Raw genomic sequence first — 72,089 nt, 5'->3', positions numbered from 1 at the left:
ATGGCATAGCGCTCTGCGTTATAACATACACATCGAGGAAGGCACGTTAGATGGGGCAATATAACCCGTGCGAAGGCAAGTGTGGCATGACATATTCACGGGGTGTTATTACAGTGCACATGGGCTAGAGAGTGTCATAGCATACGCACTAGCTGGTGGAATACAACTAGGCCTGGGCGAAGCACTACGCTACGCTCGCGTAGTTTGCGAAGTTCGCGCTACTTCGCGCTACGCGAACTGCACGTAGCACAGTGCGAACACGCGTAGCGTAGTGTTGCGTAGTGCTGCGGTCATTTTTTGCTTGCTCGCGGTCCTCAACGTCAAGTTGGCGACCGCGAGCAAGCAAAATGACATCCTGGCGAGACTTTTTCCTTGTTCGCGATCGCGAGCATGGAAAATAAACCTCCCGGCGAGATTCCCAACGCGAGAAGGTCAGGTTTCTCATTGCGAGGGGTCGCGTATGCTCGCGACCGCTCGCGATGAGAAACTACCAGTTCGCGTTGAGAAAGCTGCAGCTCGAGTAAAAATCTACTCGAGCAGCAGAAAACTACAGCTCGCACTGTGCAAGATGCCATTTTCAATGATTGCACAGTGCCGGTTGCTTGTCCGCACTGTGCAATCATTGAAAACAACATCTTGCACAGTGCGAACATGTTACTTCGCAGTTCGCGAAGTGCTACGCGTAGCTTGCGTAGTGCGAACTTCACTTTGCGTAGCTTCGCGAAGTGCTACTTCGCGAACTACGCCCAGCCTTAAATACAACACAGAGGTGTGAGGCAATCGGCGGGCACTGGTGGGTGTAACACAGCATTGGGCTCAGCTAGGAGCACGCTGTGACTCTCAAGTGAGGTTCGTCTCCTTTCCAGAGAGTAAAATAAAAAGTATTACACATCCGGTGGTGGATGTGTTTTTTATTAACCGGGAGGGGAGTTTCTTGCATAGTTTGGTCGAATTGTTGTCGAATCCCCTTTGAATGGCTTGGTGTGCGTGTATATTAAATGTGCCCGTCAATAGCTACCCATGTTTGTATAAATAAACGACAAAGGTGTCTACTTGGAGAGTACCCACCGGCGAGGGCGCCGGGATTAGGCACGGTAGGGCGTCAGACACGTCAGAGCTTCACTAGCGGTGTAAATACATTCCATGTGGATTCATTCTATGCATAGTCGCCTTTTAATGAATATCACGCAAATCGTCATGGTGATAGGTACATACGGTTTGTCCAGCATGTCCTAGGTGTTTCTATAAATATATATATTTTTATAATAATAAAAAACAAAGGCCGGCCCCGGGGGATGGGGTCCCCGGAGCCATAAGTGGCCTGAGGAGGGGGGCATCGCAGACCCCTCCTAAAGAATTTAAATTAAAAAAAGGCCATGACCCGGGGGTTGGGGTCCCCGGGGCCGATTAAGTCTTTGGGAGGGCCAAATTTATTTTATTCAACAAAAACAATTAGGGTGCAGGCCCTGGGGGATGGGGTCCCCAGGGCCAGTAAATTATAAAAAGAAGGGGGGCCACACAGCCCTCCTTCTTAAAAAAATAAAATAAATAAAAGACCGGCATCGCGCTGGAGGCCACGCCCCCTCCTTGCAGCACTCGGCTAACGCGCCCCCTGGCCAGTTGTAAGTTGGGGAATTAATTCCCCTTCAATACTGAGGGTCCCTGAGGGCCAACTAGCCCAACAGGTATCTCCAGTGTGCGCCAGGGAGCTGCGTTGCAGACAGGTGTTCTGAGGCCACGCCCCTTTTTACACCTCTATGCGACGCAGCTCTGTGGCGCTTACTGGAGGTACCTAGTGGGCTAGTTTGACCCTAGGGACCCTTAGGATTCAAGGGGACTTAATCTCTCAACGTAGAACGGCCACAGGGCACGTTTACACAGTGGTGAAGGGAGGGGACGGGGCCTGAGGTGACGTGTGCAAACACGCCCTGTGGCGCGTTTTAAGTTGGGGAAATAATTCCCTTTCAATCCTGAGGGACCCTGGGGGCCAACTAGCCCACCAGGTGCTTCCAGTAAGTGCCACTGGTCTGCGTTGCAGAGAGGTGGTGCAGGCCGTGCCCCTTTTTACACCTCTCTGCAATAGCGCTTACTGGACGTACCTAGTGGGCTATTTTGCCCCCAGGGATCCTCAGGATTCAAGGGGACTTAATATCCCAACTTAAAAAACGGCCACAGGGCATGTTTACACAGTGGGGAAGGAAGGGGACGGGGCCTGAGGTGACGTGTGCAAACACGCCCTATGGCGCGTTTTAAGTTAGGGAAATAATTCCCCTTCAATCCTGAGGGCCCCTGGGGGCTAACTAGCCCACCAGGTGCTTCCCATAAGCGCCACTGAGCTGCGTTGCAGAGAGGTGGTCCAGGCCGTGCCACTTTTTACACCTCTCTGCAACGCATACTGGAGGTACCTAGTGGGCTAGTTGGACCCTCAGGATTCAAATGAACTTAATCTCCCAACTAAAAACGGCCACAGGGCGTGTTTACACAGTGGAGAAGGGAGGGAACGGGGCCTGAGTTAACGTGTGCAAACAAGCCCTGTGGCGCGTTTTAAGTTGGGGAAATAATTCCAACTAGCCCACCAGGTGCTTCCAGTAAGCACCACTCCGCTGCGTTGCAGAGAGGTGGTCTAGGCTGTGCCCCTTTTTACATCTCTCTGCAATGCAGCTCTGTGGCGCTTACTGGAGGTACCTAGTGGTCTAGTTGGACCCTAGGGACCCTCAGGATTCAAGGGGACTTAATCTCCCAACTTAAAACAGCCACAGGGCGTGTTTACACAGTGGGGAAGTGAAGGGACGGGGCCTGAGGTGACGTGTGCAAACAAGCCCTGTGGCGCGTTTTAAGAGGTAGTTTTAATCCCCTGCCCTATTATATTCTAGGGGCTTACAGAGGAGGTCATGCTGATCACAGGGGGACCCCAACGCATAGTGTTCCCTAGTGTATGTAGGTGTTTTCACTGTATTCTGAGTGTCTTTTAACATAGCACTGGCTCTAGGACTGGTTAGTCAGACTCAGTTACCATCAGTATCCGTCTGAAAAAGTTGAGGGTACAGGATGATTTTGCAACAAGGCTTCTTTCTGCTCTTCTGTTTGTTCTTTCTGCACGTTATCCTTCTTCCTGCACTTTTCTTCGTCTTTGAGGACTTCTGTTGCTTCTTTCTGTATTTCTTTTTTTTCTTTCTGTGCGTTTTTTCTTCTTCCTTCACATGTACTATCTCTGAAGGCATAGTTAGAAATTTTATGACAAGACCGGAGGCTCCTATTATGCATTCTTTTCTTGCTTTATTCAAATAGCAGCAAGATAATTAGAAAAAACTACACTCCCCAGAAGGCTGCAGGAGAAAACTACTGGCCAATGGGGAGAAAGATTACACAAAACAAACCAATGAGGTCAGGCCAACCATATAAGGACCTATCTGACCGCAAGCAGTCCTCTTTTCTTGCTGCTCGCAGTCAGATAAGTCGAATTCTCTTATTCTCCTTTTCAAATTCTGTGTTTACAGTGTATTTGGGCATATTTATTGTGTATTTGTCGCTTTTATTCACATTGTTTCATTATTTTTTTTTTTTTAAACATAGTCGCACGCCTCCCCACCACTTATACAACCCCCTAAGGCAGGTTCGTAAAATTCCCTCCCGGACTATACAGCGCAGAAAACCAATCATCTACATAATCAAAACTCTACCCTGAACCCCGAACAACACTACTAGATTCCCTCCCCCTCCCTCAATCCTCCTCACCAACGCATGCGCCAACCACTGCCCTCTATTGACGTACAGCCCAAGGAATACCAATGCGTCAAGTTACGTGATGTGCCCAGTTTGCTCCGGTGGGACTCCCTCACCCCCGGGGCGATCTTCCTCCTCCGCGCCTGGTTCAGAATCTCGCAGTGCCTGCACTAGCACCTCCCACGCTCCTGCGGCCTCTAGCGCCTTGTCGTCGTCGCGTCTATGAGCCGATTGATACCGCAGCGCACCCTCCCTGGTGGCCCATTTAAGAAGCTCCCCCTTCCACCGTCTGCTAGTGGGCCCCCCCCGTTGCCTTCCACCGCTTCGTAATTTCTCGTTTCGCTAAAATAAGGCCCATGTCTACGAATTTGCTCGTGATTTTAGTTTTGGGCGTGTGCGGAAACCAGTGCAGTATGCTAGCGGCTATATAAAACTCCAGTCCCCTCTCGGTTATCTCATTCAGGGTATCTCCCACCTCCGTCCAGTAAGGCCCCAGCACTGGGCAAGACCACAGCATGTGAGCCAGTTCCACCCCCGTTCTCAGTCATCTGGGACATGCGGCCTCCTCAACTTTAAAATATTTCTGGATTTTCCCCGGCGTCAGGTATGCTCTGTGGAGTATGTAGAAGTGCACTGTTAGAGTCGGGAGTCTCTGGTTGGCGCAAGGTTGCCCTTGTGTCAAGCAGGAACCCTCTCCTCCACGTCAGGGCGCAGGATAACCCCTCGCGAATGACCCTTGCTCACCCTCTAGGTGCGTGGCGTGAGCAGCCAAGGCGATTCCTCAGGCGTTGTTGGTTAAGCACTTACAATCATACACACAGTAAATACATCAATCCCCCCAGAAACGGACACCAGACTTGGATATATATAAAAATACGCTTCTTTATGTAAAAATAGGTATATATCTCTCAGCAGACTTATCACAAGACCAATAACGTTTTCGCTATGCCACCAGGTTATAAAGCAGGCAAATGTTCTTTGTTCGTAGTTTCAAATGGATACTTTGTAGTCTCTTGCAAATGTTACTTGTGGTTCCAGTACTTACAGAGATCGGCTCCTGCGAACGGGGAAATAAGGCGTTGCGGGCCCCGAGCCCGATACTGGAACTTCTTTCGTGATGTGGAGAGTCGGCACAGGTCGGTGCGACTCTCAGCTTGGGAAGTGTTCTTGGGTCCTCAATCAGCAGGTGTGGGCACGTAGGCAGGCGCGGCCAGTGACCCTTTAGCACGGCGGTGCCGGAGGGTCTCCACGGCGGGGGCGGCGCGGCCTGAGATGTCCGGGGATAGCGAAGCGGGGTCGCAGGGCACGGTCAGTGCAGCTGGATGACCCGACGTAGATCACAGTCGTCGGACGGCTTCCGGCGGGAGGGGTGATAGCGCGGTCAGCGCGCTCCAGTAGCAGGCGGTGACAGGGATGCAGCCGGCCTTGCCCGGGGACAGAGAGCGGCTCTGGACGGAGCGGGGCTCTCACGGGTTTGAGGCAGGCAAGCTTCTGAGTGTCACGGCCCTAGGAGGGGCGATGAGGGGCGCAGTCTCTTTCCAGCGGGATGCACACACGGCTCGAATTGGAGGACGAGCAAAAGCACAGAGAACCCACTGGTCCTGGGGTTCAGTTCAGGGGGCAAGCTCAGATCAAGCCCTTGGAGAATGTTCAAGCACAAAGTAGCAAAGTCTTTTCAGTAAGTCTCTTCCTCTCCTTTCTCAGCAAGGCAAGCAGCAGGCCAGCTCCTCCAGCGTCTTCTTCTCCTTCTAGTCGGGCAGAGGTTCTTTGTGGTAAACAGGATTCTGATTTCTTAGGAGCCAGGCTCCTACTTTTATACCATGATTCTTTTGTTCTTTAGTGCCAGGGGGCCTGGGCCTGGCTCAGTCCAGTTCTGGAGCACTTTGTTATGGTGACTCTGCTCTCTCCTTTCAGCAGCAGGGCAGAGACATCAGCCGCTCCACAGGGGGCAGCACCGGCTTTGTGGTGGCAGAGCACAGGTCTGTTCAAGAGTCAAGGTGTACTCCTCCCACCCATCCAGGTGTCACCTCGCTACCCACCACCTGGCAGCCAACCTGTCTCTGGGGATTCCCCAACCCTGCTCCTTACTGTTGCCAGGCAGAACACATACACACAGCAGAGGCGGACTGAATGGCCAGGTCAGTAAATACTAACTTTCTAAAAGTAGTATTTACAAACCCAGGATACTAAAATAAACTTGACTACAAGAAGTATTTTATTATTCTGAGTTCAGGCATACTAAACTTGACATTCTACCATGCTCTCTGAGTCCACTGGGGTCACAGCGTTGGCGTGATCCCAGCAGCCCATTCTGGCCTATGGAGAGCAGGTAGCCTTCAATAGTGAAAAACGAAAAGGGCTGTAATTCACTACTAAGACATGCCACACACATCAGGGCATGTCCTACCTTATGCCTACAATGCACCCTGCCCTTGGGCCTACCAGAGGGGTGGCTAATATGTAGGTAAGGGAAGGTTTAGGGACTGGCAAGTGGGGGCACTTGCGCAGTTAGCGCGACAGTCCCAGACTGCACGCAGGGTCTGCGGTGGCAGACCCTAGACACATTTTACAAAGCCGCTTTCTGTGGGTGGCGCAACCAGCGCTGCAAGCCCACCAGCAGCATTGGCATTCACAAGCCCTGGCACCCCTGGTGCACTTTACTGGGGACTGACAGTGAATCCAATAAACCAACCAGGAACATCAATTACAGGTACACTTTACCTAGGGAGCACTTGCACTGCGGCACGGATTAGCCGTGGCGCAGTGCCCTGAGCGGACAACACCAGCAAAACAATCGAGGCACACCATCAAAAAGTGGAAGGGAAACTCACGCCAAGGTGCCAGGTCTAACACGTGTCCCCTCCAGCTGAAATGTGGGGAGAACTACCCTTGCCCAGGGGGTTCCTCGTCACTAAGGCGGAAATACCTGGACAGACCGTCAGCGTTGGCGTGATCTGTACCAGGACGGTGTTCCACCGTAAAGTCCATACCCTGGAGGGAGATGGACCACCTCAACAGCTTCGGGTTCTCACCCCTCATTTGCATCAACCATCTGAGGGGCCTGTGGTCAGTCTGAACCCGGAAGTGAGACCCAAACAAGTAGGGTCTTAGCTTCTTCAGCGCCCAGACCACAGCAAATGCTTCTCGCCCAATTGCACTCCACCTACTTTCCCGTGGAATTAACCTCCTACTGATGAAGGCTACGGGTTGGTCCCAGCCCTCCTCAGTCATCTGTGAGAGAACAGCCCCTACACCATGCTCTGAAGCGCCTGTCTGCACTAGGAATTCCTTGGAGAAGTCAGGGGCCAAGAGCACGGGCGCCGTGCACATGGCAGTCTTCAGGGTGTCGAAAGCTTTCTGACAGGTGTCAGTCCAAATCACGTTCCTGGGCTGCTTCTTGGAAGTCAGCTCTGTCAAGGGGGCAACAATCGTTCCATAACCCTTGACAAACCTCCTGTAGTACCCAGTGAGCCCCAGGAAGGCCCTCACTGCGGTCTGCGTCTTGGGGGGTTCCCAAGCCAGGATGGTCTCAATTTTGGGTTGCAAGGGTGCCACCTTGCCACTCCCCACTTGGTGTCCCAAGTACACCACGGAACCCTGCCCGATCTGGCACTTGCTTGCCTTGATCGTGAGGCCTGCTCGGCGCAGAGCCATCAACACTTCCCAGAGGTGGCGCAGGTGTTCGGGCCAGGTGGCACTGAACACTGCGATGTCATCCAGGTAGGCGGCACTGAACGCATCCAGCCCAACCAGTACCTGGTTGACCAACCTCTGAAAGGTGGCAGGGGCATTCTTCATTCCAAACGGCATGACTCGGAACTGGAAGTGCCCATCTGGAGTAGAGAATGCTGACCTCTCTTTGGCCCCATCGGTCAAGGCGATCTGCCAGTACCCAGACGTTAAATCAAACGTGCTGAGGAACCGGGCAGCCCCCAGCCGATCAATGAGCTCATCAGCTCTGGGGATGGGGTGCGCGTCAGTCTTCGTTACTGAATTGAGTCCTCTGTAGTCCACACAGAACCGGAGTTCAGGTGTGGCTCCCGGCGCAGCAGCTTTGGGGACCAAGACCACGGGGCTGGACCAAGGACTGCTGGAGGACTCAACCACCCCTAGTGCAAGCATTTTGGAGACCTCCTCCTTAATGCAAGCTCTGACCCTGTCAGTTACCCTGTAAGCCTTGTGCTTCACAGGTAAGCTGTCTCCTGTGTCCACATCATGGACGCACCAATCTGTGACACCAGGAACCAGGGAGAACCTATCGGGAAACTGCCCCAGCAAGTGGCGGCAATCTTCCTGTTGTTCGGGCGTCAGGGTGGGTGAGAGGTTAACTCCATCCACTGACCCATCTTTCTCAGAGGCCACTAAGAGGTCAGGAAGAGGCTCGGTCTCCTCTTCCATTCCATCATCAGTGGCCAGCAGCATGCCCACTTCGGTCCTCTCTAAGTGGGGCTTAAGGCGGTTAACATGTAGGACCCTCAAAGGGTTCCTGGGAGACCGCATGTCCACCAAGTAGGTGATAGGACTTTTGCGCTCCACAACCTCAAATGGACCTGTCCACTTATCCTGAAGTGCACAAGGCTCCACTGGGGCCAAGACCCACACCTTTTGTCCAGGTTGAAGCTCTACCAGAGTGGCATTCCGGTCGTACCACCGCTTCATCTCCTCCTGGCTGGCTTCCAGATTTGCCTCAGCAAGTTGCCTGAAACGCCTAGTCTGGTTTCGGAAGGCCAGCATGTAACTATATACATTCTGGGGAGGTTTCCTGGGAGATTGCTCCCAGCCTTCCTTTACCAAACTCAGAGGTCCTCTTACCGGGTGACCATACAGAAGCTCAAAGGGGCTGAACCCTAGAGACTTCTGTGGCACCTCTCGGTAAGCGAAGAGCAGGCATGGCAAGAGGACGTCCCACTTACGCCTCATTGGACCGTCCAGGCCCATGATCATGCCTTTGAGGGTTCGGTTGAATCTCTCAACCAACCCATTTCCTTGGGGGTGGTAAGGAGTGGTGAACTTGTAAGTTACCCCACACTCCTTCCACAGGGATTTCATATACGTGGATATGAAATTGGTCCCCCTGTCGCTCACCACCTCTAGAGGGAATCCCACTCGGGAGAAAATTCCCATCAGTGCCCGTCCCACCACGGGGGCCGTCACTGTCCTCAGAGGGATGGCTTCAGGGTACCGGGTGGCATGGTCCACCAAGACCAGGATGAACCTGTTGCCCAGGGCTGTCTTGGGGTCCAGAGGCCCCACAATATCAATACCCACTCGTTGGAATGGCGTACCGACCACAGGGAAAGGTTGCAGAGGAGCCTTATGCTTCCCTCCGCTCTTACCACTTGCCTGGCAAGTCTGACAGGTTCTGCAGTAGGAATCTGAATTCTTATGCATTTGGGGCCAGTAAAAGTGGGTGACAAGCCTGTCATAGGTCTTGTCCATCCCCAAATGTCCTGCTAAAGGCACATCATGAGCCAGCCCCAGTAGGAAGGTCCTGAACTTCTGGGGTACCACCAGCACACGGGCTGACCCAGGTTCAGCAGCCTTAGGCTCGGAATACAGGAGGTCACTCTCCCAGTACACGTAGTGTGTTTTGGCCTGAACACCATTGGCCTGGTCTGCAGCCTGTTGCCGCATACCCACGAGAGAAGGGCATTCTTTCTGCTCCCTGCAGAATTCCTCCCTGGAGGGACCTCCTTCTTGCTGCCAATGGGTCAGCTCAGGCAGGTCTCCCAGTTCGGCAATCTGTTCCCCGGTAGGCTCCAGAGCATCCCCCTCAGGGTCTACTTCCTCCTGGGCTGTGGGAACTTCGGGGGCCGGTTTCCCGCGCCTCCTGCGCCTTCTCCCTAAGGCCGGTTCCTGGACCTCTCCCTCAGGCTCCAGGACCCTCTCAACACCCCTACTGGCTGCCATGGACCGGGTGGTCACGCACGCCCAGTCGGGTAGACCCACCATCCTCGGATGCGTGGTCTTCTCCACCTTTTCCCAAGGGGAGCTCTCCAGGTCGTTCCCTAGCAGACAGTCTACAGGCATGTCAGTTCTCACAGCGACTTGTAGAGTACCAGAGACCTCCCCCCACTCAAAGGAAACTTGAGCCATTGGACAACGACTCTCCATGTTGTCAGCATTGACAATCCTACAGTAGGCATTGGGTAAAATCTGCTCTTGAGACACCAGGTGTTGCCTCACCGAGGTCACGCTGGCTCCTGTATCTCTAAGAGCCTCAACCTTCTTTCCATTGATGGTCACTACTTGCCCATATTTCTTAGTGTTAGAGGGCAAGTAAGTTTTGGGGACCATCTCACTGTCTCCTAGCGAGACTAGGGTCATCTGCCCGGGACCCCCACCCTCCTGGACTGCTACCTCCTCCCCAAAGTTAACACTAGCTACTTGCCGGGGTGGAGCACCAGTGGGTGCGGTCTTACCAAACAGGCGACACTTAGGATCAGAGGCAATGTGACCCGGGTCACCACACCTATAACAATTGAAGGGCCCCTTTGGAACAGGTCTACCTGTCGGGGCCCCGTTCTGCTGCGGGGGTGGGGGAGGCTGAGAACCCTTCTGCTGGTTCCCTTGGGGATTACTTTGGGGGCCTTTTTGGAACCCTTTCTGTTTACCCCTGTCCCCCCCACTCTTCTGCTGGGGACCCTGCCCACCCTTGGCGGAGTCTCCCACTTGACCCTTGTGGACCCTGGTGCTGAGCCAGCGGTCCGCCTCCTCAGCAAGCTTCCTCGGGTTGGACAGCTTGCTATCAATCAGGTGCTGGCGTAGCTCAGGAAAACATTGACTGGACAAGTGCTCCCATGCAATTAAATCAAGCAGCCCTTGATAATCATTCACTTTGCTACCCTTCACCCAACCATCCAGTGCTCTGCAGAAAAAGGTTACATACTCCACATACGTACTCTCAGGGATCTTCTTAGTCTCCCTGAACCTCTGTCTATATAGCTCAGGAGTTAACCCATACCTGGTCATTAAAGCTTCCTTCATATGGGGGTATGAGGTCTGGACTTCTAAGGGCAAATCTAACAGTGTGTCCAGCCCTTCAGCAAGGAACCTTCCCCACAACCCCGCTCCCCAGTCTTTCTCAGGGACCCGGTGTGAGGACATGGCCACCTCGTAGGCTCTAAACCACTGCCCTATGTCATCCTTTCTAAAATACTTCTTCACTACATCTTTGGGGATGTACACCTTGGACTCTACCTGCACCGGTGGAGTGCTGCCACCAGAAGGAGCGGTGTCCAAACTTTTCGCCTTCAGCTCCAACTCCTTCAATCTTATATCATGATCCATTTGGCGTTGTTGTGCCTCCAGGGCCAACTTCTGCTTCTCCATTTCCATTTGTCCTGCCAACTTTGCCATCTCCATTGCATGCGCCCTGTCTGCTGCCCTGTCTGCCAGCTCCTCTGGCGACCGGACTCTGCTGGGCTCCTCAAGGTTGTCGGGTGGAACGATGTCCCCCGCATTCCGTGGGTCTCTTGACTCCTTCCAGGCTCTCAGCGCCTTGGCGTACTGGGTCCTCCTCTTGAATCCAGCATGGGGAACTCGGAATTTTACACTGTAGCCTTTCAATTGCTCCATCGAGTAGCCTTCCAGTCTCTCCCAATCCACCTCATCTATTCCAGAAATCACAGAGAGCGCTCTTCCAGCAGAGAGTGAGCCAGGCATGGTTGCAGTAATGGCAGATGTCTCAACAAAGTTCAAAAAATGAAAACCTGTGGCTGCGTTACTTGGTCTGCTCTCACTATCTGGTGATTAATAATTCACTGTATGCAAATTACAAGTGCAAATCCGAAATCCCACCCGCTGCCACCAATGTTAGAGTCGGGAGTCTCTGGTTGGCGCAAGGTTGCCCTTGTGTCAAGCAGGAACCCTCTCCTCCACGTCAGGGCGCAGGATAACCCCTCGCGAATGACCCTTGCTCACCCTCTAGGTGCGTGGCGTGAGCAGCCAAGGCGATTCCTCAGGCGTTGTTGGTTAAGCACTTACAATCATACACACAGTAAATACATCAATCCCCCCAGAAACGGACACCAGACTTGGATATATATAAAAATACGCTTCTTTATGTAAAAATAGGTATATATCTCTCAGCAGACTTATCACAAGACCAATAACGTTTTCGCTATGCCACCAGGTTATAAAGCAGGCAAATGTTCTTTGTTGGTAGTTTCAAATGGATACTTTGTAGTCTCTTGCAAATGTTACTTGTGGTTCCAGTACTTACAGAGATCGGCTCCTGCGAACGGGGAAATAAGGCGTTGCGGGCCCCGAGCCCGATACTGGAACTTCTTTCGTGATGTGGAGAGTCGGCACAGGTCGGTGCGACTCTCAGCTTGGGAAGTCTTCTTGGGTCCTCAATCAGCAGGTGTGGGCACGTAGGCAGGCGCGGCCAGTGACCCTTTAGCACGGCGGTGCCGGAGGGTCTCCAAGGCGGGGGCGGCGCGGCCTGAGATGTCCGGGGATAGCGAAGCGGGGTCGCAGGGCACGGTCAGTGCAGCTGGATGACCCGGCGTAGATCACAGTCGTCGGACGGCTTCCGGCGGGAGGGGTGATAGCGCGGTCAGCGCGCTCCAGTAGCAGGCGGTGACAGGGATGCAGGCGGCCTGGCCCGGGGACAGAGAGCGGCTCTGGACGGAGCGGGGCTCTCACGGGTTTGAGGCAGGCAAGCTTCTGAGTGTCACGGCCCTAGGAGGGGCGATGAGGGGCGCAGTCTCTTTCCAGCGGGATGCACACACGGCTCGAATTGGAGGACGAGCAAAAGCACAGAGAACCCACTGGTCCTGGGGTTCAGTTCAGGGGGCAAGCTCAGATCAAGCCCTTGGAGAATGTTCAAGCACAAAGTAGCAAAGTCTTTTCAGTAAGTCTCTTCCTCTCCTTTCTCAGCAAGGCAAGCAGCAGGCCAGCTCCTCCAGCATCTTCTCCTTCTAGTCGGGCAGAGGTTCTTTGTGGTAAACAGGATTCTGATTTCTTAGGAGCCAGGCTCCTACTTTTATACCATGATTCTTTTGTTCTTTAGCGCCAGGGGGCCTGGGCCTGGCTCAGTCCAGTTCTGGAGCACTTTGTTATGGTGACTCTGCTCTCTCCTTTCAGCAGCAGGGCAGAGACATCAGCCGCTCCACAGGGGGCGGCGCCGGCTTTGTGGTGGCAGAGCACAGGTCTATTCAAGAGTCAAGGTGTACTCCTCCCACCCATCCAGGTGTCACCTCGCTACCCACCACCTGGCAGCCAACCTGTCTCTGGGGATTCCCAAACCCTGCTCCTTACTGTTGCCAGGCAGAACACATACACACAGCAGAGGCGGACTGAATGGCCAGGTCAGTAAATACTAACTTTCTAAAAGTAGTATTTACAAACCCAGGATACTAAAATAAACTTGACTACAAGAAGTATTTTATTATTCTGAGTTCAGGCATACTAAACTTGACATTCTACCATGCTCTCTGAGTCCACTGGGGTCACAGCGTTGGCGTGATCCCAGCAGCCCATTCTGGCCTATGGAGAGCAGGTAGCCTTCAATAGTGAAAAACGAAAAGGGCTGTAATTCACTACTAAGACATGCCACACACATCAGGGCATGTCCTACCTTATGCCTACAATGCACCCTGCCCTTGGGCCTACCAGAGGGGTGGCTAATATGTAGGTAAGGGAAGGTTTAGGGACTAGCAAGTGGGGGCACTTGCGCAGTTAGCGCGACAGTCCCAGACTGCACGCAGGGTCTGCGGTGGCAGACCCTAGACACATTTTACAAAGCCGCTTTCTGTGGGTGGCGCAACCAGCGCTGCAAGCCCACCAGCAGCATTGGCATTCACAAGCCCTGGCACCCCTGGTGCACTTTACTGGGGACTGACAGTGAATCCAATAAACCAATCAGGAACATCAATTACAGGTACACTTTACCTAGGGAGCACTTGCACTGCGGCACGGATTAGCCGTGGCGCAGTGCCCTGAGCGGACAACACCAGCAAAACAATCGAGGCACACCATCAAAAAGTGGAAGGGAAACTCACGCCAAGGTGCCAGGTCTAACACGCACCAGTTGGAATCTTGCGTTTCTCGTGCTCTTCCAAGCCCGTCTCACTAACTGTGCCCAGGTCGTCTCAGGGATAGCCCTGCCTAGGTCACCCTCCATTTCCCCCGAAGTTCAGCCAGCGGCTGAAGGTTTTCAAGGAGCATTCTAGAATATAGGCACGTGACCGCCTTAACAGTCCCTGCTGCCATCATAGCATACTGACAGGCCATCGACGTTTTAGGCTCCAGCAGCCCCTCCCTCCAATGTGCTTGGATCGCCCTGGTAATCGCTGCATGTAACAGGAAGCCTCCCCTAGGCAGTTCAAACCGCTCTTGAAGAGTCTGGTAGGGCAACAGGACCCCGTTTTCATAAAGGTCTCCCACCACCTGCAGTCCCGCTTCTTCCCAAAGTTGTAGTGGCGACCAGTCTCCGCCATGTGGCAACGCCGTCAACATCCCTAATGGCATCTCCGGCGCGTACGGATGCACCACCCCCACACGTCTCTGGGATCGATTCCAGCAGAGTCTAAAGGTTAACTCCTCCGTGAGGAGGTCCCGGGCGTCCAGCCTCTGCTGCTGGGTAATGTAAGAAAGGACGTGGCGTGGCGTTCCCCCCTCTCGTCCGGCCTCTGGGCCGCGGAATACCCTCGCCACATATTGGGTGAAGACCTGCAATTGCGCCGCCAAGTAATATAGCTCAAAGTCAGGGACCGCCAGTCCTCCTTCACTCTTGGGCCGAATAAGCGTTGCGAGCGCCACTCTGCGCCTGCCCGTACTCCACAGAAAGGACACCACCATCGATTTCAGCATCATTCACATTGTTTCATGTGCTAAGTTTCTATAGTTACGGCTTCGTTGTCGTCTGAGTGCTTGTGAATTTCCCCTCGGCTTTTGGATTCAGCGCGTCTGCTCGCGTGCGCGCTTTGTTTACATTTACCGGCTTTCCTCGCCCGCTCGCTGCCTCAGGACGCCTCGCTTCTGTGACGCTTGCCTCGCTTCTGTGACGCTTGTCAGCGCTGCCTTTCCCTGCATTTTGGCTTCGTGTTCACGGTCTCCTCAGCGCATGACTGACTGATGCTTGGTCACACCTCCTCTTGAAGCTCATATTTTCACCGGCAAGCTCATTTATACACGCCCCCTTTGTTGTTCTGCCCAGGTTAACCCTTCGTTTTCCAGTTTGATAAAAATGGATGTTCCCAACTCTCCTGAGCTTGACAATGAAGAAAATGCCAATTTTAAGTCAGACTTAAGCCAATTTATTAATTCCTCTGTGGAAACAGTTTTTGTAACCCTCTGCATGGAGTGTTCAACTGCCGTGTAAAACTCTTTAATTCGTATCATGACCAAAGCTTTGGCCCAGTCTGCGGGGGAAAGCAGAAAACGAAAACTGGTTCCTTCCACTATTCCTTCTAAAAAAGTGTCACATGTGGTTAGCGAGGTTTCCTCGCGCAAGTCTGAGGATATTATTCCTCCCAGGCCTCAGTCAAAGGAGGGGTCTACTTTGACATTTGGCAAAAGCAAAGCCAAACTTAAACATGTGGAGGTTCCTAAGAAGCTGGTCATTGATACCATCCAGGATACGGATGATGACTTGGGTGACACAGACGAAGACAATCTCTTTGATCTTTTTGGAGTTGGCGATTCTTCGCCCAAAAAGCAAAAATTGTCCCCTTTTGAGTCCGAACCTATCCTGGACTCGGAGGGAATGCCTATGTTTGATCCTGCTTTGATTGGACACCCGAATTCTATGGAATGGTTTCCCATTCCCCATGTGGGGAATACATCTCTTCCAAACTGCGACACCCTCTGGACAAGTCAGTCAGAGCAAAGTTGAAGTCTGAATGCCCCAAACCTTCTTTGGCCTCTAATATTACGACCACTCCCGCTATTGACCAAAATCTCCTCACCGTTTTCTCTAAGTTTGGCAAGGACCCTCGTAAGGGAGTGGATAGAGCATGGTCCTCCTGTCAGGACAAACTCTTGGATATGCTGGGCCCTCTCGCCCACATTCTGGATTTGGCAGAGACGGCCCGTTCAGAGGAGTTAGTTTTGAATCCTGAAGAGGTTTCACTCTGGGCCCAACGTACCTTTTGTTTGTTGGGCAACGCCAATGCTGCCATTACTCATGAAAGGCGCAAAGGCCTATTAATTAAGTTAGACCCCAAGTTAGCCAATTTGGCTTCTCAGGACCCTGGAGTAAAGGCGGACGGTCTACTCTTTGGTGACTATTTAGTCAAAGACCTTTCCAAATTTGTTTCGACTTTCGCCTCTCTGGACAAGGCACAACTTTCCATCAAAAAAGTTTTTGTCCCTCGGGTTTTTGGCAGGGCCGGCAGAGGCAGGAGCCACTCTTCCAGCCATTTTTCCTCCTACCAAGGTTCCAGAGGTGCTGCAAACTCCGGCTATCAAGAATACAAGCCTCAATTTTACCCCCAACGTGGTCGTGGCTTCCGGGGTCGTGGACAAAGGGGTCACAGAGGCAACACCACCACCTCCAACTATCCACAACAAGGTAAGCCTGTCTTCTGGCCCTCCCGTGGGAGGACGTTTAGCTCTTTTTCTAAAAAAAATGGCAAACCTTAACCTCAGACCCTTGGGTTCTCAGTTCTGTCCAAGGCTATCTCATAGAGTTTTACGCTCCTCCTTTCCAGGATACTTTGCCTCCACCTCTGGTTTTTTCCGCCGACGTTTCATTTTGATCTCAGGAAATTCTTTCCCTTTTGGCAAAGAACGCTATCCAAAGGCTCCCATTCGATCCCTCGGGTTTTCTGAGCACTCTGTTTCTGGTTCGCAAAAAGAACAAGAAGATGCGACCTGTTATCAACCTCAGAGTTTTCAATCAGTTTGTCGTTTACAGACATTTCAAAATGGAGACCATTATCCATTTAAGAGACACTCTTCGAGTCAGCGATTGGATGGTCCGCTTGGACCTTCAAGATGCGTACCTGACAGTTCCTATCCATCCCTCACATTCCAAGTTCCTCCAGTTTCAATGGCTGAGCATAACTTATCGGTTTCGTTCGCTCCCCTTCGGTCTTTCTTCGGCTCCTTGGTGTTTCACCAAAATCATGAAGCCTGTGGTGGCTTATCTTCGAGCCTTGGGGATTCGTTTGATCATCTATCTGGACGATATTCTTCTTATGAATGCGAGCAAGCCAGGTCTTCTGCGGGACCTACAAGTGACCCAATCCCTTCTTCTCGATCTTGGTTTTCTCATCAATCCGGAGAAGTCCATGTTAACTCCGTCTCAAAGTGTAGAGTTCCTGGGGTTTCGCGTAGATTCTCCCTCCGCGTCTCTCTTCCTTCCTACCCAAAAGATCGCAGTTATTTGTTCGGAAATTTCTCAAGTTCTTGCTCTTTCCCGAATTACCCTCCGCTCCCTCGCAAGGATTGTAGGGCTGCTCTCCGCCTCTATTCAAGCCATCTTTCCAGGCCCTCTACATTATCGGGCCCTTCAGCGCTTAAAAATAAGACATCTACGTCAGGGGCTGGCTTATTCTGATCTTATACTCCTAGACCAAGATTCTCGTTCCGAGCTGCAATGGTGGATAGACCATTTAGATGCGTGGAACGGAAGGACTATCTTCGCCACGGCCCCAGATCTTGCATTAGAATCAGATGCCAGTCTGGCGGGTTGGGGCGCCCGTTGTGGAGCAATCTCGACTGGAGGTACATGGTCTCCAGAGGAGTCGTCATTGCACATCAACTGTTTAGAGATGCTTGCAGGCTCCTTTGCAATCCGCAGTCTCGCAAAAAACAAAATTAGTTGTTCCATTCTTCTCAGGATGGACAATGTTTCTGCGGTCCGTTACATCAACCGTCTCGGTGGCACAAGATCCAAACCCCTTGCGGAACTCGCCAAGAGTCTTTGACATTATTGTCTCCTTCACAAGCTATCTCTCCAGGCCAAGTATCTTCCCAGCGACCTCAATTCCATCACGGACTGGCACTCTCGGTATCTCCGAGATTCTAGCGACTGGAGATTACTTCCCTCCGTGTTTCATTCTCTCTCTCTCTCAAGTGGGGTCCTTTCTTCATCGACCTGTTTGCATCTCGCCTCAATTCCCAATTACCTCGTTTCTACAGTTGGCGCCCGGATCCGCTAGCATTAGCGACTGATGCGTTCCTTCAGGATTGGTCTCTTCATCTCAATTATGCTTTTCCTCCCTTTCTCATGATCAACAGGGTCCTTTCCCAGATCCGTCGTCAACAGACGTCCCTTGTCATGGTGGTGCCCTTTTGGCAATCCCAGATATGGTTTCCTTCTCTTTTGGAACTAGCAGTGGACTTTCCGGTCCTTCTCCCTCATTCCGAGGACCTACTCTTGGATCCTCGAGGTTCCCCTTACAACCTCATTCTGGATCGGTCCCTGACCCTTTCGGCCTGGAAACTGTCCGGTCTCTCTCTTCTGACCAACTTCTTTCTCAAGAGGCTTCAATCTTTATCAGCCGGGCCTGGGCTCCCGGTACTTCCAGGGCGTACAAATCCGCTTGGTCTCTTTGGTCAAGCTGGTGTTTGGAACGATCTATCGATCCCTTTTCAGCCCCTGTAACTTTTGTGGTTAATTTTCTGGCCTCGGAGGCCAGTGCCGGCAAGTCCTATCGCACAGTGAATCTGTACAGATCAGCTATTTCACTTTATCATCATCCCATCGACAACAAACCAGTTGGATCTCATCCGCTAGTTTGCCGTTTGCTAAGAGGAGTTCGTTTTTCCAAACCTCCGTTGGCTAAGTATTCTTCTTTATGGGACGTTAATTTTAAATTGTTTATTGATTGGCCTGACAATACTGCTCTTTCTCTGAAAATGTTGTCTGCTAAGCTTACTATGTTGTTGTGTTTAGTCTCCATTAAACACGTCTCTGATGTTAGGGCTTTAGATCTTTCTTCTAGGCAGTTTTCCCCTTCTGGAGTGTTGTTTCAGGTGCAGAGACGCACAAAAACAAATTTACAGTCTGTGTTTTATCCTTACTTTCCAGCTCAACCGAAATTGTGTGTAGGTCGTTGCTTAAAGGCCTATGAACAGAAATCTGCTGACTTTAGGTCTTCTTCCCATACGCAATTGTTCATTTCTTTCCGCAAACCCCATCTCCCCGTTTCTTCTGCTACCCTGGCCCGTTGGGTCCGTTGGATTATGTCTCTTGCGGGCATTGATGCTTCTGCGTTTGGTGCTCATTCTACCAGGGGTGCCATGACTTCTAAAGCCTTTTGGTCAGGCTCACGCCTGGAGGATATCCTAAAGTCAGCGGATTGGTCTAATGATAATGTGTTTAAGACCTTCTATTGTAAACCTGTGATTACTGCTTCTTCTCTGGTTGTTGATATGCTTTGAACTAGCATAATAGGAGCCTCCGGTCTTGTCATAAAATGTAGATTTTCCTAATAAGTTATGACGGAAAGTCTTAATTTTATTAAAGACACGGAGGCGAGTATTATCCCTCCACAACAGCTCTAATTCGCTCTGTTTCTTTTCCCCCCCTTAGGTACTGCAGCTTTGCCACCGCCTTCCTCGTGAGAATCGCCATACCTCACCGGAGTTCTTGGCGTCCACGTCCATCTGTCTGCCAACGTGGTTTCCCCAGGATGTTTCGTCCATGGTGTTCCTGATTCAAGAACTGTTTACCTGGATTTTGACTGTTTATATACTGTTATTTTTGGTTCCTTTGTTTTCGACTTCTTCCTAACTCGCACAAGAAAAGAGGACTGCTTGCGGTCAGATAGGTCCTTATATGGTTGGCCTGACCTCATTGGTTTGTTTTGTGTAATCTTTCTCCCCATTGGCCAGTAGTTTTCTCCTGCAGCCTTCTGGGGAGTGTAGTTTTTTCTAATTATCTTGCTGCTATTTGAATAAAGCAAGAAAAGAATGCATAATACTCGCCTCCGTGTCTTTAATAAAATTAAGACTTTCCGTCATAACTTATTAGGAAAATCTACATTAGCATTTAAAAAAACCTTTGAAATTCACTGAAAAAACCATATGTTTCAGGCACGTTATAGTTAGGAATTAGCATTTAAAAAACCTTAGAAATTCACTGAAAAAACCATAGGTTTCAGGGGCGTTAGTTAGCTGGACTTTTCACTCGTACAAAACCATTGAAAATCCCCCGTTATAGTTAGTTCAGCTAACTATAACTCGCGCGCCCGCAATGCACTGCGGATGACGTCACATATTACATCACTCATGACATGGTCAGTGACATCACTCATGACATCACTCATGACATCTCAAATGACATCACTAATGACATCACTAATGACATCATCCTTGTGATAGAGTGGCAGACCTCCTCTTCCCCTAATATAATCTTTGATACACACATTCAAAAATAGAAACTACAATGTTCAAAACAATGGACATACCAATACCAGTTACAACAACCTATTCAGTAATTCTAAGATCCACATACACATCCACTCATTCACCAACAGTCCTATACAGTCACTCATACATGTACTCACTCATCATATGTACTCACACACCTATACATCCTGTTACACAACGCCACTCATCCATAGAGTTACTCACACACATAGTCACTCATGCTAATAAAGAATCAAACATCCATTTACTTGCATATACAGTTATACACACACACCACACTTACTTCTACAGAAACTTACACATACCTAGTCTTTTAAACAATCACTTATAGAAACACATACTTATTCATACAGGAACTCTTTCAATCACTCACTCTCACATATACTCACTTATATACACCAATAGTCACATATACTAGTTTAAAACATATGTAGTTACTCATAAAGACACTATTGAGACAGTCTATCACTCACTAACACACCCATGCACACACTCATCCACCCATACAGTCCTGCACACATGCTGTCTTCAACACATACAGTGAGTCACTCATTCATGCACCTATGCACTACGTAATACCCCCCACCGAACCATACAGACACTCATACTGATACTCAAAAAACCAACTAATAACCTATATAGACACTCATGTAGCTACTCACCAACCCATGCAGCCACTTATACACAAAGTGAGAGACTGATAAAGATATTTACACATTTAAACATTACTCACTAAGCCATGTATTCACTAAGATACACTGAATCAGTCAGTTATACAATCAATTTTTGAAAAACAAATCATCCATTTAGACACTTATATACCCATTTATTCTTCCATCGACCTTGAGATATACATATATAAAACATATGTCATTTTCAGAAAAACACACATTCACTGGATGATGTCATCAGAGATGTAATCAGTGATGACATGAGTGATGTCACTGACCATGTCATGAGTGATGTAATATGTGACGTCATCAGCAGTGCATTGCGGGCGCGCGAGTTATAGTGCTGAACTAACTAGAACGGGGGAATTTCAATGGTTTTGTACGAGTGAAAAGTCCAGCTAACTATAACGCCCTATGGTTTTTTCAGTGAATATATATATATATATATATATATACATACACACACACGTTTAAAGGTATGTAGGTCTAAGTTTGCTAAACCAAATCAAATGTAAAAAACGTATTTCGGTAACAAATTAATAGTCAGGAACAATAGGTGTATAGAGTTTAAGAAAGGGAGTCAGAACTAATAAACTTGTGCATTACATTAAAATATGCATAGTTTAAGTAGTTAATTATGCAAAATAAGCTAATTTATTATTTTACTCTACATAAAGCTCTGATTAATTAGAATTGATAGATTATCTTATGCAAACTTGACAGGCAGACCAAGTAAAACATAGTATTTTAGCTTACATTGAATTTAACATTTTGTGTTGTCATGTTTTTATGTAATTGATTTGTCTATTGATGCAATATAAACTTTAACTTCTTGACAAAAACTATTGGAGTAAACCATGTCTTTGCTAACTTTAGGATCTAGATTTAAGGTTTCTAGTAGTTTTCAGGACTAGTCTGTTTCAAGTTGATACTACATAGAAGAATGGAGGAAGAGTAAGTGATCAGGACAGCCTACTGGTGGAGCATCTGATGTTTGTACAAGCTCTTGCTGGGCAATGATGTCTAATATGAAATGTTTCTTGCAAGTGTGCGAGTTGGAGTTGCGGAAGAACCGTTTTTCATCCTACAAGACTTTAGATAGGCTGTTTTTTTTATTTTCCTTGCTATGCCTTTGAAGATTGTGGTCACCAATGAATAACTCATCATGAGGGGAAAGAAGTTGGTCAGCCAAAAATTCAATCAGGACCGAAATGAAATCGTTATCATCACCTACTATTCATCCAATTCCGATTTGTTTCTCTTCCAGCGTGTGAATGTTAGTGTTAAGGCACTCAAAAGTGGAAAAGTACTAAGTCTCGAGGCGCTCTCTGTAAATAAATATAACCAATCCTTCCCCTCAGCCCCCCAAAACTGTCTTTATAGGTCTCTCCTGTTGCACAATCTTGTATCTAGGCACAGGTGTGTCGATTATGGGCTAGGACACTGGACTGAACCAGCTGAATTTAGTCAAGAGCGGGGCAATATTGGTTCCAGGGAATCTAAAATTTATCAGCTCGCATTTTAGTTCTGTATGAGTTTGTTAGATCTTTGATATTATTTCTGGTCTTTAATTTGTTATGGCAGAAGGATCACATGTTAAATAGGTCATCTGACCCTCTGTGAATCTTTAGTTGTTTATTATGGAGAGTTGTGCTTTTCTGAAATTACACTAGGTTTTGGTGAGTTGTAAGTAAAGGAAGCGTTAAAATACACTTACTGGAGTCTGGCGGGAGGTTTGCAGTATTTGCAGTAATGTTTGGTGGGATATCTAAACCAGGCAGGCACTAAGCCTTGCGGGGACCGGTAATTTATATGAAGTATCAATATTTATGTTAGCCATGGGTGGATAATTGAATCCATCCTATAGGTCTGATTAGTCTAGGTTCAGATATTGTTTTTTATTAAACTCATTTTCCACTCACATTTCTAATAAGCCATCTACTCTCATGTGTGAGGATGCTACCCAAATGTGGGATGAAGTTTGTGATGTCCTGAGTGTTGAAGAGGTGAAGATGTATTTCAGAGGTTGTAAGGTTAGGTTACGGATGAGTCTCATTGATTTTGGAGGGATATTAACATTATACCATGTAGGTGTAAGGGAGAGGGTGTATTGTGGAAATTAATCAAGATAGATCATCTGCTGCATCCCGATGCCCTACAAGTAAATCTGGAAAAGGTGTAAAGAATGGATCTGAGAGATACTTTTGTTATTATCAACAGTGCTTCACTCTGGTGCAAATCAGAAACAATAAGGCTGATCGGAGATGAAAATCACAGCAGAGGTGCTAACCAAGGAGATCCAGGAGAAAATCAGTACATCATCACAAGACAATACAAGTGTTAGTAGCAGCGGTTTATGGTAGGTAAAGAACAGTGAAGACAAGATGCATACTCTAGAGCTCTTAACAAAGGCATCAGTACTGCCATGTTCCCCAGGTGAATCTACAGTACGCACATGGACTTGCAGTGTTGATAGCTGAGCTCAGGTCTTGTTGCCATTCAACTTAAAATGTTTTTGGCTGCCACTCTGACTGGTAACCAGCAGCACAGAAAGCCCAGATGTTGGTGTGGGAGGATTGAAGGCCAGTGCTAGGAATAGAAGAGCTGGCACTTGTGGGTAATGTGAATATCTAGCACTGGCGAGGAGTGAGAAAGGACATTAGTGTGCATTGTGAGCCAGTGGCACTAGTATGCAGTGCGAGAAGCTTGCATAGGTGGGCAGTGTAAGGTGCTAGTAGCAGCTGCCAATGTGAACAGCTGGTACTGAAAGGAGCACACAAATGGTGGGCAGTACGAAGACTTGCCACTGGTGAATAATGGATGAAACTGGCACTGATGGGCAGTGCAAGGTGAAGGCACAGGCAAGTAGATTGAGTAACTAGCAATAGTGAACAGTGCACGGCATTAGCAAGAAATGTAAGGAGCAGGCACCAATGAGCCGTGAGAAGCAGACAGAGATGCATCCACTAATAGGCCCTTTGTGCGCAGTGAGGATATGACAGTGATAAGCAACATAAGAAGGTGGGCTCTGTGGCAAGCTGCCCACCGTCAGCTTGCGTTAAGGTCTGTCTGTCCTGGCCATTGTGAGGAGCTGCCACGAAGCCATTTGAGTATTTGATATTGGAATGTAGTGTGAGAAGGTAGAACTGGCAGAGTGAGGAGCTGGTGGGACTGGTACGTAGTATTGAAAGCAGCCATGATTATGTTTTTTCCATTGCCAAGTTGACCATTAGATCCCACACTGTAGCCATATTATCAAAGGGGCTGTTTCTGGGCCATAACATCTAACACTATTACCATGATGTAAAAAAGTGATACATCTGAGACCAAATATATCGCCTGGAGGCAGCTGTATCTGGGACAACTGATCCCACACATTGTCCGAAATGTAAGAAACAGTGCATCAGGGCCATCCGATCCTACACTATGGCCATGATGCAGAAGGGAGTTTCTACTGCAGTGATGTTGGGAGGATGCACCCCAGTCGCTCTTAACCAGCATGCATCGGTGCTGTTTTCATCAACCCAGCAGCCTGGCAATTTGATCAGCAGCATAGGAGACAGCCAGGGTGCTGTAGGGTAGTAGAAGGAAAGGAAACAGCACTCACTGGACAGGGAAAGAGAAGGACTACAAGAAGAGTAGATTCCAATGTTGTACCAAAGATACCCAAGCATTTCTGTATTTTCCAAATCCCAATCTTTAATTGATGTCACCATTTTATACATACGATCATCAAAATAAAATAAGGCTTCATGTCAATATTAAAACAGTAACTGCATCTTCCATTAGGCTTCTAAACTCAATTTTAAGATAGATGCGATACAGTGAGGTTTCTTGAGCACATGTACAAAAAGAAAAAGTATAGTTTTGAGATCTCAATTTTTTTCCCCGCTAGCCCCATGTCAGGTTGCGTTTGTAAGTAAGAGATAATACACAGCCATCCCACATAGATGGGGTTAGACCACTGAGAGAGAAAGCAAGCCATTCTTGGTAGTGTTCAAATTTAGACTAAGGTGTCTCTTGGCGCACCTAACTGCACCGAACATCTAGGAGGAAGCTCTGCTCATCAGTTATGCAGCAAAGGAACAATCTGACCAGAATAGAGTGAAGGTGAAAGTAAAATCGTTACTTCCTAAAATGTTACTTTCAGGGCACCGTTAGTTCGCTCCGGAGGGTAAACCCTGCACTTCAGAAAAGCTTGTCCTTTTGAATTACAAGTGGGGGGCAACAAAAAACATCTTGTAGCGTGCCCAGCTCTTACTGGAACTTTAAAAGGAAAAGAAAAACATGTCTGCCTTCCTTCCTTATGGTCTTTCTTTTTTTAAAGAAAGATGTTTCCTGCCACTCACGAAAACAGCTTTGTAGCAGCCACGAAAGACCAGTCTTGTCGGATACAACCATGGACAGGCAAGTTAAGCCCGTCAATGCAAGGGGACTTCCTGCTACTACAAAACCTCTATCCTTTTTACTAATATGCAAATGTAAGATAAAGGTACTGGGGGCAATGACAGTGGAAGTCCTAGCTAGCCTAATGGTAGCTGCCAGGCAGTGGGCCTGGTTCTGTCAGCTACGACAAATAGATTTATCCTCTTCTTACAGCTTCTAAACAACATTAAACAGTTTAATCAAAAAGGCAGGGAAGATGGAAAGGGATTTCTTTGTTTATTTTCACGTGTGAGCGCCATTTTAATAGAGTTGGAGTGAGGCTATCTATGTATGTTAGGAGTAGGATGAACAGAAAAGAGTATCACTTGATCCCCATTTTACCAGTCCTGAAGCATGTATTAGATAAATCAGTTTATTCTCAGTTGTAGACTTGGTTTTTTGCAATCAATAAATAAAAAAAACTGATAAAGATTTGTTAAAGAATAACACTAAAAATTGGCATCCCAATAAAATTAAATACCAATATAATGAAGTCATGTAAACTCCAAGTTACCATAGGAGGTGAGGTAAAACATACCTTGCAGAGTGAATGCACGCATGGGTATTCAGTCAATGCAGGTTCGTGCAGGGAAGCAAACAGTATGCGGTGGGAATGCACAGTGGGCAGCCACAGCAGGCCCAAATCTACAGGAATACCATTGTGGTTTTTGTGGGAGCATGCAAATGTCTTCAGCGTGAAACTCAGTCATTAACGGACTGTGCAAGTAGAGGCTCCCACAATTGTAAAGGTCTCCTGAGAGCCCCCTCCCTACAGCGAAAAGACAAAGACACCAATGATGGATCAGTCATTCCTCTTGCTCTGTGTATATCACACCACTAATAGCTTCCAGTTTAAAACACTTGCGTGCACACTGTGCTCTCAGTATCTTTCCACATTTACAAAATGCACTTGCAGGAGTAAAATAGCAGACATTTAGCAGCAGGCAGCACAAGCCGCATTTATAGTCCATAAAGGTCTGTTTTCCTTGCTGGTGTAAGAGGCCGTCTGCCTCCATCCATGCAAGAACACGTCCACCTCGTCCACCTCAAAAATGCTGAGGTCCCCAGATAGTGGGCTGATGACTAACGTTAGGAAACATCAACAGTGTATCCAGGAGAGAAGCGATCTGGAGTAGGCTTCAACGTGTACATCCATCCACATGTACTCAAGGACGATGTTGGAGCATAGAATTTGTGCACACCCGGCAGAGAAAAAGCAGCTGCCTAATCTTTCCATTAGATATCAATGATGACAAACACTTCTGGCTTCTCCTCCTCGTGAATCTGCATTGCTGAATAGGTGATTGCCTTCACCTCTGTGCCCTGAGGGAGACAGAAAGGGGTGGACATATCAGTGCCTATGGTCTATACAAGAATTCTTTTGTTAGGTTCTAGAGAATTAATAAAGCACAACCCTTCCAACCCCACACACCTTTTTGCCCTAATAGAACAGGGAAGACAATTTGATTATCTGTTGTCTCAACAGCCCGTGGCAGGGGCTCTAATCTACAAACCCCCCTGGCCATGCCGGCCCTTTCTTGAGACCACTAAACAACATCCTGGCACCTTGGTCTCTCAAATATGCACATTTCTTTTAGTGTTAGGTGATTTTAACCTTCATAAGGAAAAGCCTTTAAATGTGGAGGTACCCTCCTTTAGACATTTTCTCTTCATGCGGCCTCGTCCAACCGGTGTTCAAGCCCACCCAACAGGCCGGTCATATCTTAGACCAAATTTTCTCCAACTTAAAGACTGTGTTGTTCGACCCTTCCCCATTAGTATGGTCAGATCATCATTTAATTAGATTCAGTTGGTTCAAACGTATTCACAATCAGCTTCTCTCTGAAGAAACTAAGACCATGGCTAGAACATTACATAGAGTTCTTCCACCAGACTCTAGCTGTGTCTTAGAAGCAGATCCCCTTTCTTTGCCTGGGGATCCTGAAGTAGACGCCGTGCACATGGATGATTGGATTCTTAGCAGCATTAATGACTAACTCCACTTTCTGCACTACGATCCCACAGAACTTGGTTTAATGAGAATCTCAGGACGTGTAAAAAAAACACTGTAAAGACTTGAGAGGAAGTGGTAGAAAACTAGTCTAAAGAACAAATGCACCTATAGGGCAGTATTAAAAGACTATTACTCTCAGGTCCGTCTAGAGAGAAAAAAAATCTTTGAGAAGAAAACCGAAGAATCAGATAAAAAAAAATCTAATATTTTTTACATTTTTAAAACATTTCTGAACCCAGATGCAGCTATTAGACGCCAACAACCCTAAGCCGACTGGGGTGACCAGCTGGCCGTGTACTTTTACGATAAAATAACCAATACTCAAGCAAGCCTGTTGAGTGTGTCTTACTCCAGCATGACCACCTCCGAGGCGCCTAACTTCGTTAATTTTCCACCCATTTCTATGGACGAATCTTTACTGCCCATCAAGAGTCTGAAGTCTAGGTCCCTGTCCGATCCATGTGCGCTCAGATTACTTGTCAAAGTGGTTCAGACTAATAACCCTGTTGTAAATAGTTTTGAATATGTCACTGTCTTCTGGAAGGGTGCCTACCAAATGGAAACAAGCCAAACTTCTGCCACTACTCAAAAAGCCGTCGGTGGATTCTAGGGTCCTAGTCAACTACAGGCCAATCTCTCTTCCGGCATTTTCAAAAGTATAAGAAAAACATGTTAACTCCCATATTTCAGGTTACCTCGAAAGTAACAATCTTCAGCATCCAAGTTAGACGGGTATTAGAACAAACTGCAGTACTGAAACAGCTTTGCTGGAAGTAATGGACTACATTGAAGACAAGCTAGATAATGGGGGCAAGGCCATTTTGCTTAAGTTGGATTTATCGGCGGCCTTAGATACAGTCCCCCATGAAAGACTGCTTGCCTGTCTACAATCCATTGGGATTGGAGGTCTGGTCTTGAAGTGGATGATTTCCTTTTTGAACAACAGAAGCCAAGAAGTGTGGATCCCTCCGACTGCATCTCCAATTCAGGAATTTAAAAGTTGGAGTACCTCAGGGCTTGGTATTGAGCCTACATTATTCAATACCTATCTTGCCCCTCTGGCGGCCTTACTGAGACATTGGGGGCTAAAGTAATATCATACAGCGGCGATACTCAGCTGCTTTTCACTTGTGACAAAGGGGCAGAATTTGATGGAAGAGATATTAAATCCTGTCTTACTAATGTGTTCAATTGCCTGTCAATTAACCAACTAAAATGCAATCCCGATGAAACGGAGATTGTTTTTTTTGGCTCTACCCCACTTTAGGTTCGGAGGTCTTGATGCTTCAGGGTGTTCCTCCCCCTGGCACTCAGAGCTTGGTTAAAAATGTGGGAGTCAAAATTGACAGTGCCCTGTCTTTTCAACCTCAAATTCAGGCTCTGGTGGGCACCCGTTTTCAGCTGCTACACACTCCGATTTTTTTTTTTAACCTCTGCCATCTTTCAAAACTAGGAAAACTGTGATCCAGGCCCTGATTACTTCCAAGCTTGACAATGGAAATGTACCTTATCTGGGTCTTCCGGACTATCTTCTGAGTCGTCTGCAAGTGGTCCAGAGTGCGGTGGCCAGAATAGTCCTCAATCTTGCTGCTAGAACTTATCTGACCCCGCATTTGAAATCACTCCATTGGCTACCCACTGAAAACAGGATTATCTTTTAGACAGTGGTCCTGGCTCATAAAGCCCCTCATGAGAAAGGAGCAGTGCACCTAAGGGGGAGGATCTAGCTAGCGTCCCTAAAATTTGCGGCACCAGAATTGGAGGAAAATCCTTTTCTCATCTCGAATCAAGGGCCTTGAACAAACTCCCTCTGGAGCTGCATGCTATCTCGGAGCATCCGGTTTTCAGAAATAGGCTAAAACCTGGCTTTTCCAGCAAGTGGCGTAGAACATTCATCTTTTAGTCTGCAGGTTACCTTACTCCCGAGCATCGGGACACGCCCTGGAGTATGTGTGCACTCTAAAAACGCCTTTTCATTTCATTATAATAATTAAAAAAGTCTGATATACTGAACTTGCAGTTACCTGGGAAAAGGTGAGTTTTTAACACATGCCTAAAGTTTGGATTGTTGTCCATAACCCTTAATTGCATAGCTGTGCGTTATAATGCTGGATTAACAACACAGGATTCCAAGTAGAGTGTAATCTTTTAGCTGGTATGTAGGAATCAAGTCTGTTTACATGAAACAGTGTCCTGCACATTAATGGCTTTCTGTACAATGCACATGGACCTTAATGGCAATTTTTAAACAATTAATTAAGCCACTGTACGGCAAAGCCTGGTGAGAAGTGTTTATTACAGTTATAATATGCATACATCTACTCACAATGTTAATGCTGCGAAACAAAAAATAAATAAAACATATCAAATCACTTAATTCATTAATCCTTCAAAAGCCTTTCAACTACAATACAGCTTCCTATATATTTGCATAACCTGACTTTTGAGGGGATTTATCAAAGCAGGCTGTATACAGGATAGGTTTTTAAATATTCTTGAGAATCATCTTCTCAACACTAATAAACCTGTAGCATATAGTGTTCTTCACAGAGTAAATGTAATGCCCTAGAAAAAGGACAGTAGTAAATGAAACTATTCAAACCTAAAACAACAAACTAAATAGGTGGTATTGCAAGCACCTACTGTACAATAGTGAAATAAGGTCATAGAGAAAACAGCAGGAGACAAAACCTTTTCTTGTCAGCCAAAAATCCAACAACATACAGATCGCCGATTAGCACAGGCTTGAGAGACTATTGTATTTAATGAGTATTTAACACAGTCATATCATGGGACAAAACAAAGAGGAATTTGGTACCTCAGTGCTGTTAAGTTCATTAGGTTCAAAAAGAACTATTGATGGACAGAATGCAGAACAATGTCATACATTCACCCCAGTACAGAGATCTGGGCCTAAATCCATCGTTTTTTTGCTCACCATGCCATTCCAGTTTGGACCCAGCCATATGCAAATCAGTCTTGACCCTGTGCCCATTGGGAACAGTCCAGTTCGAACTGCCAGGCCAGGTCCCCCTGGACTGGAAACAAGCATCCTAGGACCGGTTTCGGGGTCAAGACTGATTTGCATATGGCCAGGTCTAAACTGGGGTGGCATGGTGAGCAAAGAAACGATGGATTTAGGCTGTGGCTAAAAATAAGTCTTTGCAGGACGTGAATACAGTTCTTCGAGAACCGCAAAAAAGGGGAAAGAATGAAAATTTTACTTTGCAGAGTTTGTCTTTGAAACTGGCAATGTTGCTTGAAATCTTATAGACCTGTTTCAGATATTAGACCTTTCTTCAAGAAGTTGTCAACCAGAAGTTTCTTTATATATGAGGAAAAGACTGACAACGGTGTCTAAAAATATTTTTTTAATCCAAGATTAGATGATCATGAAAATGTGCGTGTGACTGAATGTCAAAGTATAGGAGTATGGAAGAGAAGGTCTGAGAACACCGGGAGATTCACAATTGTTTATATCCTTCAAACACCCCCATCAGCCAGGTTCTTCACCAACTTTGGAAGGGTGTATAAAGGAAATGATAAAAGGAGGAGGTGTAGGTGTTCTTCAGCTTGGGGCACATCCTGCACAAGGCGCTATGGTTAAAGCTGTTACGGTTGGGGGAAATTTGTGTAATATTCTGAAGTCAGCTGATTGAGCAGATGAGTCTACATTTAAGTGATTATATTTTAAACTCATGGAGAGTGCTGTGGAAAATGTTATGGCAAAGCTTTGAACATGCATAATATTGGCCTTCAAGCCTTGCCATAATATGCCGATTTTCCACAGACCCAACTGTCCAAAAGAAAGAAAATCATGATTTTTTTTAAAACACAGTTGCTAATATTATTCCTCCCATCAATTCACTATATGAATGATTATTTTGTGTTTTAACGAAGGTCAGTAGTAAAGAAGAGAATTAAGTAACTAAAGTGACCAATTGGAAAGCAACACAGACTACAGTGAGGACATGGAAATGAAAGATTTATTTGCAGCAATAAAAAGAAGGAAGATAGCTGCGGCTTCTCTTTATTTATGCATGTTCCAGAATGGTTTAAATGTTCTACTTTTAAAGTTCTTCCCTTGTTGCTGCTGTGTATGAGGAAGAAAACAGATATGCATAGTACAATTTGCCTTTGTCAGTTTTTAATACAATCCTCATTTTTCCCCACCAGGGCTGTGGAAAATCTGGATCATCGTTTTCTTGAATATGGTTTCAATAGTTTACAGAAAAGCAGCTTTCACTTATGCGTTTCTTGTGATATGGGGGAATACTCGGGAGTGGGGGCCACTGACAGCAAAACAGGTTTGTGGGGTCCGTCACAGCTGCATTTTAGCTTAAAAACTAAACATCATCTACATGGAGCCATTTAGTTTGATTTTGAGAAGCTGTGGCATCGATTAACACAAGACAATACAAAATTGCACCTAAACTCTTCACACATCTAAGATCTCGCCTTAAAGAACTGTCTCGCTCACCTAAACTGGATGAAAGCAATTGTTAATCTTAATAATCTGGAAAATACTTGGTCTCTGCTACTTTCCACATCAGCAACAAAGAGTCTAAATGAATCCAGCATTTCTGAATTTGTTAAATCTAAACTGGTTTCTCTTTTTCCCCAGTACAATTTACCAAAACACTATGAATCACAATTAATTCAGTGTTCACATTACTATTAGACAAATATGTACACACTTTCATCTCCCAACAAAAAAAGCGACATCTTATCATTACTGAACAACTCAAAACAGCCATACATGCCCTCGTCATAACCTAACCAGTCAATATTTTGGTAATGCTATTTTTCGTAGATCTATTCCTCTCTCATTAAGCCCCACTCGGCGCTATTGTACATTCAGCGGGAAGGCTACAGCATGGAGCTAAAAACGTCTTATCACATCTCCATGGCCTTTACTGGCTACTTATTAGACCCAGGTGTAATTTGTAACTATGCATCACTGTTCACAAATTAATACAGAACAAGAACTGTCCACACGCTGCAGACCTGCGTACCTTCGGAGGAGTTTCGAGAGGCTTGGGAAGCGAATACTCCTTTCTCCTGGAAGTTCCAATATTCAAGATGCAAGTAATCCTTCTAAAGAGCTGCAGTATCAGCATAGAACTCTTTGCCAGCATCCTTGAGGAAATCTGCTCCTTTCCTACCTTTCAGGTAGCAACTCAAGACGCACCTGTTCAAGCAACTTTTGGAACTCTGGTATTTGCTCATTCCCTCCACTACAACCCACATTTCTCTGTATATATCCACCACCCTATGATTCTCTAATTTCTGCTTGAACAGTACTCTATTTTATTATTTTATCTCCCAGATCTCATGTTTTAACACTCAGATTATTTCGTTGTAAAACACTCTTATAACTGTTGTTTGATAATATATATAACAAGGAGTTGCCACCAAATGACGGAGCCTGCTCACAGCGTGTAAAACCATTTATTCCAAGAATTTCCAACAGCCTGGCTCAGCACACAAATGAAATGCCAGATGCGTTTCGGGCGAAGCTCGCCCTTGATCACTGGCGCAGGGACTCGACAACACGAGCAGACCACCTGAGCATATGAAATACCTTCACTGAGACGCATTGCCCCCCCCTCTTGACCTCTGCCTGGGGACATCACAGGCCAGTCACCTGTAACCATTTTTCCCCAACTCAAAAGTACGCAAACTTTCATTGTCCAACATTGTGAAAATCTGTTTCCTACTGTACTGCAGCTTTGTGCCACAAAAAAAAAAAAGATTGAACAAAGCTGTAAAACGTTCTCTCAGTTCAACTCATCCTTAAATTTGAATGGCCAAGCCACAGGGTAATTTAGGGGATGTAGAATAAAAAACAAACTTATCATGCCCAGTTAGAACTGATACATGATAGACTATTGAGGTCACGAATACCACCCATGCCAAGAAAGCTAGGTGCAGATTTACATATTTGTGATGGTGCAAAGTGATGTAAATCGATGCTAAGTCTTGCAAGGGTATTTACTTTCTGGCGCAAAAAGTATTTTGTGCTGAAATGGTGCCTTTTTCTCTTCACCACTTTGCATTAAGGGGGCAATATTTGGGTATTGCTTTGGAAGATCTGTGCAAGCACAATTAGGCTTTGCGTCAAAAACCCCTCCTTGAAGCAGCCACCACCGATGAGAAATGCTTTAATTTCTCCAAATATTCTATACATTGCATGTATGCTGCACTGCAGAGCACACATACAAACTGAGATGTTTCTCAATTTGTCTGGGCATAGGATTTTGTATAGGAAGGGTAGGCCTGTAATACACATCTTATGCCACACAGCACACCCACACTTCTGTACCATGTGCAAAGAAGGTGTGTGACGCTAGGCAGGTTTTATAGTAGAGCATCAGCAGGAGACTAATTTAAAAAAAATATATGGCTCAGCCCTCCTTTCTCCCCCTTGCACAGCTTGAGTTGCTGCACTACTGCTCCTTTATATAATCGTTTGCTAGTTTAATTGCCTTTGTTTCGCACATCTTTAAATACAAGTAGTGCAGGCCCAGAGCAGCAAGCTTTACAGGGCGGCCCATAGGTTAATAATACAAATATTTGTGGTCAGAACTTGTGAAACAAAGACTACAGGCCTGTGGAATTCACTTCAGATCTTCATTTAAAAAGTTGTTAGTCGAAAAAGAGATAGAAAAAAGACCATTTGAAGCAATAACTGGGCATTGATTTTTTATTATTTACAAAGTTGTGTGTGCTATCTTGTTATCTTGTATCAACATTAATAACAGAGAGAAAGAGTTGAGCATTCACACCTCAACTAAAGCTACTATTGAATACTGAAGGAAACTAGAGCCACATGTAACCACTACATATTTTGTACACAGAATCTGGATACGGTGTTGAGAATATGCATTATGGTATCTCAAAGTGCTAAATACTCCTTTCAACCAACAGGATCACAAGAAAAAAAATACAAATATGCTGAAGATGGAGAGGCAAAGCATATGCACAAGAATGATAAGCAAATAAAAAGTCACAAACCTGGGGATGTTTTTCCAAACTAAATTCATCTCCCCACCTAAAGGACAAAGTAAATGCAAAGGTTTATAAACCAAAGAGCACACCATATATTAAACTTTAGCCAATGGGCATTAACACAAATGGCCTCCCTCTATACCTTCAATTACCTCTGCTGCCCCCATGCAACCTCCTACTCACTCACCCAATGGACCGGATCTTGAAAGCCGTTCGATCGACATGCAGCACTTTCACCTCCTGTAAAGAAAAGCTACATTAGTGGTTAGTTCCAAGAGCCCTTCTACACACAATAAGGCCTCAAGTTACAAATTGATGACAACCTAGAGCTTTAGAAAGAAATAACTGAAATCAAAGGATCAGAATACCACCCTTCCTCCCTGCCCCCACGGACATCACCTGCGGAGTCCCACAGGGGTCTTCACTGACCCTCTTCAACATCTACATGGCCCCCCTCGCTGCCATCGTCCGACAACATGGCCTCAACATCGTATCCTACGTCGACGACACCCAACTCATCCTCTCCCTCACCAGAGACCCCACCACCGCAAAACTCAACTTTCAAAGAGGAATGCAAGACGTCGCAGTCTGGATGACCAACAGCTGCCTAAAACTCAACGCCGAAAAGACAGAAGTCCTCATCCTTGGACACACCACGTCAGCATGGGACAACACCTGGTGGCCGACCGCCCTCGGAAGCCTACCCACCCCCGCAGACCACGCCAAAAACCTCAGCATCGTACTTGACTCATCACTCACCATGAACCGACAGGTCAACGCCGTCAACTACAGCTGCTTCAACACCCTCCGCAAGACTTTCGAATGGATCCCACCCCAGAGTCAAGGAAGACAGTCACCCACGCACTCATCACCAAATCCCTACTCCGCAAACTCCAGATAATACAGAACACCACGGCCAGACTCGTCCTCGGCATCCCCCGGAGCGAACACATCAGCCAGCACCTGCGGAGACTCCACTGGCTCCCCGTGGAGAAGATAGTCACCTTCAAAATCCTCACCCACGCCTACAAATGCCTACACAACAACGGACCCAAATACCTCAACGACAGAATAAACTTCCACAAACCAAAAAGAAACCTCCGATCTGCCAACCTCATACTAGCTGAAACCCCGCGCATCCACAGAGCCAGGGCAGGCGGAAGATCGTTCTCTCACATTGCAACCAAAACCTGGAACGAGCTACCGACAGACATCAGACGCGCACCTTCCCTGAACACCTTCAGGAAGACCCTCTTCGGCTGAACAGACCAGCGTACCCCTCCTTCCCCCCACCCCTTCAGCACCTTGAGACCCTCACTGGTAAATAGCGCGCTTACAATTCCCTGATTGATTGAAGAAAGTTTTGTGAGAAATTCCATTAAAGAGAATGCCCAAAAATACATCCCCAACATGGCATCAAATCCCAAGCATGAAAATGATAATCATTTTTCAAAATACAAACAAACTTCCAATAATTTTAAAAAGCAGGAAACGCAGAGGGATTTAGAAAAAAATGAAGCAATATAAAAAGAGAAAAACACAGAGTGTAAGGGCATTTTTACACAGAACCTTAAAAAAGATGGATAAGTGCTGAGAGACACCTAAAGATGGAGCACTGTTGGCAGACAACAGCTACAGAAAAACAGATGAGAAAATGAGGTAACTGGCAGGAAAAGGTAACTTGTGAAGGGGGAACAATCCAGGGGCAGGGAAAGGGGTCTAATTTAGTTCAAATAACAATTAAAAGTACAATTGGGTGGTGTGGGAGGGAGGCAAGCAAAAATAAAAAAAGGTGGGTATAGCGAGTGAGTTTCCCTCAAATGATGATAAAATGAAAAGAAAATCCAGAGGTGATACTAGGGAAAAAGAGAAACAATAAGACGGAAAGGTCTGCTGGTCTCTCCTGATGAAGGGAATACAAAACAAACAGGGAACAATACAGCAGTTGGTTAATGAGGGGGAAGGATAAAAAGAAAACAATTAGTGTGAACCGTTAAGAAAAACAAATTTGTAAAGTGCAATTTTGTGATAAAAGGCATATAGTGAATTTGATACTAACATTTGGTAAATGGAATTGATCTTGGAAGTTTCAAGGAATTCGGGATTCTCATTGGGAGTTCTCAAAATTGGTATTCTACAGATTTACTTTCTCAGCAATCATATTAAGCCCTTTACAGGAGTGCATCGCGAGATGAGGGGGTGAAATACTCACTAAAGCTATAGAAAGATAAAAGGATGGAAGCACATACCCTGGGAATGAAGAACTTCTCAGCACTGAATTGATACAGCCACTCATCCAGGAAATTGTAGAGAAGAGACAGCATGTCATGCCCTGGGAATAAAGATAAAAGGGGAGCATTAGATTAATGAGTTGAGGCAACATTGTGTGAAATACTGAGTGGGAGCAACAAACGGACCTTCTACCTCTACCTCCACAGTGTCAATGGGCTCCACTGTGTCAATGTCTGTAATGTAACCAAACATGGCCATAGCACACTGTTCAAAGGCCTCTTCCATTGTATCACCCCAAGCGTGTAATCTGCAGAGAGGACAAAAAAGAACTTTAAGAGGGTGTATAATGGTATGGAAAGCTGGGGAGGAGAAAGGCAGGGATGAAGTGGTGATATTAACCATATAAAGTGGAGAAGACCACCCTTCAGGCTGATAAACATAGTAGCGGAACAGTGGACCATGGACCAATTATCTTATCCAAAATCAGATGTTTATGCTGAAAAAACAAGTAGATGACTTCAAAGAGATCCATTGTACATTATTTAGTTACACAAATCTACATACTGCCCTAGATCCACTAGAGGGCACTAAGTTAAAAAATTACATGTACAGAACTTGGCCAAAGATTTTATATTCTCTGGTCTAGAAACGAGTTTTCTCTGGAGGGTCCTAGACCATTTATAGACCCATTTGTTTTTGCTATTTGTTCTCAGTGCTCTTGGACACTATCCCGTGTATGTTCTTTTGTTCTCCATGTCCCTTCAATATTTTTAAATACTTCCCTTTCTCAGACCCTTGACATGTCATAGCAATCCCTTTTCCAGACAGCACTGAAGGAAGCCTCTACCACCAGTTACTCACTGCACATCCGCTGTGTGATCCAGATCTGAAAGAATAAACAGATCAAGCATTAATTGAGCACGACATGAATTTGTAATGTAAACTTTATGGTTATAGACCATGTATCAGGCTCTGCAACGTGGGTGTACCATGTTTTATTATTTTATAAGAACATTTGATTAATTGTGTCCAATATACACCATGCATTTGATAAATGTGTCCCCTTTCACCATCATTATTATGATTTAAACTGTGTATTATGACTGTGCACCTAATCTATGTACAGTAAAGCACATTTCTTCTAACATAGTTAAACCAAAACTTGAGTTAACCTATCCCGCATATGTATGCATTTATATCTGCACCAATGTTGTATTACTTCGTTGGTACATGATTAGAGACGATTATATCAAATTCACAATTAGCTATGTCTGCTTATACCCTCTTTGGTCCTCTCTTAAAAGTCTGTAACACCACAATGTGGGTGTAACTTTACACTGCCTACTGGCGCATAGTGAAAGGCTAGTTTCCTATAACAATCACACAACACCAATACTATATTTATCGTTGGTTTGTAGTGTATGATCCCATGCATACTCGAGGCTGGTTCAATGCACGATGTTACACTACATGGCATTTTATTTATAGACCATGTGTGTAGCTATTTTGTGCCGTGCGTGCATTGCTATTTGTAGAGCACACGTTTCATTGGTGTGTCTTCATAGTGTTGAGGTTGTTTTGGGTCTGCATTGGCACAATAGTGCTCGTTTTTCCCAATACTTTTTTTTTTTTTTTTTAAAAAGAGGTCTCCCTTCTCTGATATCAATCACAAACAAGCATTTGCAATAGGTCTCGCATTTACGAGAGTTTGAGCTATTGGCATTGTAAGTGACAATACCTTTTATTTAGGTTTTTAAAACAAAAACACAAATAAAAGGCATTGTTATTTGCAATGTCAATAGCTTGAACTATTGCAAATGTCAGACCTATTGCATTGCAAATGCGTTAGGAGAGAGCTGTCCTGCTTTTTCCTGCCAGCAAGAGCAGGCAGGACAAAGGTCTTTGAGAAAATAGTGCTCAGAGGCTGTAATTAAAGCCTACAGAGCAACAACACACGTAGAAGGGGGTGTCCTCATAGAAGGTTACAAAATGGGAAAAGGTGGTACTATGGTGGGACTACTAAGCCTATTGACTGATGAAAAGCCACAGTTTACAATGGACAATGACAAACGCCAATGAAAAAACTGGGTGGAGCTTCATGTCCATACCTTAATACAGCATGCCTCGCAGAGCAGCACATGCGCTGAACAGGCTTAACCTAAAAAAATGCTAAAATGGGGCCAATTAAGAATTTAAGTTTGTTCCTCAACTGGCTTAAGTAATAAGAGCTTGCACAGTGGCGTAGCAACAGATTCCGCAGTGTAGATGTGCTCCAGGGGCCCCCCTCCTGTACTGAGCACAGGGGGCAGGCACCTGGCCTGAGAGCTCCTCACTGGGTCCTGAGTGTTGGGAAGGCCTCTATGCACTTTGTAGGGGGTTCCCCTCAAGTTATGCTATGCCACTGAGCGCGCATGAAATAGTCCAATACTGTCCTTGTGTGCCAAGCGTGTCTAACCCTCACCAGGGATGTTAGGGGTGTATTCATTCTTTCAAATTATAAAGCAGCTTTCTTCATTTTTCATTCATCCTTTCTTCACTTTCGCCAGTTGAGCACATAGCTGGGTTGTGGTTTTGATTTATTTCTGCCTCTCATCCCACAATACCTCGGTTTTGGACGCGGACTGTCCTACCCCTTCCGCAGTGCTGTCGCTAGGGGTCGCTGTGATGATGAATAAAAGGGTCATCAGAAGTCATACTGATGGCAGCCATTTTGATTTGAGAAGTCAGGAGATCAGGCGTGGGTTGAGGTGTCCCTTCCTGGGAATCCTTTGTGTAGGGTCGGTCAGTTAATTCAGTGGACCTGCAGGTTACAAGTTTGAGCCATGCAGCATAATGCAGAAGTCAAGACGATGGTTGAAATAAGCTGGCGAATAATAACTCACAATTTCAGTGTAGGTAGAAAATCCCATTAGTGGCATTTTAAATAATAATTGTAAAGTCACTAAATGCCTTGGGCGGGTTATGGGTGTACGGCAAGGTATATGTAGGATAAATCGCGGCTATCGCTCACATTGTCAGGTCTAACGGTGTCCAGAGTTTGGAAGAGCTGCGAAAAGGTTTTCCTTGAATGCATGTAAAAGGACCCGGTGTTGTCGTATGCTGGTATAACACTACTAAGAAGTTAAAAGAGGCATGCTTCAATCCAGAAAATCCCCTCTTGCCCATACATCTATCTAAAATAGTCCAGGGTAGTCCTTTTATTCAATTTTGAAATAGTCTGGTACTCTTGGCCTGGAATTGTTCAGTTTATAGACTTATAAGGCGTGAAAACATCCTTCTTAGAAACCAATAATCTGCTGCTGCTAATATTTCATCTCTAAAGCGCGTGCATTCATTTTTCCTACATACACAGTGTATCAATTGGAGTAAATAAACTGCGCCTGACGTGGGAGCAGAAACATCGGAAGTCGGTCACAAATTGGATATTTTAAACTGTGCTTCAACATATTTCCGCTCCAGTCTCTGTACGAACTAAAGACCCGCGTGCATGTGATGCTGAATGCACGCACAGCTTGGCATCTATGACGCATTTCCGACAACCAATACATTCATTTTATGGGTAAAGCAGAAGAATTAAAAAAGAACTACACGCCTTAGACGCACAGTGGAACTCTATGAAGCCGGTTCAATAGTGAACATAATAATTCGATATGTTACGTGATCGGTAATTCGACTCAAACTCCCAAAGAAAAACACACATTTTAAAAACACTATGCGTGCACGACCGACGTTCCTGTGAAGGTTAGTCCTTGTAGGTATCGCTCGCCCCTTGTCACACAGTAGACACACGTCGTATGAAATCCGATGGCAGCATGTGAAGTTTAAATTACGTCACGTCTAGCTCCAAATGTATCCCCATCCGTGAGGTGCGTGTAGTCAGTTCACAGATACCCTTGGGCAGAGTGAAAGGCAGGGCAGGGAAGAACATCAAGATAGTTGCGCGCGCGATGGGAGCGTGTGAGTGCACGAAGAGCCGCAATGCCGGCGCGCACATGTACTGAAAGGTAAATCTAGCGCGTGGTGGGAGCGTGTGAGGCGTTACCATGTGCGCGCACATCGCCTGTCTGTGCGCACACATGATTTGTCTCCCTTCGCGCTCCAAACCGATGACAATAGTCTCGCCATGGTGAAGCAGCGTATGCGCTGCGTTCGCTAGGCGAGACCTAAAAAGGGGGGACAGGGAGCTAATGAAAAGTTCAGAACCCTTGCTCCCAAGACCAAGTATGAAAACACTAAAAGCGTATCTGTTCCTATGGTAATGTGTCTCAGGATGGATATATAGCAAAGTAGAGGGGGTCTTCCTAATAAGATGTAGTGCCCTCACACATCCGTGAGGGTGTCATGCTTCATCATCGAGCTTAGCTCCTCATGGGGTCGGCGCTGCAATAACTCATGGGCCCCGCGAGAGGGCTCTTTGGAGGAGATTTTTTAGTAAAATAGCTGCGATAATGAGTGCGGTGTTTGAGATGAGTAAAGTGGTGAACTCTAAGGCGTACTAAAAAGATACCTTTATTGCTAGGATGCAAATGGCAGACAGTGTATGGAGGCTTACAATACCTGCAACACCCCATGATAATTATTGATCTTTTAAAGGGGTGAGGTTTAATATCTTTCGCAAATCGCAGGAACTGAACAGTACTGTCTTGTCTTAAGAAGGGTTCAGGGGTTCTAACCCTCTCTATGAAAACTTTTAAAGAGCTGGTTTTAAATAGTGCATTTTAGGGTACATGTTTCACATCCATTTGCAATAAACCAGAGACTCTGAAACGTTACTCCTGTTACAATAGCATGCCTGAATTCACAACTCGGAACATATAACCAAAATACTCTTGCCTGTTGTATTTCTGGACACAGTTAAGTCTAAAATAATTGGGCTAAGCCTAGTATAATTGGGATGTGCACAGTGTGCTGGGTAAGGCCTGCAGCTGCACCCAAGAAGGAATGCAAAGTTGTCAGAACTCGCAAATGGCAGGTGTCACCTGCAATGGGAAGCAGTCTCGGATGGGCAAGGTGGGCAATCGTTTTTTTGGTGGCCGGCTCACATCAAGGGCCATTGTTAAAGCTTTCACATATAATGAGCCTGACCTGATGCACATTAAGACAGGCCCCCTCACGGTCAGAGAATGAAAATGGGCTGCTCCGGCTATCACAGCATGAGGTGTGCCTTCCCCTTAGCTCCCTCTGGGTATGACAGGGACCTCAAGGTGCTGCTGATGGGAAGCCATTAGCACTTGCTTTGTAGGATAGAGGGCTGGTGGTGGGGGTGGGTGAGGGCCAGCAAGGGGGCTCTTCAGTTATTTTTGTCTCTACCCCCTGCATGGAACAGGCACAGATACATTGGTCTCTGTGGTTCTCCTTTGCTTGCCAGAAATCAATTACTGCATTAAATAGGGGAAGATTGTGGCCTTAACCAACTTTGAAACCAGGTTTGAGTCTCAGCATCAGCTCAACATCCTGTGATTCTGGGGAAATCACTTAATCCAAACAATCCAAAGAAAATGTATCTAACTGTCTGCAAAGTTATCTGGGGCTCATACAATACACTCCAATGCATCTGGGACGATTTTGTACTGTATAAAGACGCATGTCTGTAAAGAAATTGAAACTATTTTTTTTTTGGGGGGGGGGGGGGGGGGGAGGGGGGGAGGGGGTTTAAACACTAGCATCATTCCCTTTATCGGAACGTACACATAATGCTGGCAGCAAGTAAAGCAAAACAAAAACAGATGCACCTATCTCCAGTCTCTGGACATTAGAGGGCCTCTCTTAAATAGTGTAAAAAGAAACTGAACATCTAAAATGTCCAGGTTGAGCGTAAAAGGCAGTCTAGGTCTGTGCCATTACCTGTTTCCCATTGGACATTAATCAAAACATTCACAGCATATTTATGGATACAAAGCAATTAAACAGGAATTCCTAGTATTTTTCATAATTCTGAGCTTTCCACATATTTATCCATTGGACTATTAATTTCCAATTATCGTACTAGCCCTATAAACCTGAGAATACTTTCATTACTGCAAATGTTTGCCAACATAGGATCCTAACCAAGCAGTGTATTGTAAAAGGTTGTAATTTGCAAATGTGGGCCGCTTTTTTTTTTTTTTAAATCTGCCCGGGCCCAATTGTGAACCCAATTGAACCCTGCTGGTAAGTGCAGACACAGGCATTCTTTAGACTTCTCTCCCCCAATCTTGATTGAGGGATGCTGAGACACTAGAGGAAGGGAAGAAGGCATGGATGTGATCTGGAAAGGGGGGGCTGCGTAGCAAAGGAGGTAGCTCAGAGAGAAGCTAAAGAGAAGCTGAGGTTGTGGGAGGCGAGCTGAGGTTGTGGGAGGCGAGCTGAGGGTGTGGGAGGCGAGCTGAGGCTGACAGGAGGAGCTAGGTCCAACGAGAAAGACAGCAAACAGTGAAAGTAAGAGGCCGGAGTGTAGTAAGAGCTAAAAGAAGAGAGGAAGAGGTAGGGTGGAGAACAGAGGATTCCAGCACCTGAAGTAGGGAGGGAAAAGAGCTGGGGTAAAGAATGGAGCGGATGTGTATGTAGGAGGTTGATCTGTACTCAAAAGTGAAGAGATGGAGCATTGTGTTCCTGCTTATCTGGGAACCACTCGTGGTATTCGCAGTACTGGAGGAATACCACCCTAATTTTGGTAAAGTTGACAGGTATGGGACTCTACTTGGGCCAAGGTCTTGCGCTGTACTCAGTACCTGTGTTGACGAGAAATCTTGGGAATTGGGCACAGGCAGTGTTCCTATGCATTATGATCAACACTATCAAAGATATTTAAGTGTCACTTCTTCGACATGTCAAAATTGTCTGCATCTGAATCAACTATTCTCCCAAAAAGCTTTGTTGATCTTGGCCCCCCTCCCTTTTTTAATACCCACCTGTACGCACTTTTTGTTAATAGCACTCCCAGATCCAAATCCTGAAGCTGGGCCCGTTATACCAACCGAGAAACACTGCAGTCTACCTGCCTTAAATGCGCCCAGAAATACTGTTTCTGATCAATCCCATTTTCCAGGCTGAAACCAGTGCTTTTGAAAACTTGCAGCGGGCTTAAAAGCCATGAGAGTGAATGCAACAACATGGCATTGAGACACTTTGAAGCTATTTATCACAACCCATCTCTCCCTCTGTCCACATCTCCCTCTTCTTACACTGGTGATAGTGGGTGGCTATTGACTTCATACACGACTCAAAATAATTGTAATTGCATTTATATAGCGCTTACTACCTTGGACGAGGCGTCAAAGTGATATACGCCGGGCAGCACGCTGCTCTGGAACCCAGGGTAAATGGTTAGTTCAGTTTTATTGGTTACTCTTAGTCATTTATTGGGATTAGCCTTGCGCACTCACAGCAAACCATTCCATGCAGTCATTTCAGGTTGTATTTTTTTATGCTGGACTAAAGTAATAGTGGTTGGTTGTGATCATTAGAGGGGGCAGGGTGAGATCAAGCACATGGTTAGTGGAATTCATACAGAAGTTAGAGAGGATTAGGTATGGTTAGGCTGCATAAGTATGACTTTCAGCAAAAGGAGGAGAGCTTGTGATCTTCTAAAGGAGTTGTGGGAAATTTGATGCAATAGAGAATACTCAAACGTGCATGTGTCTAAGTAGGTTGTGCACAGAGAGAAGAGGCATGCAGAGGATGGAAGGAAACGGACATTGAAAGAGAAGAAAAAAGGAGAGGCGAAAAACAGAAGTTTGAATTAAAGGACAGTTTTTTAAAGACGGATTTAAGGAATGTAGCAAATATATTTGAGACAGCATGCAGTTTGAGGATGCAAGAATGTAGTAAGAAACAACATTATTTACTTGTGAAGATTGTTCTATAGTGGGAAATTTGAATGGGTACTAGAATCAGGTACCATCTATCCGCTGCTAGGCTACTGCTAGACCACCAATCCAGCCAACTTAGCTGATGAGCTCAAGGCTTGAAAGTGAAAAATAATGACTGGACGCATATGTTGAAAAAATACATGGGAAACAATGTACACAATGAAAAGGAGATTCTGCTGTTCATCCTTAGATTTGACTCAGATAATTAATTATACAGCAGAATGGGATACATTTGAATGCCTCTGGTTTGCATTCGCACCACTTGGAAGATGAGGACAGCTTACCAGACAGTGGAAGTGTATCGCCTGCATTCCAGTGGCTGGAGGACAAGGGATGCAAACACTGGGTGTGTGAAGGGATAGTGAGAGGGCTCCCTTTACAATTTCAATGAACATTTTTGTTAGCAAATTGCATCCGATTACAATTCCTGTAAATCTGTCCTTTTTGTAGATGCTATGGGTGTGTAGGGGTGGAGCAGTAAGTTGATGGGGACCCTTTAGGTGAGTCCAATCATTGGTCTACCTTTACCACAGTTCAGTGCAGAAACCTCACAACTCTTTGTGCCTTTGTTATGGGAGTTCCAGGCTGCAGACAGCCCTGGTGAGAGGGGCTTCACTTCACAAAGACTGTGTCTGGAGCGCAGCCTGGAAGACATTTGAAATTTAAACTTATTGAGATTTACCATTCCTTTATCAGAAAATGTAGCTCCCTCCAGCCTAGTGTTTTCCGACATTGGTTTTGTGACAGAGGTAGGAAAGCCACAGAAGGCTCGAACCAAGCTTGAGCCAGATGCGGGCTCTGGCTCAGCTCGAGGGTTGCTGGGCTCCCAGAGTTCAAAACAAACCAAGCCTTCATGTGGCTTCTGTCTGCCATCCTTGCTCTAACCTCATGCACCAGGAAATACAAGCATTTGCAATAGGTCTCGCATTTGAAAGAGTTTAAGCTATTGGCATTGTAAATGACTGTCTTTTATTTATGTGTTATGAAAACCTGCAAGCGGTGCGTAAACACGCACTTTGTACAGATAATCCTTGCTTACGAGAAGCAAGGCTGGCAGTAAAAGAGGCACAGTTATTGCCAGCCTTGCATCTCGTAAGCAAAGGCTATAAGTACAGAGTGCATGTTTACGCACCTCTTGCAAGTTTTCCAAACACATAAATAAAAGGCATTGTCATTTACAATGCCAATAGCTCAAACGCTCTAAGAAGCGAGACCTATTGCTTTGCAAATGCTTGTTTCCTTTGCTATTATGAAATGGGTGTTTTGCTTTGTGTTTTCTGCATGGTGGGCACACTATAAAAATAAATACGTTACATTATACTGGCCAGAGTGCAAGCCCTTCTGTTTGTAAAGGAAATCTGCTTGGAAATAAACACACACACGAAAATATCTGAATCTATCTCTCTCGAAAAATGCATTTTGACATGGCTAGTCATGTTTATACTTCGTGAGCTACTGTTTTTGATGTGTATGGGTGCATGTATATTGCAAGCATCAATACTATATTTTACAATGTAAATATTTTTTTAATTATCAATAGTGTACTAACGTATTCTATTTTCTGTGTAATCAGTTTGGGTTACTAAAATATTCTCGCCCTAACGATGTCATGATGACTGTGTCTGTGGACAATGCATGGCAAGCGAAAGACATCCAAAATATCGTGTTATTTGTGAGATTTTGCGTGGGAAATGAAGTCAAAGCTATTTAGATGTACAAGGCACAAAACAAGCAATGCGTGGAGGGCAATGCATGCAGAGCAGGGTTTTATTTCGGGTGCCTGGGAATTATATTTTACACAGGAATGATGGCACTAAAGAGATTGTATGTATTACTAAAAGTCATGCATGCATACAACGTCGCTGGTTATTGTATTGGGTTGAAGGAGGAGGGAAACTATATATGGAACATACACAGTCACCGACCTCGACGCACCCCGCTAACCCACGTAGATGATGATATACCACAAGTTGCCAATTAATCCTAGGTCTGTTGGTCAATATACAGAGACTGGTTTCAAAAGAGATTTCTCTTATATGTCAATCAAGGGAATGTGTGAAATAGACACACTCTAGGTGTGTTTAAAAGACACATTAAATTGGAATTTACAGATACATGAGATTTTGTCACCACAGGGCGCTGGCAAAACAAATTAAAGACCACATGCTACCGAGATTTTCATTTGGGTATAAGCGAGGCATGTACTTCTGAACAATGAACAGTGCGTTTTTATTTTAAAGTAAACAAGAATTCTGCATGATGAACCCTGCGTTGATCATTTAAAAGGTTATGCTGCTACAGAGTTTTAAAAGATTTTCACCAAATTTGGTATGAATGTATCACTATGCTGAATAAATCGTTATTTTTGTTGGTTGTAAATCTACTCAGTAGTTTTCGTGAAATTCGTAGAAAAAAGATGTCACGCAGCCCTCAATTAGTTCGTTTTAAAGTTCATGAACTGTGGTCTGTGAAAGGTGCATTTAAATTAAAAATCAATCTGACAAGCTAAGAAGCTGTTTCTTCCACTGGGCAGTTCACTGTTAGCAAAACACAGATATCTGTTTGTGAGCAGCTAAATTCTGATTGGCTCACAAAAATTGAAAGAATTTTCGAAAGGAAACCATTACACGATGCAGTGGCGAGTTATGACCCAAGACTAATGGAAACAAGACAAGCCCGGCGGAGCGTGACACGCGCGCTTGGCGGGGGAGCGCATTCCAGGCGGGGGAGCGGACCCTTTGAAGTGCGATGCCAAACGGATTGCATGGCGGCACGATGCGCGTGATTGTGCGCGTGCTCGCCATGCAATCCGCTTTTCGGAGCAATTTTGGGAGCCCCTTACAATAGTCTCGCTTTGCGATCGCTTACGCGATAGCAAGGCAAGACCTAAAAAACAAAGCATTAACTTTTGATGTAAAACATGACAGGGGAAAGAGATACCCATGTAGTGTCTGAAATCACGGAGTGTGAAAACAGAAAAACTGATGTCAATCCCGGCTTCCCCACTTGACCAAATTGTGTGATTCTAGGCAATTGTTTTATTTCACTTTGCCTCTTTTTTCTTCTTTATCACATATGAGAGCACATTGAAATGCATGACTTCATGATGTACACTGTACAAAACCTTCTCCTCCGTTTGATTTAATTATAACAACCTAGGCCATCCAGCAGGTGCACGTGACAAATAACTTGCCTCTTGGTTCACTAATGGCATTGTTATCACGGCATGGGAGACATACATGTTTCTAGGTTCATGTCTGAAAACATTCACTCTAAATAAATGCCTCAATGCAGTGACATAATCTGATGTATGTTATTGAATTTTGAACAGAGTTTTTTATGTGTGTACATTTTTGTTCCCCAATGTCTAAACTGAACATGATCCTACAGATAAGCAGTGCAGGACACTGCTTATTTTCCTTTACTTGAGGTGTAAGTAAATACTTGCCTGTTTAACAGTTTTCTGAATGTTAGTTCTTTGTTAAGCACAGTTACCCTATGCTAATATTCACCAGGGGTCCTCTGTAAAGGTCAAGAAGACCGCAAAGCATACATTGAGTATCCATGTACAAGCACAAGGGAGGCACCGAAATAGATCCAAATGTTCACGCACAGGACAACTCACTGTTCTTAATCTAGTCTTCAAATGATTGAGGAAAATAATTTGAATGTCCTAGGCAGAGGCTGGGCAGGCAGTCAGACTTGTATAGTCGTTATGAAACTTAAATATGCATAGCTTCAACATAAGGAACAGCAGCACAGGCAAGATCAACAGGAAGACTGGGGCACTGTGAGAACTAGGTCCGGGGAGGTATTATTGTTCGAATAAGGGGGGTCTGTGAAATAGGGAGAATATAGGGAATTCCATTGATGAAGCTTTGTACTTTCAAATAGCATGATTTATATATTTATGTTGCTGGTTTCCTTCAGCCTCATCTACCAATACATGAATTCCGCAGTCCGTACTACTCCATCAGATCTGCGCCCTAGGCTGACTTTCTTCTGTGATATATATACAAGTAGAACTATCTCGTATAATTAAAATGCACTTTAAAGTGAAAATAATTGTTCTGTTACATTTCCGCACTACACTATAACGGGAATGTACTCTAGGTAGTGAGTACCTGTAATTCCATATTAGAATTTAAAGCACTGAGTGTCGTACACATTCTTTCACAGGCTCACAAGACGGCTCAGAAGAGCTCAGTCTAGTCGTGAAAATAGATATAAAAAAGAGACTGTACTGTCCATATCCTGGAAAATCCTGCAGATATCCTAACCACCCTACTCAGCCTCGCTAAAAAACACACGTCATGTTCAATTTAAGCAAAGACAACAACGCCCAAATGCAAAATAACACAGACAAAAGTCCCGACTTCCCACGCCTCGCTGAGGCAACAGCGGCTGTCCACATCTGTGTCTTCTATCGCATCTATGCCTCCCACATTTGACACCAAAGTTTAGTGCCATCTAAGTGAACTCCCACTACTTTCGACTGGTCGCTCAGACTCATTTCCCAACTAGACTGAAACCCCTTCACGCCCTCCTACAGGATATCTTGTTCCTACATAAGCTCGTCTCCCCCACAACAACCGCCTTCTCCCAATGGCTCACACTCGTGTTTCTTCGTCACGGGTGGGTACTTCGCCTTCACCAACTTCTGATCCTCGCTCAGGTTGTAGTACCGCTCATCCATGGCTCTGCACCTCGTTGCCGGCTTCGCTTCCGTCTTCCGGTCGCTATGGCAGCCTCCTCGCCTGCCTCATACCCAGTCACGTGACAGAGCTGCCGGAAGTTTGACACAATCCTCTACGAGAGTTTTGGACGTGGAGCGCCCTTAATTTATGTTACGAAACTGTATCTATTGAGTGACGAGACGTCTCGGGTTTTCAGGTGTTGTGTAATATATGGTACACTACAGCGTAGAATTCGCGAATCTCATCCAGGACCGGCCTTTAGCGTGGGCGAGCTGGGGCTACACACAGGGCGCCGATCTTCAGAGGCACAGAGGAGCAGCCTGCAGCAGTGTCCGTGTTGGCTGCAAAGAAAAGTGTGTTAAACACCCACACTGGCAACTTATGTCCACATTTAGTCTCTTTGTATCTCATCTTGTTTCTCACATTCCCTAGACTGCACAAGTTCCAGGAGGCAGCTGTCTTCACTTCAAGAAGTTTCCGTGCGTGGCGGTTAGAAAGCGAATGAAAGGAGGTAGAGTAGCTGGTAAATGGTGAAGGCACGGGAGGGGTGTAGTTCAGCTGGTGCCGGGGTGTGCCACCTATGACTGGCATCTTCTCCTGCTGCTGACCCGCTGGATTCATCTGATCTAGCGTCCATCCTGTTGCCATAGTAACACCGCCCGCTGTTTCATCTCATACCCCAATGCAGGATCTACCAGGCAAGTGACTTGTTCTGCTCCCATTTTTCCCTTTCTGTACTGATACGTTGTTATGTTCTGTTACGTTCTTTAAGCTGTTCCTGCTAATATCTTTCCCTACATCCCAATTTGGCAGAAGTAGTACCAGCAGGTGCAGCAGAGGGCACTGTTGTCAGGCATGATTATGATTAAAGCATTTACGGTGGTCCAGCCACATTGTCAGAAACTGTAAATCTGTCCAGAGAGGCAGACCTCAAGCTGCAAAGGAGGGCGGTCTAAAGAAAGCTGAAGGAGTAAAATGGGCGTTTTGATCCTCTAGCATACGGTCGGTGAATCTGTATTCTCTGTTCGTCAATGAACCCCATCCTCTTTCTGACAGTAGAGTGGGTTTTCTGCTCTAACTGAACCGTTTTTTACCTGCTGACGACCACTAGTTTCCCTTTCCAGTTAACATTTTTTTTTAAAATATTTTTATTTGCATTTCCAACACCAAAACATAACAGGCATGTCATAATGAGTCGTCCAGCATAATCTACCCTGTCACTACCCTCCTCCTCCCCTCCCCAGCGTCCCTCACAGCCTAACCGTGTCCTAATAAAGAGGAAATCATCACTCTTAAGTTCCTGGTCCACCTCCATCTCCCCTCCATGTACCAGGAGATTAACCCACTCTCCCCCTCATCTCCATCAAAGCCCCCCATCCATACCATAATAGCGTCTCCATTTCCCCCACACTCTAGAAAATTTCTTCGGGCACCCTCTTGCCCTGTATGTCACTCTTTCGGCCGCCATATACATGTCCATCCCCCTCCTCCACTCTTCAAGCTTGGGGGGGTTCCTGTGCCACGTCCCTTTTGGCTACCATTAATGCTAGTGTCAAAAAGATGAGGTGGGGTCGGGGCAAATCCATATCATTCGCTATCCCCAATAGAACTAATTTGGGGTCCATGGGTAGTGGGACTCCCAGTATCTCCCCGAGTTCCGCCATTATCCTCGCCCAGTACCTTTGGAGCACCTCACATTCCCATATGATGTGGTAGAAATCGCCCTCGGCATGACCACATCGCAAGCAACTAGGGTCAATGGCCCGCCCCATCTGGTGAAGGCGGAGCCTGTCATAGTAGACTCTGTAGAAAATCTTGAGTTGGATAAGTCTAACACGAGATTTAATCGCCACCTCCCTCGGGTGCATCAGGGCGGTTTCCCAATCGAGCGTGTCCATTTCCCCCACGTTTGCCTCCCACACCGTTTTCAGCGTCACCAGTCCGTCCGGAATGTTATTAATTAGAGTTTTGTATGTCAAGGAAACTATTTTAGCCTGCACCTGTTCCTGTAGCAGGCGGCCCTCCAATGGGGCATACTCCGGAAGGGGGTCCACTAGCGCCCCCTCTGCCCGCCATGCGTGACGAATTTGGGCGTATTTAAGGAACTGGGTGGAATGCAGGCCGAACTCAGCCTCCAGGTCCTGGAAGGACTTCAGGGCCCCCCGGCGCTGGAGGTCACCCAATACCGATATGCCTATATCGTCCCACCGTCGGAAGCCCCTCAGCTTATGTAATTCCCTCAGCCACGCACACTTCCAGATTGGGGTTTGTCGCGATGGTTTGTGCCACCACCCAATGTGTCTCGTCGCCCTATCCCAACTTTCAAATGTCACCCTCGTTGCCGATAGTAGTGCTGCCCTCCCCTTCCCTCCATATATATAATGCATGTAGGAACATCGATCTAACTTCTCCCTCTCCAACCGATACGTAGGGTGATCCGCCGGTGCGTGTAACCAGTCATTGATTGGCGCCAGATGTTCCGCCCAATAGTATGCCTCCATGTTGGGGAGGGAAATCCCCCCATTGTATTGGTTTCTCTGTAGGGTCCCCAGCGCTATCCTGGGCTGTTTCCCCAACCAGAGCAGCTCCCTAAGGCCCTCATTTTTGTCTTGGAAGACCGGACGCGGAAGGGAAAAATATTCATTTTGTAGGGCATACAGGAGCCGCGGTAGCGTAATCATTTTATACATTGCTGCCCGCCCTAGCAGAGTGAGTGGGAGTGTCTTTCATCTGTCTGCATCCTCCTTAAAGTTCAGCAGAACCCTCTGGATGTTTTCTTTATATGAGACAGTGCTGCTTTTTGTTATGTAAATTCCTAAATATAGAAACCATTCAGTTGTCACCCATAACGCCTCAGGTATAGCCGGCCCCAAGTCTCCCCACCCGGATTATATAAAACCGATTTATGCCAATTGATAGTGTAGCCTGATCTTAACCCGTAGCGGTCCAACCAGGTGAAGAGGCGCGGCACCGAAATTCCAGGGGATGCAACATACAGTAGGATGTCATCCGCGTACAGCGAGATTTTCTCCTCACTCCTCTCTCCTTGGCGAAGTTTAAATCCTGTGATCTGCCTATCTTGTCTTATTTCACATGCCAGCACCTCTATGGTGAGGGCAAAGAGTAGCGGAGACAGGGGACATCCCTGCCGGGTCCCTCTTCGTATGGGGAAGTCCTCCGAGAGCGTACCATTAATTTTAACCCTCGCTCGGGGATCCTCATAAAGAAGCGTAATCCATTTCCTAAACTTCGGGCCAAACCCAAACTTTAGCAGCGCACTATCCAGAAAGGGCCAGTGCACTGCGTCGAACGCCTTTTCAGCGTCCAGGGAGAGAAACACGTGAGGCTCTTCTCTTTCACACACCTCCATCAGCCAATTGTGTGTCCTCCGCAGGTTGTGTCTAGTCGCCCTATCCGACAAAAACCCTTTCCAGTTAACATTAAACCATTTCTCAACCTGTTGACTCCCCTCTCATTCCTTTAGGTGCATGCGCGCATCCCTCCTTTTTTTTTTTACATTGCCGCTTTACATGATCTCATGTTTGAGAGCAGGTGCTTGGTTTCACTACTTCAATTCACCTCCAAAGCCCTCTGTTATGTTACGATTTAGTGCTCATTATCTTGTCTTGTCTCGCGCTTCTCATCTTGTCCTCGCTCCACTCCTCCACGTCAATGTATGTTCTAGAGCGTGAGACGTGGATGCTGAGTCGAGAAGAGAGCGGAGGCGTTTCTCTGCTGATCCCAGTGTTTGATGAATAAACACTTTTAACTACATTCCTGTCTCCGACCATCTTTACAATTGGCGACGAGTGGAACACAGGAAGAACCTACACATTAAAATTCGCTTTGCCGTGCTTTCTGCTCTACAAAGATTTGACTGCAGATCCAGCGATCGGAAAGCGGACTTCAGCGATCGTGAAGCGACAGTTTACTTCATTGGATTTTCTGCAATCGGTGATGTGCTGAAGATTATCTACAGGTCGTATTTGCCTGTTAAGTGATTTGATTTACTTTGTCTCTCTTCTCTAACTTTGTTAATGTTTAAAAGATTCAACCGTCTGTACACGAGCGTTCCTACCTTTCACGTCTCGTTCTTCAGAACATCCAGCAGAGTTCGCCTTCCTTGCTGCTTTGTTACGCCTTCACGCTGTTACCCATTAGATCACGTTGTGTAAACCTAACGTGCCGACATCTTGTCAGGCACCTACGCTCACCGCATTTTTTTCGTATTACAGCTGTTCATTATTATATTTTGCATACACGGTGATGCGCACACCAATTTACTCGCGCATCCTGTCTACTACCATTTTACATCAAAATATTTCAACTTAGCATACGCGGTGATGCGCACACCTAATTACTAGCGCATCCTGCCTACAAGTTTTCTACAATAAACACAGTGATGTGCACGTTTTCTACAATAAACACGGTGATGTACACACCCTTTTAACTGTTCTTGCACATCTAAGAGTATAATTCTCTACTGTGATTCTCACAACTGTGTTTGCTCCTATTGTGTTCTTGTGCACCATCTTACCTTCAATCCCACAGTGATGTGCACACGCATTTAGTTGCATTCCACGTGATTCCATTTCAATTCAGTGCTGTGGCGCCCACACCTCCTTTACTACCATTCTACAATTGGATAATTTGAGTTTTTTTTTCTTTTCTCCTTGTCTAATTTTCAAGATGACAAGTCAAAAGTATTCAATCCAGCCTCTTCAAGCGTTCTGGCCTGCTGGATCTGATCCATGCATGAAGTGGTCAGAATGGAAGGCCTATTTTCTCAACTTTATAGACACTATCGATGAAGATGGGAAAAAGACGCCTGAGAGGAAAAAGAAACTCCTATTACATTCCGTTGGTCCAGGAGGGTTAAAGGCTTATGAAGGAATGACCAAAGCCTTAGGAGGTGGCGATGCAAATGTATTCGATGCTATAATGAATGATTTTGACACATACTTTGCACCTAAAGTTTGTATTGGAATTGTGAGGTTTAAATTCTTTTGCAGGAAACAAGAAGCTAATGAAACCATTGATGAATACGTTTCAGCTTTGAGAAAACTTGCTGATGATTGTAAGTTTGATCATTTAGTTGATCAATTTATCTGAGATCAAGTAGTAATACACAATAATGACCCATCGGTACAAGATAGGTTGTGGATAAATGGAGATGCTGAGTCAATTTTGAGCATTGTAAAAAAGGCTGAAATGTCTAGTCGCAGTGCAAAGTTGCTTAAACAAGATGCCGCTATTGCAGAAAACTCTGCAGAAGTAGTTAGAAAATCAAAGCCAAAATGTCTACTTCCAAAACAAATAATTCAGTAAAGTATAAAAATGACACTACAAAAAAAAGGAGTATAATCACAATACCAATTTTAGATGCTATTGTTGCGATAGTCCTTCGCATCTAGCTTCCAGTAAGACATGTCCTGCCTTAAGACAACGATGTTCAAATTGTGGTATTGTGGGTCACTTTACCAAAGCTTGTAAGAGGAAAAACAAAAAGAAAGTTAAGTGTCTAGATGAGGGTGATTGTGATTCGAGTGATTGTGAAGGTAGTATTAAGAAACTTACCATCAATGATTCCAGTAATTCTCAAAATTAAAATCCTACGGAGTTATTTATTTGGGGAAAGCAGCAGAAACCTACCTCATCGTTCCCTACACTGCCGCCACCGCCAGGAGTCACAGGGGGAGCCAACAGCCATCGGAAGCAGCAGCGGGTGCAATCCTCCGCGTCGCCGCATCGGGACTCTAACTCCCAGCAGCCCCAGCGGCGGCGCGTCGAGGTGACGCCGTAAACGCGCCAGGTGGCGCCTACAAACACCGCGGAGGCCGGCGGAGCTGCGGGAAAGCAGCAGAAACCTACCTCATCGTTCCCTACACTGCCGCCACCGCCAGGAGTCACAGGGGGAGCCAACAGCCATCGGAAGCAGCAGCGGGTGCAATCCTCCGCGTCGCCGCATCGGGACTCTAACTCCCAGCAGCCCCAGCGGCGGCGCGTCGAGGTGACGCCGTAAACGCGCCAGGTGGCGCCTACAAACACCGCGGAGGCCGGCGGAGCTGCGGGAAAGCAGCAGAAACCTACCTCATCGTTCCCTACACTGCCGCCACCGCCAGGAGTCACAGGGGGAGCCAACAGCCATCGGAAGCAGCAGCGGGTGCAATCCTCTGCGTCGCCGCATCGGGACTCTAACTCCCAGCAGCCCCAGCGGCGGCGCGTCGAGGTGACGACGTAAACGCGCCAGGTGGCGCCTACAAACCGCGGTGGCCCGCTTCGCGGGACGCGCGCGGGCGGCGCCGGGCTGAGCCCGGGCAGAGGGCGGGCCGTCTGTGGCCGTCAGAGGCAGACAGAGGCAGGGCTGGGCCACCCCTCTTAACTTCGCTGACCCGGGGGCATCCGGTTGAGAAATAACTTCTGGCTACCCGCATCGACATCCGTTATGGGGAAAAAGACGTCAGCAGCATCCAGAAGACCGGGTAAGCCCAAACAACATGCAGCACCTACTACCCCATTGCCAAGCCTAACGGCCATAGATAAAATGTTGCAAAAAACAATAGGGGTCGTTGCCACGGCTATTCAGAATACTGAAAGACGCCTCTCGCTCCCACCAAGCCTGCCCTTGTTTATGCACCATGATAACTCCTTTGAAAAATCCCTTGATTCTCTACTTGCTACATCTTATGCGGGGCTTCCGGGCACAGCCACCAAAGAGAACCACACTAATGGAAATATAGTATCTCACGATCACCTGCCCACGGATACTAGGCTATCGTCAACTCCGACTATGTTAGAGCCAAGCCCAAATAGGGACCTGGATCTTCTGCCATCTCCAGTTGACAATTCGATTCACACTGAAGGGATTGACTTATGCCATGACTTTGATGCTTTGGACTCAGGTGGGGATAAAAGCACTAGCGGACTAATGCAAACAAGGGGCCAGAAAGCAAAGAGGCAAAAAGCTAAGAATAAACGGAAAAATATCGAGCCTGTACAAAATAAACAGAAGGGTGGGAACAGCCAACCACGGAGATCTGTTGCCCCCATAGTACTAGATAAGGCTAAAGAGGTTGGCCTATCTAGCAGGATGGATTCGTCCATTATAGAAATCAACACAGTGTCAGGGGCTCAGGGATTCTGGGGGAGACTGGAGACACTGATATCTACTCTCTTGGGTCCTCTGAATTTACATGTTTCAAATATAGAAAAAAGGATGAGAGTGCTGACTGATCATGTTTCTAAACTAAGTTCAGGGCGCCATCAAGAAATTTTGCCCTCTTTAGGGGCAACTACCACCACTGATGATGTCCAAATAAATCAGCCCAAAATGTCTAATAAAACTAATAACAGGGTCCCCTTGCTGCCCCCAATACCAGGCACAAGTAAAAGCCTACCATCTGTGGAGCATCGTGCCAAACGGGCACCCAAACCAACATCCCCCAAGGTTGCCACCCCCATAGCGACGGCTCAAACTGTCTCTAAAAGTAATATGGCATATTTTGGTCAAACCAATATTGATGTCCTACCTGATTCATCCCCCCCCTCACCTAAGCCGGACCAATCTATTTTAACAACTGCTAAGCAAATTCCGGCCCGTATCAGTTTACCCCCAGAGTGCGGACCTTACGTCCTGGTCTTAGCCAATGTCCCTAAGCTAAGGAAAGATCAAGAGGAAAATTTTGTCAGCCTAAAAAACAGAACTCTCCATTGGCTATCTAGACATTGTCAATTTCCGATGGATGGCGCTGGAGAGATTATTCATACCCAAAGAGTGGGGTGGGTGGGCCCCTTAAGGAAAAAGTTTGAAGGGGACTGTATAATTATAAACTTTAAGTCCCCTCTATGGGCCCAATGCACGCTAGCAAAAGCCCCACAGCCCTCCCATTGGGAATACAACACTACACTTCTCCCCCTTGGGTATTTTTATAGGCACCTAATAGATCCTAATCCTAGTCTTGGGACTCATTTCTTGGGACACCGCCAGGACATTAATACTGATTTTAGAATTAACAATCGACGTTACCATCAGGGCCAACATCCTGATACTAGAAATGGCCTTCCATTGGATAACGTGATTGTACCACCTGCACACCAAATGTCATATCCCCCTTTCTTAGTCGTACCCCAGCACATTCCCAGGGTGAGGCCCTATGCAGTGACCAATCAAAATATTTACCCGGATGAGCATGAGAGGAGGTACCTGTATAACGTCCCAACATATAATCGATTTGAACATGCCTTTTCAAACTTAGAGGAACTGGACTGACTGGGGGATAGTGATAGGAACCGTGAACGTGTAGAGGCAGCCGATGCAATTGAGGAACTTTTAGATTCTACAAAAACTGTTATACCTCAACCCATGGCCGTACAGCCTGCCTTGGTTGAATTCCCAGTTGCATGTGAGGACGTTATAACAATCCCCCAAATTAACCCCAGGCAGATTACCAGGGACAAGCATTTAAGTAGCCCAAGTGGCTGTGACTTGTCAATCCTTAGCTGGAACGTTGCAGGCATAGAATCTAGACTGTCCGACCCTCAGTGAGTCCAGCTATTGGATGGCAAAGATATCATCATGTTCCAAGAGACCTGGGCCGTAGGGAACGTGCACCTAGAGGGTTATCATTGTTTTAGTGTGTTTGCCTCTAAGCCTGCCTTTGGTCGTGCAATGGGAGGACTTTTTATTGGGATCAGGATATTGGCGGGTGGTACTTTTAAGGATTCATCATTCGGGAACCCAAATATTCAGGTTCTCGAATACAAGCGAAAGACCAAGATTTATTTAATTAATCTTTACAATAATGATTTTAATTCAATACCAAATAGGAACTATATAGCACTTTCTAATTTATTGGTACACCTTGAAACAAACATGAATATAGGCACAGACGAGAAGTCAGGGATTCTCATTGGGGGTGATTTTAATGCGAAGATTCCAGAAAAGCATCGATTAGAGGATAAAAGCTGCCCAGATTCAGCAGACCGTAGAGGTATTGAGCTTGTTAAGATATTAAATGAACACATCCTTAGTAATGTAATGGAAGCAAGCCAATCTCCAAGGATGATTTGTGCCCCAACGCATAGAGGGAGAGATTCACACTCGACGATTGATTTTATTTTCACATCCCCCTACCTAATAGATCGTGTCACTGACTCAAATGTGGTTGAGACATTATATGGAGACCATAACCCCCTTATAGTCACTTTGTACTTGGGCCCTAGCCCAGTATATGCTAAATTTAATGGCGCGAGAGATATTACGCCATCAGGTGATGGTCTCCGTCTAAAATGGAGGGGAATTGACTGTGAAGCCCTACTGGATCGTGTAAAAAATGATCACCTCGTATTAATAAACTTGCTCATCACCCGACGGGGACTGCCACAGAATAGCCACCGATTTTGGTAAACTATGCGTGGCAATTAAAAATTATTTGTTAGTCCCATTACCTACAAAGGCGAAAGACCCAAGATGGTTCGACTCTGCCTGTTCTATGGCAAATAGGGAACTACGCAGGGTATTAACCATTAAGCCAAGGAATATAGTGGAGGTACAATCAGCTAGGAAATTTTATAAACAAAAAATAGCTGAAAGAAAGGCGGCACTCCTGATGGAACAGTGGGAGTCCCTGGTTGTCAGCGCTAACATGAAGAGCAGTGGGCCATTTTGGACCGCAGTTAGGAAAATGCGCGACATGGGTAAACATCTATCCCCAATTGGCTGCAATATAACCAGTAGCACTTGGGAAGCCCACTTTTCCAATATATATGCTGCTCCCTTTGAAGAAACAATCACCTCAGATCTGGGACAGTTGCGAGACCTGCGGATTGATCATTCCGTGGTGGTGATAGCCGTCAGAGAGCCTTGGCAACAAGGCCCCTGGACCAGACGGTCTTCCCATAGACATTATAAAGCATAGTCCAGACCTATGGGCACCAATTTTACATAATGTTTTTAACAGTTTGACAAGAGCGCCCATCCCTAAGACGTGGTCTTCTAGTATTATTGTCCCAATTTATAAAAAGGGCGATAGGTCAGATCCAGCTAACTATCGCCCAATCTCGCTTTTGGACAACACTTTAAAAATACTTGGGCGAGTTATTTACAACAGGGTGGTAGAGTGGGCGGAAGATTCTGACCTACTGGATCCATGTCAGATGGGATTTAGGAGTGGGGTGGGCACGGTCGAGCAATGTTTGAATTTAAAACTAATAATTGATAAGTATACCGTCGCTCGATCGTCCCCTATATACCTCGCCTTCATGGATCTTTCATCTGCGTTTGATCTGGTAAACAGATCAAAACTGTGGCCCATGCTTCTCAATTACGGACTGGACGAGCCTTTAGTGCATTTCCTGGCGTATCTCCATACTGACCTTAGGGCTCAAGTTAGAATTGGGTCGGGGGGCGAAGTTTCCGGAGCCATAAAAATTGGTAGGGGGGTCAGACAGGGGTGCGTTTTAGCACCCCTGCTGTTTATTATTTACATCAATGGCATAGCAAAGGTTTTAAAACAAGTAACTAGAGATGTCCCAATTGTCCAGGGGCATCCTTTGCCAGTTCTATTATACGCAGATGATGCGGTCCTTATGGCCCGCACCCCTAACGCCCTCCGTTTGCTTGTGGAAAATTTTGTACATCATATGGAGGGATTAGACCTGCGTGTGAATTTTAAAAAATCTTTTGTTATGTCATGCGGACCTGGTAAACGGAAACTTAATACCATCCACATCGGGTCTGATAAACTTGATTATGTAAATTCTTTTATATACCTTGGGGTGGCTTTCGCTGCGAACAACTCATGGAGTGGGCACTTCGCCCACGCCACGAGTAAGTTCTCGAAGGCCATCAACTCAATATTGAGTCTTCCACGCCCTAAAAAATTAGGTGCAACCAGTGCTATTTAAATTTTTTTTAGATTGCAGTGTATCCCTGTTGCCACTTACGGGGCTGAAGTTTGGGGCCCTGCTAAAAACCCCGGTATCCAACGAGAAGAGACACGTTTCTGTAGGAAAGTATTGGGTGCCCCAATTTCGTCCTCTGAACTTATTTGTCACAAAGAGTTGAACCTCCCTTATATCAGCGACTTTATCAGAAGTAGACCAGCCCTATTCTGGCTGAGAATCTGGAGGAATAACGCAGCCTCCTTAACACAAGATATAATTAAAGATTGTCTTAAATGTGACCACGGTCTCTCAATTCCATGGCTTGCTGGAGTCCTAAAATTACTAAGTGCCGTGAACAAAGGAGATCTCTTCTCAGATCCCTCCAGAATCGGATGTCAAGATAAGGTAGAGGTTAAACAAGCACTATATGCACTCTTTGAAACTGAAAGGATGGAAAGGGAAATATCCAAATCAACTGTTGTCAGATACATGGAGGATGACCTGCCCAGGCAACCCCTCCTACTTTATCTTACTCTTCCTATGTCCAGTTGGGAGAGGTCTCTGTTATTTCGATTAAGGGCAGGCTCCATAAAATTTCTGTTGGGCTTCCCCTTGGGTTATAATCACACCACAGAACGTAACCCCTGCCCCTGTGATGGTACCAGCAAACAGAATGATCTGCATTTTTTATTTTTCTGTAAATTTTATCTAAAATATATGAACTGGTTTTTAATACCTTATTTTAGAAAACAAAGACCCCTCTCCTTGGAGGAGTCACGCTTGATGTTACTCTCCCTGGATACAGAGGAACTGACCTTTCGTACTAGTACCTTTTTAAGATTAATAATCCGTGTACGTAATATGATGGAAAACCCCTGAAAGATTGCTGTCTTAGTTCCCTTTTTAATTTTTAAAAATATTGTATTTTGTATATTGTATTAATGAACTGTTTTTATGTCTGTACTTTTATGAATTCAAGTAATTCGAATAAAGGTCTTTTGATTGATTGATTGATTGAATATTTATGACAGTAATAATAGAACCTTATAAAAACCTTTGTGTACCATGTTCATTGGAGGGATTTCAGTACAAATGTGTGCTGATTCTGGATCGCCATATACTATCGTTGATGAAAAAACGTGGAAATCTCTTTTTGTTGCACATTCGGGTGATAAACTTCTCGAACCTGATATTCAACCAGTAGGGTCCTCTGGAGAGAAGATAGATATGGTTGGGTACAGGCCCTTGATTTTTAAATTCAAGAATAGACAGACCACCAGCAAACTATATGTTGCCAAGAAAGGACCTTCAGTTTTAGGCTGGAAGGACCAGGGTAAATTAGATATAATTCTCAACCCTAACAGTCCAGATCCTGTCATGGTGCTTAATGAGGATGATTTGCTTTGTAAGGAAATGTTAGAGAATTTTCCCAAAGTCTTTAACAGTAGCATAGGAAATCTTAATGATTTAGAGCATTGCATTGTATTGAAGTCTAATGCTTGCCCAAAAATTCACAAGGTCAGACAAATTCCTGTTCTCCTCAGGGATGATGTTGAAAAAGAGCTGGATAAATTGGTTAAAGCTGACATCATTGAACCCATTGAATCCGCGGAGTGGATTTCTCCGATCGTAGTAGCTAGACGTAGTAACGGCAAATTAAGATTGTGTATTGATCTTAGACATCTAAACAATAATATTGTAGTAGATACATTTCCTCTTCCAAAAATCTCTGAAATGTTGTCTTTGGTGAAAAATGCAGAATGGTTTTCCTCAATAGATCTTTCTGCTGCTTATCATCAGATTTCTCTTGCGGATGAGAGCAAACAGTTGACAGCCTTTATCACCCCTTTCGGGTGTTTCCAGTATAAGAGACTTCCTTTTGGCTTAGCCTCTGCGGCTGCTATTTTTCAAAGGTTGATGTACCATTTATTTGGCCAAATCAAAAATGTGAGATGTTTCCAAGACGATATCTTTGTTTTTGGTGCTAACAGGAACGAACATGACAAAATTCTTAATGAAGTCCTTACAATCCTGGGATCAAAAGGGTTAACTGTTGAGCATTCTAAGTGTAAGTTTGCTGTCAAATCTATCACTTACTTAGGTCACACTATCAGTAAAGAAGGTATTTCTCCCAAACGCTCTTTAATTGATGCTATTCGTGATGCACCCAACCCCAAGAACAAGGAGGAAATTTGGTCTTTTCTGGGACTAGCTGAATTTTATTCCAGATTTGTAAAAAAAATTTCATCAAAAATGTTCTACATTAGGCAACTCCTCAAGAATAAAGTCAAGTTCTTATGGAGCACAGAATGTCAATCTGAATTTGATAACATCAAACGTGCCATTGTAGAAGCCCCTGCTCTAAAGGGATTCGATCCTGACTTAGACAATATCGTTACTGTAGACGCTAGCAACAAGGGTTTGGGTGGTGTATTATCCCAAATAAGAGCTGATGGCAATGAGAATATTGTTGGTTATGCTTCCCGTGCCTTGTCCCCTTCTGAATAAAAATTTTCTGTCATTGAAAAAGAGACCCTTGCATGTGCTTGGGCTATGGACCATTTTCGATCTTTTATTTGGGGGAAGTCCTGTGTAATACGTACTGATCACAAACCATTAGTCAAGTTACTTACAACAGAAGGAATTTTGAATGCTTCAGCTAGAATCGCTAGATTGTCCTTGAGGTTACAAGATTACATTTACCAGATTGTGTATGTCCCTGGCAAAAAGAATGTTATTGCAGATTTCCTGTCTAGATTACCTATTGAGATGCATGAGTGTGATTCTTCTGACTTGGACATTGAACAAGTTGCTTTGATTCACAATCAAGGGTTATCCAACCTTGATGAAAGGGAATGGTCAAATGGTTATAAACATGATCCTATTTTACAAAAGTTGACCATTTTTATAAATAACGGTTGGCCTTGCAAGAACAAACTTCCTAAGGCTTTTAAAACCTTTTGGGAAATCAGACATGAACTTTCTGTTACCAATGGGTCCATTTTCAGAGGTAACAAAGTTATTCCTCCTCTTTCAATGAGAATGAAAATTGTTAAACGTTGTCATGAGGAGCACAGTGGCATTGTTAAAACCAAGCAGAGGGTCAAGCAATGGTGTTGGTGGCCATGCATTGATGTCTTAATTGAGAGAGTTGTTTGTGAATGTTTACCTTGCTGTAAATCCTTAGTCACTCTGAGACCTAAATTAGGTGAATCTTTTATCCCTAACAAACCTTGGTACACTATTGCCATTGACAATATGGGTCCAGTTGGCTTGGAGAAGAAATATGTTATAGCACTCATTGACACTTTTTCTAGGTGGCCTGTCATTAAGGTTGTTAACAAAATTAATTCCGAAGAAGTCTTGAAGTTTCTTGACAGAACCTTCATTGAAGAAGGTTTACCTGTCCAAGTTATTTCTGACAATGGAGTCCAATTTATGTCTAACTTGACCCAAGAGTATTTTAAAAGAGCTGGCATTAAACACAGGACGACTTCGCTTTACAACCCTTCTGGTAATGGCATGATTGAAAGATTCAATGGAGTTTTAAAGAGTTATATTCAAATGGCCGTCCAGAACAGTTGTGATTGGGAAGTGCAAATTTTAAAAACCATGAGGATGTATAGAACTACACCTCATGAATCTTTGGAAGAAACCCCTTTTGAAGTCATGAGAGGTCGTGGTGCCAGAACAAAATGCAATCCTGAGTGGTTATTAGAAACTACTTCCGCTGCTGTTCCTGTTGAAGTCATTAGATCCAGGATTGTTGATAAATGAAACAAGTATCAAGAAGCGTATAATCAAAAACATAATACTAAGGATGTTTTTATCAAAGTTGGTTCTTGGGTCAGGGTCAAGAAACCATGGAAAACTAGTAAGGGTGAAAATCAATACTTTAAACCTTTAAGAGTTAAGAAAGTCTTAACAAATGCTGTTCAATTGTCGGATGGTAAAGTTTGGAACCTTAAAAGGATAGCCATTTTTCACCCTCCTTCAAGGTTGTCTAACAAAATTCCTCCCTTGAAAATTACACGCTCGCATGATTCTCACTCTGAGTGGGATATTACCACAGAGGATGACGTTCCTACCAATTGGGATAGTAATTTTAATAATACTCCTAACTTTGTTAATATTGATTCTGATTCTCTAATGTGAACAATAGTATTGTCATTTCGGGGGGAGATTGTAATGTGGATTTACCATCTTGTGAAGAGCAAAACAACATGGAATTACCATCTGAAGGAGATCAAGGGGAAGACCAAGTCAATGTTGATGTTGACCTTCCACGTTGTGACAACAAACGTATTCGGTCTAAACCTAAATGGATGTCAGATTATTTTTGTGATGATATATCTTAATTTTAATTTTTTTTGTTTATTTTATTAGAGGGAAGATGTGTTATGTTATGATTTATTGCTCATTATCTTGTCTTGTCTCGCGCTTCTCATCTTGTCCTCGCTCCACTCCTCCACGTCAATGTATGTTCTAGAGCGTGGGACGTGGATGCTGAGTTGAGAAGAAAGCAGAGGCGTTTCTCTGCTGATCCCAGTGTTTGATGAATAAACACTTTTAACTACATTCCTGTCTCCGACCATCTTTACACCCTCTTTCTCAATCTAACACTTTTTTAAACATTTTTATTTTTTACGGCGTTTTATACAGCGCAAACTTGACCTGTTATCGGGTGTCAGATGGCTTTACATAGCACCAGTTGCGTTACAAGAGGACACATTCATTTTTGTTAGGCACGGGGAGATTAAGTGATTTGCCCAGAATCACATGATGTTCAGGTCATTGCCGAGACTCGAACCTGGTTCCCCAGATTCGAGGTCCACCGCCCTAGCCGTTAGGTCAACTCCTCTCTCACTGGAGCAGTATCCACTCCGGTCCTAAGTTAGCCTCTTGGGGTAAGGGCTACCCGCTTACAACTACCAAGGCAGAAGCTCCTTAACACCCTCTTCCATAGAGAGGACTGGCACTAATATCCCCAACGTGTTGTCCTTACAGCAGGGTGCACAGAGCAGCACCTCCCCTAAGTCTATTAGAGTACTTCCCACCCAGCTTTCTCACCTCTCAAAAATGCAACGACTGCATCCTCATCACCCACTCATCATCCCTCTCCCACATCCAGACAGGTTAGTCAAAGCTCGTCGCTTACCCCCCCCCAAAAGGCCTCTCTGACAGTCCTCTGAGTAAAAAGAGTTTTTGTATGTTTTATTAACCTTTACCATCATACAAGTATGAGATGACAACAATGCGTGACTTGCTGCAATTACAGTGCATGGTTGCTGTAATAACCTGATATTTAACTTATAGTTTAATCTAATGTTTAAGATACATTTCCTGTGCATGTGTATTGTTTCCTTTGGTTCAGTTCTAGAATGTTATTCACTGAGGCTCTTTCTGAATCCTCAGTTGTCAGTTGCTGCTTAGATGCTGTGTGGATAGGACGTTTCTTAAATGGATGTTACTCTTCAATAAATACTACATCCTTCAACCTTGCTGCGTGGTGTGATCAGCTTTATTACACTGGCGACAATCTGGCTGAAAGAAAAGGACCCTTCTACTTCATAAGATTTTCTACATCATCTACTGAAGATCTTATTCAAAAGGAAACGTCCCAACACGATTGATTTGTGGTAAAGCCTGCCTTCCCCTAAACCACAAATTTAAGGTACTGTAAATTTAATTTTTCTACTTTGCACTGACACCGTGCTAACTTTGATGCTTTAAAGCGTGCTTTTAAACTGGAGGCCTATCGTTGCTCTGCCTGCCTCACACACCCTTCACATGCGTATTTCACAGTGTGGAGATCTACTGCTGCTCTGCCTGCCTCACGCACTCCTCGTGTGCGTATTCTACAGCGCGCACTTCACTTCTACGTCTCTGCGTGCAGTCTTTGCGTCAGGACATCATTAGTGATTGACTGCTCTCACGCTATTGCCGCGTCCGAGAACAGTTTCCATGACGACCTACAACAAACACCTGCTGTGACGTCAAGCTTCTTCCTGTTGTCTTGGAGACAGACAACAAAGAGGTGTCACGTCTTTGCCAGGCAGCAAGAGGATAATCTTCGTGTGTTCTCTGCCGAGACGTTTCTTGGTGAAAATAGCGTTTAAAGCAGTCTCAGTTCAAAGTTTCTTGACGTCAAAGTGAAGACAAGCCTCAGTGACGAGCACACTGTTTGTTTAAGAGCTCGTTACAGTCTATTTGGGCAAAATTAGTTTTTAAGGATACTCTGTTTAAAACTGGATTGAGGACAAAGTGAAGACAAACTTCAGTGACGAGCACACTCTTTATTTTGAGCTTGTTACAGTTTATATAAATGGCAAAACACACTCTTTGTTATTTATATAGATAAAGCACACTCTTTATTTTTGCACTTGTTACAATTTATTATAAATAACAACATACTAAGATGACAAACACACCAGTTACTAAGTGTTTGTCAACTATCTTGTTAGGTGATAAACACACCTCTAGGCACATTCTTTATTTTTGAGCTCGTTACAGTTTATTTATATAAATAACAACATTCTACGGTGACAAACACACCAGTTACTAAGTGGTTGTCAACAATCTTCTCCGGTGATAAACACACCTCTGGCTAAGTGTTTGTCATCTATTCTCTACGTTGATAAACACACCAGTGAATCTGTACTTTTTATTAATTCACCTAATTATCATTTTTTTCTTGTAGTTTTTTTTTCCTTCTTCTCTATTTCTTTTCTATTCACGACATGCAAAACATCACCTCTCCTCCTTTCTTCTTATCTAACCCAGGTGAGCCTTCTATTCGTTGGTCGAAATGGAAAAAGGTTTTTCTTAATTACGCCAGAGTATGTGAAGTCTCTTTAAGCGCTGAAAGAAAGTCTGCTTTACTCCTACATTGTTTGGGATCAGCTGGTCAGGACGTTTTCGAACATCTACCTGTTCTGAATAATGAAATAATGAAGAATCCAATGGCCTCAAGGAAGTTGAGATTTGTCTAAAAAAGTTATACAAACACTATCTTCCGAAAGTAAGTACTGTCTAAAAGAGGTACCATTTTGGAAGACGTATGCAACTTCCACGAGAATCAGTTGAAGTATACGTTACACATTTGCGGAAATTAGCTTCAACATGTAAATTTGATAATGCACTTGAGTAACGCATTCGCAACCAATTTATTTTAGGTTGTATCATAGAAAAGGTCAAAGATGAATTGTGGCAGAAGGATGATCCGAAATTGGAGGAGATTATCTCCATTGCCAAGCGTCTTGAACATTCTCTTGCCTGTGTTGAAGTAATAAAAAAGGAGACTTGTACCAATGCTGATGATGAGAAAGTACAAAGTGTGAACAAGTCAAATGTTTCAAAATCTGCTGAATTGACAAATGTAAAACCTAAAAAGAATGTTACCGTGAAGTGTTACCGCTGTAACACTGTTGGTCACCTAGCCAATGATAAATCTTGTCCAGCTTTGTCTGCTAAGTGTAAAAATTCTGGTAAAGAACAAACGTGTGAAGGAAGTTTTCATACAGAATGGATCAGATTCAGACTCAGATGAACTTCATTGTGGTGAGGTTCTAGTTCATGTAGTCGAAGATTCTAGTAAAGCCTCTGTGGTAAATATTCTTTTACCTAGACTGAATTTCATACGGAATCTAAAATAAAGTAAAATAGCTCAGAATAATAAGAGGCAGAATCCGTGGTATAAGAGGTTTTCTGAATGGGCTTTATTCCAAAATGGCCGACTCGAGTGGCGGCCTTCAGGTTCCGTCACCACGAGGGTTCAGGAAGTGAAGTACAATACTTTATTGACAAGAAGTAACTTTTATAGGTCATACATTACAATGAAACGAATGTAGAAGGCGTAACAATTGATAAGAGAAATGACATAGTAAGTATGTAATCGAAACTAGGCGTAATAAGGAGCAAAAAGAAACATGATTGGCTCTGATTATCATACATAGGTGGATCTATAAGATAATACTTAACATAGATGCGCGCGCAGCAGCATGACGTGTGATTGACGTGCAACTAGGGGGTGAAGGGGACTTGACATTTAGCTCTACATGTGGAGACGAGAAGTCTGGGGGGTCAAGTCAACCTAATCCCAAATCATATCTAACATCCTATGTTTAGAGAACTATGTTATCCACAAGGAAGGACTCTCGGGCAGAATCTATTCTATACTGACTGTGTGTGCGTGTACAAGCGTCTAAGTGCCTATATGAGATGCGAGGGGCAGAAAACTTTCCATGGCAACAGGGCTATGAATTACTTGCAGGAGAACGGAAAGGCCGAGTCCTTTGCTTGTGAGCTAAAGGAGATGTTTACCTAAATCACTAGACAGGAATGCATCGGCTGAAGAGCAAAGTAGATAATTCGAAGGTGAAATACAGCTTCTTGGCAGGCAGGCGAAACTGGCCGAGGCAGGCACCGTTAGCTGCACAGGGAGTAGGACAAAGTTCATGGATACAGATGCGAGCTCAAGCTGAAGCTGTCAGAGGCAGAGAGCAGGGAAAAGGCTTTGAGGACAGAATCGGGCCTACTTGCCTGAACTGTAAAAATGGAGTAACTTAGCCATATAAAGTCGGTGGCCTTTCATACTTAGGAATCGAATATCCAGCCCATTGATGGCGGATCTGACAGAGAACATGTTGACGGTGGACGCACATATGTTTGCGTCTTGGAAACTGGAACTGGAGGGAACATACATGTACTTGTGACATGCACATAGAACCGTTGGGGTCCAAGATAGGGGACATAACTGATCAGGAAAATCCACATTTCCACATTCCCTCCTTGTCCCCTACTTGCCCTTCAAGAGATATCAATCTTCATTATTCCATCGATTTGCTCATGGAGCATCATTTCTTCTTCCTTCTTCTTCCGGCATTTTGAACGAGAACCTTGATATGGAATGCATGATGTGGCACACAGACCACAAATCGCTGGTCCACATTGCAGGCATAAACAACAACTGAAGAGCATAAGAAGGCCAATACCTAGGAAGGATAGAACTCTCCATCCCCAGGCTGATATCACACTCCAAAACCACCCGGACCACGTCCAAGTGCCTGGATTCTCGTGTATCTGGCTCACAATCTTATGAAGGCGTGTTATAGCTTTATATACAGATGGCGAATTTTCTGGTATGAATATGCAGCAGCTGGATCCGATGACCCTGCAAGCTCCGCCCCTATCGGCCAGGATGACGTCAAGGACAAGACGATTCTGGAGAACAACAATTCTCATCACTGATTGTTCCTCTGTCAGATTGCCTAGGGCGGCTATAGTCTCGTTTACTACAGCTTCAAGAGTCTTGGTTAGTCTACGTATCAGCTTACTATTTGATATTGTACCTATATAGGGAAAGATACCTTTATTGAAATCTACATACTTGTCCCATGCCGTCTCAGTATAATCGACAACTGGGAGATCTCTTCGCTCTCTATTGTGTACTAAATGAACATTTCGATAATAATCAGGAGGAGCTAGGAAAACAGGTGGCAAAAGGAATGCTATGTAACAGGTACCATCCCAATCTAGAGGCAGACGCATATATGCCGTCTGACCACATATAAAGTAAGAATGGCGGGAAGCTCTAAATGAGGATTTACCTTGATCACTATATTCTACTGTAGTAACGCATTTGCTATGGCCCATATGTATGGAACCAACTTTTCTTACGCATAATTCACCTTTAACTGGAAATACTGACATAGTGGGTAGAATTAGTTCAACTTCGGATTTGACATTCAGAATCATAAGATTAGGTGTAAAATTACCTAATTTATACACTTCATTTTCTAGATCAGTTCCTGTTCTACTGGGGTGACCCTCCTTATTAGGGTGACAGACTTTGAATAAAACTAGATTTAGATTTCCCCATATCCAATGTTGTTGATAAACTGCTGTGTCTGGGTCTATGGAATTTAGTAAACTAAACCATGCTCCACAGGAGCCATTGTGTGTGAACGGATGTGGAAAGAAAGGCAGAACTCCTTTGTTATTCTGATAGGGAGGGAGTCGGCCACACACCCAACAATTGGTGGCATTACTAGTCTGATGGGAATGATGTAACATACTAATGAAAGTGTTATTGCGCAGCGCAAGTCTATAAGATAATTCATGTGGCGGTAGGTCACTAAAAGAATGTTCAGCAGCAACATTATAAACATGTCTAGAAATAGGATGATATATGTGCAAAATCACACTCGTAATAATTATTAAAAGACTCAATAAAAACAGAATTAATAATGTCCTCATACAGTAGCTACGCAGTGATTTACAATACGCCTGTCGTTTCAACATTTCTCGGGTATTTTCTCTACTCAGGTCCAAGGGATACATGTCAGAGACAATTCAACCGCTTCACCTTGGAGAGGACTTAAACAATCAAATTGCTCGACTGTTTGGGCCTAAGCTTTAATTTATAGTTCTGAGAGTCGTTCTGCTCAACAAAGGGAAGTTTTGAATCAGTCTGTGAGGGAGTGCAGGGCACAGTGTCTATATCCGAGGATAGTCCATGAAATTTCTTGATGTGGCTGGAATGTATCCAGCCCTTGCGGCCCTCAACTTTCACGGCTGTTCTTGTGGTCAGCAGGACTAGCTTCGGTGCTTTCCACCTGGGCTCCAACTGGGTCTTTCGATCGAAATTCCTCACAAACACCAGATCACCCGGAGCAACGTCATGGGGTTTCACCTCAGTGTTGTCAGGAAAGGCTGCAGCTACCTGTGAACGACAAGATTGTAGTGCAGACATCAAGGAAGCCAAGTAATCTGTCAGCATATTACAATTAACATCAGTTATTTTACGTGGTATAGGCGTCCCCCACATATTTGGTGGTCTTCCGAAGATCACCTCATACGGGGATAGCCCTGTTCGAGAGTGTGCTACCATTCTTATGTAAAATAGTGCAACTGGTAAGGCTACTATCCAGTCAACACCTTTCTCCTTACATATTTTAGACAATCTGATTTTCAAAATTTGATTATGTCGTTCCACGAGACCTGCTGCCTCGGGGTGTCGGACACAGTGGAATTTCCACTGATATCCCAACAAAAGTGAGACATGTTTCATTAATTCGGATGAGAAAGGCTGGCCGTTATCTGAATATACAACACGTGGTAAACCGTACCGTGGGAAGAATTCTTGAACTAACTGTTTGGCAGTAGTCGGGGCCGTGTAATCTGATACTGGGTACGCCTCAGTCCATCGGGAGAGAGCGCAGACAACTACAAGAACATATTTGAATCCTCGACATCGTTCCATCTGGATATAATCCATTTGGAGCACTTCAAAAGGATGATCAGGAGTCTGAAATCCACCCTGTTCTACGGGAACACTTTTTCCTGGGTTGAACTGACAACATATCATACAGGTACGGACTTTTTGTTTAGCTGCTGCTCGTAAATGTTTATTGAACCAAATGTGTTGAATGCTATCTAGCATAGCTTTCTCCCCTAAATGCGCCGGACTGTGAATTGTAGCTATAATGGCTTGGACCATAGAGTCAGGAAGAAACCATACAGATTTCTCCTTCGTCATCCATCCCTGATCTGTCTGGATCCCTCCTAGTTCAGTCCATTTCTTTAATTCTTCTGCAGTAGCATGTGTCTGTATGTCAATTACGTCAAGTGCGGGATCCTTAATTGTCATACACTGTGTTGGTGTCTGAACTATTGGCTTTGTCATGTCTAATGTGCGAGTCTGAGCAGTCTGTTTAGCTGTTCTGTCAGCTAAATCATTGCCTTGAGAAATGATATCAGTAACCTTCGTGTGTGCTTTACATTTCATAATCGATATAGCAGTGGGTAGATGTATTGCATCTAATAAGGCATGAATGAGGGATCCGTGCTGAATGTGGGCACCATGGGAGGTTAAATAACCTCTCTCTCGCCACAGCACGCCGAAGTCGTGTACAACTCCGAATGCATAACGTGAGTCAGTGTATACATTAACTTTCTTATTTGTGGCTTGAATACAGGCTTGTGTTAGAGCAATAAGTTCTGCTGCTTGGGCTGACAAAGTATCTATACAGTTTGTCTCAATAACTTCAGTGTCTGTTGTGACTGCATACGCGGCCACTAAATCTCCTGTACTTGTTCTCATGCACGATCCATCTACATACAACGTCAGGTCTGGATCTAACAATGGAACGTCTGTCAAGTCTTGTCTAGGTTTCGTCTTTATTTCAATAATTTCAACACAATCATGAGCTAGTGGGTCTGTTCCAATTACAGGTAACAATGTAGCAGGATT

General features: G+C 45.2%; 1 protein-coding gene across 1 annotated transcript; it reads right to left on the bottom strand.

Annotated features, from left to right (window-relative positions):
* Positions 1–24,396: 24,396 nt before the first annotated feature.
* On the bottom strand, positions 24,397–49,071 carry TSLIG1 (tRNA splicing ligase complex subunit 1). The gene is made up of 7 exons (XM_085648389.1): positions 48,870–49,071; positions 37,267–37,291; positions 36,591–36,712; positions 36,423–36,505; positions 34,361–34,413; positions 34,180–34,216; positions 24,397–26,471 (listed from the first exon to the last, which is right to left on the bottom strand). The coding sequence occupies exons 1-7, from the start codon at positions 48,949–48,951 to the stop codon at positions 26,385–26,387; spliced, it is 489 nt and encodes a 162-aa protein (XP_085504515.1). The 5' UTR covers positions 48,952–49,071; the 3' UTR covers positions 24,397–26,384.
* Between the last annotated feature and the right edge of the window lie 23,018 nt (positions 49,072–72,089).

Source organism: Triturus cristatus, chromosome 3_2 (assembly GCF_964204655.1).
Source record: "Triturus cristatus chromosome 3_2, aTriCri1.1, whole genome shotgun sequence".
Lineage (NCBI taxonomy): Eukaryota > Metazoa > Chordata > Amphibia > Caudata > Salamandridae > Triturus > Triturus cristatus.
The sequence above is the reverse complement of the archived record's forward strand: the minus strand, read 5'-3'. Positions and strand labels throughout refer to the sequence as shown.

Excerpts from the sequence above, each read along its gene's own strand:
- TSLIG1 (XM_085648389.1), bottom strand. The coding sequence starts at position 48,951 with ATGGATGAGCGGTACTACAACCTGAGCGAGGATCAGAAGTTGGTGAAG. Across the intron at positions 36,506-36,590 it reads TGTGGAGGTAGAGGTAGAAG|GGCATGACATGCTGTCTCTT; the intron begins GTCCGTTTGTTG and ends CTTTATTCCCAG. Across the intron at positions 34,217-34,360 it reads TTCAAGATCCGGTCCATTGG|GTGGGGAGATGAATTTAGTT; the intron begins GTGAGTGAGTAG and ends TTTGTCCTTTAG.